The sequence below is a fragment of the Humulus lupulus genome, chromosome 4, assembly GCF_963169125.1.
Source record: "Humulus lupulus chromosome 4, drHumLupu1.1, whole genome shotgun sequence".
Taxonomy (NCBI): Eukaryota; Viridiplantae; Streptophyta; class Magnoliopsida; order Rosales; family Cannabaceae; genus Humulus; species Humulus lupulus.
This window is the reverse complement of record NC_084796.1, coordinates 128,719,169-128,791,257: the sequence shown is the minus strand read 5'-3', so window position 1 is coordinate 128,791,257 and position 72,089 is coordinate 128,719,169. Positions and strand designations below refer to the sequence as shown.

Sequence of the window (72,089 nt, the reverse complement as noted above, 5' to 3'; positions counted from 1 at the left end):
AAGTTTTACTGTCAGCTTATACATCTCTGTGCCATCAACTCCTTCCTGCCAACTCTTAGCAATTCGTTCACCAAATTCCTCTGCATCCTTCCACATTCGAAAGTAGCGAAATGGTTTTCTTCCACTAATCACATCCTGGTAAAGAGAGACCAAGATGGGGCTGTGATCAAAGCATCCCTCAGGTAAAAAATTAGCCTCCAAAAACTAAAAACAATTCGCCCATTGAGGATTAACTAAGGCTCGATCTAGCTTAGAGAAAACTTGATCCTCTGGCTTTTGCTTATTATTCCAGGTATAAAAAATCCCATAATATTTCAGGTCTTCCAAGTTACACTTTTCCACGCAATCTCGAAAATTTTGAGTAGGACTTTTAGTAGATCCTTTTCCCACTCTTTCATTGCTAAACAGAATATCATTAAAATCCCCCATTACTATCCAAGGCCCCTGTATTTTCATTGAAATCTCTTCCAACTCAATCCAAAGTTGAGCTCTCTTCTTATCTTCATTAAATCCATACACAAATGTAACATCAAATCTGTCTTGTTTCTGTCTTGGGTGCACAACATAGTGGATTAATTGAGCTGTACATAAGCTAATATTAACAGTAAACAAACTTGGCAGCCATGCAACAACTATCCTCCCTTTATCAAGCCAAGGGTTATTATTTGTAAAACACCAATTCGGAAAAAGATTAGAGTATAGAGAACCCATGCTTTTATTCTTTACCTTCGTCTCAAGGAGACTCACTAGCCCAACTCTTTTTGAACAAATCAACTGCTTGATTTCTCGATGTTTTTGATGGCTATTGATCCCCCTAACATTCCAACACAATATTTTATCCATTAGAAGTAGAGGGATCTCCCCCCTCTTCCCTAAGACATATTAAGGTCTCCTGCTCCTGACTATTCAGTATATCAAATCTATTAGTCACCTTAGTCTTAACTGGAACAACTTCCTTTTCTACTCTTTTCCCTTTCTCAACTCTTTGAAAACCCTCCTTATCTACATTTGGTACCAGTTTCTCCATGTTATTCACTTTAACTTTAGGCACCCATTGTTGTTTCTCTGTTTCCTTCTCTGTGAGCTTCTTCCTACACTGCTTAGTCTCATGTCCCAAACCTGAACAGCTATAACAAACAAGAGGCAGCCATTCTTATTTCACTTCCAAATAAATATCCCGATCGAACTCATCTGTAAATGAAATTGAGTTAGGAAATTCCTGAGCAAAATTGACCTCTATTAGCACACGCGGATATAGCAACCTATCTCTGTGCTTGGTGATATTATCAACTTGTAGAGGTTTGCCAATCTGCCCAACTATCTTGAATAAGCATTTCTCCCTCCAATACTTGATGTCCAAACCTTGTAATTGAATCCAAGTCGGCACACTAGTAATCTCATCCTTAGAGAAATCATCTATCGGGTTCCAAGGTTTCATAACCACAGGTTTTTGGTCAAAGAAAATATATCCTCCCTGTAAGACCTGATCTCTCTGCTCCATATTCTGGAATCTAATGATGAAGATCCCCTTAGCTATCAAACCTACCTTAACCACAGCATCTTTCCACATTCTTCTAGCAAAACCATCAAGTATATGGAGTGGCGGATTGACTCCCATTACAAAATAGACTATTGATGGCTGCCAATAGTTTACCTCTTCAGCAATATCATCAAAACTAATTTTCTCTTTAGGGGTAGTATCTCGCTGCAGAACACCATCATTCCAAGATATATTCATACAATCGCTTTGTTTCTTCAACTGCCCCATACCATTTTCACAATCAATAGACCCTTGAACATCCCCCAGCTCCTTTGACGGGCCAACAAAACAGGGTTCCAAATTCTTAACAATATTAGATCGCAAGATTGGAGGAGAGGTTTTCTTACCTAAACTTACATCCTGTGCCATGCGGTTCGCTATTGTTACCCAGTCAGAGAAATTTTGTCGAATCTCACTTCGCTTTCTGAACAATTCCTCCGTCTCTTCTGGAGAGTACAGAGTTTCCACCCATTGTTCATCCGGCTCCTTCTCGTTATCAACTTCCAGCTCTTTCACTCCCAGTACGTCATCCATTGATCTCGTTTTAATGATCCTATCCGAAGAAGATGGACCAGTTTTCTTAGGTTTCGGCTTCGATTTGGTTTTTCCGGCTGCCTTCGCTCCTTTCGCCATAGCTCCGGTGTAGACACCAAAGGAGAGAGAGAGAGAAAGAAAAACCTTATTATTAAATCTTGGATTTTTGAATTGAGCGAGATGCTCCAACTTACTAACTTTCTTAATTTCATAAATTTTTAAGTATAAATAAAATGTATCTAAGTGTTTCATATAATTTTATTCAATTATAGAGTAGCCATAACATCTTTAGTTAACTAAAATTATATATTATGGCAATAAGGATCACATAAATATTTTAGACACTAATTATAATATAAGTGCTAAATAAATTATATTCATAAAATTTTTAACATGCAGTTTAGTTAAAAATTAGCACTTTAAAATTCATAAAATTTTCTCTAAATTAATTGGAATAATTACTTAATGGAATAATTAAGTTATGAATAATGCATAAAAAAAATTGTGGTTAACATGGGAAAGCATGATACTGAGACAATGCTCAATCTAGAACGATTTTTAATGATATTTAGATGACCACACTAGGAGCACTCTTAGTTATTACCAATTATGTTGCTGCATAATTGTTATTAGGAATCAAGTAGAGCCTAAAACATAATGTCTAGTGAACCATACAATTTTAAATAATTTGGGAGTATCCACAACATCTCTAATTTTAGTTTCAAGACTTGTACCTTTTCGATATTCCATTACATTTTTAGAAAAATATTTTAATCTATTATATCAATCTGAATGTGTCGGGAATGGTACAATGTCTGATGGTCTTTGCTCATAGCGTCATGCATGTCTAAACGGGGATTAAGATATGTGTTATTGATGAGTGCATGTTTTATGCACTAAAATATTGATATTTATCCATAGAATGGTTTTTTTTTTCCTTAATTTTTCTGTAGATTTGATGAGTTTCATTTAAGTGTGCATGAATTGAGTTTTTAGGTGTTTTGAATATTATTTTGGGTGTTCAAGTTAGAGAAGGATGCGTTACGTCGCTTCCAAGAGTCAAGAAAATGCTGAAATTCATGAAAATTAAAACCTGGAAAAGACCACGTGACATGTCGCCTAACATAAGGCAATGCACGTCTGGGATATGGTGACACGTCGCTCGGGATATGGCGACACGTCGCTTGTTGCGCCACAAAAATAGGAAAATGTGTTTTTCACTTGAATTAAAAGTAGGACAGCTAAGGAGATTTCTGGAGACAAGGGCATGACCACAACGCATATATAAAGGAAAAGAAACACATTTAGAAGGGAGAGATTCATTAGAGAAAGATCTAAGAAGTGAATCAATCCATATCAACAGAGTTCTTTAGTCTTCTTTGTTTTTCCTCTTTATTTTCTATGTTCTTTTCAGATAATTACAATATATTTAGGATTATAAACCACATCATGTGTGGCTAATTTTCTTATTTTGTTAGGGTGTAGATGGATCTCTTGACATGATTTTATTTCTACAATTTCATGCAAAGTCTATTTTAGTCCAATATTGTTCTTGTGTTCTACTTTAAATCATTGTCGGTTTAATTGCGATTTTCATATTGTTCTTTATAGTATATGAATTATAATTATGGTTGTATTTAGATTGTGAAAATTATTATTCGAGAGGGGAACATTCAAACAACTCGGTAGCGGGTAGAACAACTTAGGTTGTGTGAGATCGAGAGATAGACATAACTCTAGGTAACCGAGATAATTTTAGATTGTGAAATCAAGAGGTGGAATATTTACTAGTATTTCTAGAGTGGAACTTAATGAAGGTAATGATAAATGGTCGTATAGAGATATAGGTTATGTATCACTTGCACATTCGTTATGCAACACTCAAGAGAGGGTATAGAGATAAAACAACGCTCTAGATTTTTGAACAGATTGGATTGATTTAGGCACATTAATGATTAGGGGTAAGATTGTTAGAGAGTGAAGTCAAAACCTTAACAATTGTTATTATCTTGACTCTAATCACATTTAATTATTTGTTCTTTAAAATTCATAGTTATTTATTATTTTGCTTATTGTTATCTTCTGGAATAGATTGCTTAGATAAATTTAGGATTTAGTATTTGTTATATTTAATGTATTTAATTGATTTTAATCATTGAGGGACGATATGCATCTTTAGACTAGTTTTATACTTGTTCGATTAGTGCACTTGCAAGCATATTCATTATTTTTCGCAACAAGTTTTTGGCGTCATTGCCGGTGATTAAAAAGAAATATAAATTGAATTACTATAGCAAAGAAAATATCTGATTTTAGTATATGTATTTTTTTATTTGTTTAATAACTTTGGTTTCTAAATTTTTTGTGGTTGAAGGTGTATGTGAAACGCTCGTCCACTTAATCTCCTACCATTAGATTTTGAAATTGAAAGAACTATAACTTAATTTAGGAGAGAACGGCGAGCTAGATCACGAAAAATGGCAGACCAAGTTAACAACAACAATGTACCAGCCAACATCAATAATGCTCTTTTGAATGCACTAGCAAACCAGACCTTAAGATACTATTTTAGGCTGGTTGTGAATGACAATTATTCGGGCATTCAAAGGAAACAAGTTATCGTCAACAATTTTGAGCTTAAACCAGCCTTGGTCAACATGGTGCAGCAAAATCAATATTCTGGCCTAGATGATGAAGACCCCAATATTCACTTGGAAATTTTCTTAGAGATTTGTGACATGATCAAGATCAATGGGGTCACGACAAATACTATATGATTGAAGCTATTTTCATTTTCATTGAGAGATAGAGCTCGAGCTTGGTTTCAATCTATACCTCTAGGAATTGTGAATACTTGGGAGGATATGGCACATAAATTCCTCACTAAATTTTTCTTTCCATCTAAAACATCACCACTAAGGGCTGAAATTACTCAATTTAGAAAGATGGAGTCCGAGCGGTAGTATGAGGCATGGGATAGATTTAAGGAGATGCCCATAAAATGTCCTCAACATGGCATAGAGGATTGGCTTCAGGTTCAACTATACTACAATGGGTTTAATGGTCCAACAAGATCACATATTGATGCCGCATCTGGCGGAACCATTCTATTAAAGACACCAGCGGAAGCATTAATCTTGTTTGAGGATATGGCCATGAATAGTTGTCAATGGCAGAGTGAGAGATCGACGGTTAAGAAGGCCACTAGGGTTTTTGGAGTAGATCAAATAACATCATTGGTGGCGCAGATGTTTGCTTTGACTAATCAGATTAAGGGTCTCACTGAAAATAAATTTGTGGAAGTCAAGAAAGATTGAATGTGGCATAAGCTTCTAGTTCGAATGGGTTAGTGGATGAACAATGCCAATATGTTAATCAGAACTACAACATTAGGCCCAACAACAACTTTCCCACATACTACCATCCTGGCCTTCGCAATCATGAAATTTTTTCCTATGCCAACATTAGAAACGTTCTCCAACCACCTCAAGAGCCACCTAGACAAATGGGGGAGAAGTCTTCACCATCACTTGAAGAGTTACTGAAGACTTATATAGTGGACTCCAAGACACTCGTCTCAACAATATTGAAACACATTGTACTAATATGGGAGCAACAATGAAGACATTGGAAACACAAGTGGGTCATTTGGCCAATACTATGAAGACTCAAACGTCTAGATCTTTTCCAAGTGATACGGAGAAGAATCCAAAAGAGTTCAATGAAATTATTTTCAGGAGTGGAAAATAATTGGACGCTCCTACAGTTGAGAAAAAAAAGGTTAATGAGATCCCAATGAATGGTGAGAAAGAAGAAGACAAGCAAAAGGAGCCATTGGTGGCTAATCCGGGTTCAATTACTTTTCCGGACAACCCACCCAAGATTACTACTCCATTACCATTTCCTTAAAGATTTGACAAGAAGGCAATTATGAAAAATTTGCAAAGTTCTTGAATATATTCAAGAAAATACATATTAACATTCCTTTTGTAGATGTCCTTGAACAAAAACAAACTACAGTACGTAATGAAGGAGGTTATGTCTAAGAAGCATAAGTTAGAGGATTATGAAACAATGAAGTAATGCAAGAATGTAGTGCCATTATCAAGAGACAATTACCAAAAAAGTTGAAAGATCAGGGATGTTTTACAATTCCATGTGTTATTGGTGAACTACATATTGAGAAGGCCTTGTGTGATTTGGGTGCTAGTATCAATCTAATGCCTCTCTCTATCTTTTGGAAACTCAATCTTGGAGACGTCACACTAGCTACTACTTCCTTACAATTGGCAGATCGTTCTTTAACATATCACAGAGGTATCATTGAAGATGCTCTAGTGAAGATTGATAGATTCATTTTTCAGGTTGATTTTGTTGTGCTTGACATGGAAGAAGACCAAGAAATTCTGATAATCTTGGGAAGACCTTTCCTAGCAATAGGGAAAGCTTTAATTGATGTTCACGATGGTAACTTTGAATGGCAAAGAAGTAAAGTTCAACATTAGTAATGCTATGAAGTTTCCCAAAGCAAGATAATTGTAAGAGAGTGGATGTAGTTACTCTATGCTTAAGAGACTTTTTCAATACCATTTTCACAATGATCCTTTGGATCTATGTTTGACAACGCTGATTTCTAAAGAGGACCTTAAAGTGAATTTGTGAATGAATGATATGGAGGTGGTTGATAGTGTCTTTGATTTAGAACATTGCCGGTAGAAAATGAGGTGTCTAAGAAGGAAGATATCTATAAGGCTCCAACTCTTGATAATATCTCAGAGAAAAGTAATACTACAAGTGATGGGCTTATTTTTAAGCAATTACCCACTCATGTTCGGTATGCATTTTTGGGAGATGGATCTACCAAACCCATAATAATTTTGGCATCATTGAATGAAGAAGATGAAAGGAAGTTGTTAGAAACTTTAAAGAGGTATTCATTCACCTTTGCTTGGTCAATTTCAGATATTAAAGGCATTAGTCCTGCGATTTTTACGCACAAGATTCTTATGGAGGACTCTTACAAGCCTTCTATTGAACATCAACAATGACTTAATCTGGCTAGAAAGAGGTTGTGAGAGCGGAAGTCTTGAAGCTTTTGAATGCTGGAATTATTTATGCCATTTCTGATAGTTCATGGGTGAGTCCAGTTCAAGTGGTACCGAAGAAGGATTTATGACGATTGTAATGAATGAAAAGAATGAGTTAATTCCAACTCGTATTCTGACAGGGTGGAGATTTTGTATTGATTATAGGAAGCTCAATAAGGCAACTCGGAAGGATCATTTTCCCTTGCCTTTCATTGACCAAATGTTAGATCGCTTGGCAGGCCATGATTTCTATTGTTTTCTAGATGATTTTTCGAGATATGACCAAATTGTTATTGCTCTAGAGGACCAAGAGAAGACCACCTTTACTTGTCCATATGGTACGTTCACCTTTCGTAGGAAACCATTTGGCTTGTGTAATGCACCAGCCACTTTTCAAAGGTTTATGATGGTCATTTTCGCTAACTTAGTGGAGAATATAATGGGGGTATTTGTGGATGATTTTTCAGTTTTTAGCTCCTCGTTTGACTCTTATTTGTGCAACCTTGGGATAGTTCTCAAAAGTTTTGTGGAGACCAATCTTGTTCTTAATTGGGAAAAATGCCATTTCATGGTTAAGGAGTGGATTGTACTTGGGCATCGAGTTTCTTCTTTGGGTTTAGAGGTGGATAAAGCAAAAATTTCCACTATTGAGAACTTAGCACCACCAACTAATGTGAAGGGGATTTGAAGTTTTCTAGGCCATGCCAGTTTCTATAGGCGATTTATTAAAGACTTCTCTAAAGTTACTAAGCCATTATGCAAGTTATTAGAGAAGGATGAGCCTTTTCTTTTTCATGAGTCATGTTTGAAATCTTTTAATGTCCTTAAAGAGAAACTTTGTCCAACACCCGCTCTTATTGTGCCTGATTGGAGTGAGCCATTTGAGATAATGTGTGATGCAAGTGACTTTGCTATTGGAGCGGTTCTTGGGCAGCGAAGAGACAAGATTTTTAGAGAAATTTATTACTCTAGTCGTACTTTGAATGAAGCTCAAGAGAATTATACAACTATCGAGAAGGAGATGTTAGTGGTGGTTTATTCTTGTGACAAGTTTTGTCCTTATATAATTGGATCTAAGGTGATAATCTATACTGATCATACAGCTATTCAGTACTTGTTTGAGAAAAAGGATGCTAAACCTCGTTTGATTAGATGGGTTCTATTGCTCCAAGAATTTGATTTGGAGACCCGAGATAAGCGAGGAAGTGAGAATGTAGTGGCTGATCATCTATCTCATTTTGAGGGGGTAAATAGTGGAGATGAAGGTTTGTTAATTTTGGAAGCTTTACTGGATGAGCAATTATTTTCAGTGGCAACTCAAATCCCTTGGTATGTTGATTTTGTCAACTATTTAGCATGCAAGGTTTTGCCAGAGGGTCTATCCTCTCAACAAAAGAAGAAATTTTTTCATGATGTGAAGCAATATATTTAGGATGATCCGATTATTTTCAAGCATTGTGCAGATCTTGTTATAAGTAGATGTGTACTAGAAGAGGAAGTAAGTGAGATTCTATTCCATTGCAATCTACATTGGGTGGACATTTTGGAGTTGTGAGGACTGTTGCAAAGGTCCTTGATAGTGGGTTTTATTGGCCTACTTTACACCGAGATTGTTATGCATATGTGAAGAGTTGTGATCGATGTCAACGTGTGTGAAACATCTCTGGATGACATGAGTTGCCTCTCACAAATATTCTAGAAGTGGAGATCATTGATGTGTGGGGTATTGATTTCATGGGACCATTCCCACCTTCGTTTGGTAATCTATACATTCTCTTGGCAGTGGACTATCTAAGTAAATGGGTAGAAGCTGCTGCAACAACTACAAATGATGCTTGGGTTGTAGTAAAATTTATTCAAAAGAATATTTTTTTCAAGATTTGGTACACCGAGAGCAATACATAGTGATGAAGATACTCATTTTGCTAATAAGGTTTTTGATGCTCTTATGACAAAGTACGGAGTAAGACATAAGATGGCCCTAGCTTATCATCCATAATCTAATTAACAAGCAAAGATACCTAATCGAGAAATTAAGCTTATCCTTGAGAAAACGGTGCAATCCAATCAAAAGGATTGGTCTAATAAGCTTGATGATGCTTTATGGGCATATAGGACATCTTTCAAGACACCTATCAACATGTCTCCTTACTGTATTGTGTTTGGGAAGGCTTGTCATCTACTATTTGAGCGTGAGCACCGTGCACAATGGGCCATTAAAAAGCTGAATTTTGATTTGAAAGCTTAAGGAGAGAAAAGACTTCTCCAACTGAATGAGTTAGAAGAAATTTGTCACGAAGCTTATGAGAAGGCACAGATTTATAAGGAAGGAATGAAAAAATGGCATGATAAGCAAACTCTTTCCCGATAAATTAAAGTCTTGTTGGTCGGGATCGTTCACAATTATTCAAGTCTTTCCATATGGAGCTGTTGAGATTCGATAAGGTCATGAACTTGCGTTCAAAGTAAATGGCCAACGGTTGAAGCATTATTCTGGAGTAGAAGTAGAGAAACTAGTGAGCATTAAGCTCGTTGATGAGTAGTTTGGTATTAAGGTACAATGTCTAGCTAAAGACTTTAAATTAAGCGCTTAATGGGAGACAAGCCATATTTTTTATGACTTTTATTTATTTTTCATAATTTTTACTAGTGCTTTAGTTTAGGATTAATATTAATTTAAGTTTTGAAAGTTATATAAAAAAATGAAAAATGAAAAAATTGAGGCAAGCAATGTATCACTTGCCTAGTGGCGATAAATTGCCAAAAGTGACAATTTTCGCCCTTTTTGGGCCACAAAACAGAGAGCTTGGCGATGCGTCGCTCGGATTTTGGCGACGCATCGCCTAAACCTTAAACACAAAAATTGCACTAGGCGATATATCGCCTGGTGAATGGCGGTACATCACTACTTCTATAAAAAAAATTAAATTTAAAAAGGTCTCAGCACAAGAGTCACGTTTTTTATTTTAGTTAGGTAGTATTTTTATTTCATTTTTCTTCTTATTTATTTAGTTTATTTCATTTTCTTTCCTTCTCTCACATTCCCACATTCTCTCTTTTCTTTTTCTTCTTCAAGCTCTATCACCATCATTTTTTTTCATCATCATCTTCATCATACTTCTCATCTTTTATGATGCATTCTCCTCACATTATTGTTTCCTTGCTTTATTTCTATCATTTATTACTTTGCATTATATTTCTCAAGTTTTTCTCAATGACAAAGTGGAGATGAACAAGGGTTTCCATTCCATCCCAAGTAAGGTTATTTCTCCTCTTTTGGTTAGATTCTTTGCTTTATTAAGATGATAGTTGGAAGTTTGGACTGTTTAGTGGGATGATATGTAATTTTGGAGGAGATTTAATGTCTAGAGTGGTGTTGGAGGTGTGTGGTTCTTTAAGGCCTATCAAGTGTTTGATAAAATGCTCCAATGATAGTTTCCATTGATTTTTTAGGAATTACTTGACTTTTTGTGGGTGGTTTTAATTTGTGTATGTTTGGAGATACATATAAAGTTTGGGGGTGATTGATTTTGGCAATTATGCATTGATTTAGTATATGTAGGATGTTGATATTTTTTTATGATTGGTACTTTTAATTGGGGTTTGGGGGAAGAATTTTGGTGTTTTGTGAGAGGTAGTTGGGTTCAAGAGTGTTGTTGATCTTAAGAGTGGTTCTGAGGGTCTTTGATTATTGCCTATGGGGCTTAAAAAGAAGAGAACCGAGCCTTCTACCTCGGAGTCTTTTATTGTTCAAAATTCTTTTGTAAATGATGAAGGCAAGGCTAAATATAAGTTGTATAATTATCGGAATATGAAAATGATCATAGAATCTTCCTTTTAGTTGGCGCCATGTGATGGAAATTTGTTGAGCATGATTCAAGAACGTGGATGGCAATCCATTATGGGGAATATTAGTGTAGTTAGTGAATTTTATGCTAATGGCACCCAACAAAGAGAGAACAATTCTGTGATGGTAAGGGGCCGAATGGTGAATTTTTCTCCGTCAGTGATTAATGCATATTATGGGTTACCACAAGTTTCGGATGATGAATATCATACTATGGTGAGAGAGGGACCGGATTATAGATTTATTTAAAGTTAGCTTACTCCCCCTGGTGTGGATTGGAATTATTCTACTACTGATCTGACGGTGCCCCATAATGTCTTAGTACAGTGTAGAATCCTTATGCCAAAGCATGGAATACTTTTATTTCTTCAACATTGTTACACCCAGATTTTGTGAATGGAGATTTTGATCTCGAAGCTCAGGCTCATAAGGTGTAGGCTTGAAAAAAGCATTCTCGTCATGTAATCAGAATTAATGAGAAAGTCAAGGACAGTCTCGCTAAGCAATAAATGCGACAACATCGGAATTGGTGAGCTCGGAAACTATATGGTCTTGAAGGAGTTCCGAGGTTATAAGTCAGGCTCGAAGTCATAGTGACAGTGGTTCAACACTTGTATAAATTTCCTGATTCATTTTCTGCCATCAGACAAGACGGTTCGAGCTCGAGGATTGTGAGTTCGAAGAAGATGATCTCGACAATGTTGTTTGTTGAGAACATAGGCGAACCCAGGTATTGAGCTTGTGATGAGTAAACGACCCTGAAGGCGTGTGTCTGGTATTCAAGCTCGTAAGCTGTGTCTGTGAACATGTTTATTGTTAAAGAATCCCTATGTTTAAGGGATCAGATGTAATCTGTTATTAAATCCCAAATATCATGGGATTTATATGCGTACATAATAACCATACGCATTTATTTGCATTAATTTAATTGATTTGTATTATAACTCCCTGAAATCTGTGGAGAGATATTCAGTAATCCACTAAATAAATAGAGTGGAACAATTCATTTGTAGAGTGAAAAATTTGTATTGAGAAGGCTCTGCATAATTGCTTCCAGAAAGCTTTGAGAGAATTCCAAAAAGTGAATAACATTGACTCGTGGAATAGGCAGATTTTAACTATTGAACAACGTAAAAAATCGTGTCTGTTTGTTTCCTCTAGTATTTTTGTTTAATTGCTCTTCATTTCTAAGTTGACAAAAAACGACGTCAATAGTTTGGTTCTTTCATTGAGAGCCATTAAACAAGACGTGAGCCTGTTTAATCAAAAAGCCTCCTAAATCATCAATGACCGCTGCAAGTAAGCCCAGTACTGGTGAGCGCCCATTGCCCTAGATACCTGAGGAGTAGACTCGTCATGCTGAGGACTAACCCCGATTGCCTAGAAAGCAGCTTATGGTGGATCTGAATCCTGAAGAAAGGTGTGATCCGTCCAACTCTTGAGGGCCACCTGCCCCAAGCCTGACGAGGATTTGTATTACAATCCTGAAAGATATGTTCCTATTGTGGAGTTTTAAAATCGCCAATTGCACAAACAGTTGGCAGAGGCAACAAAACGCAATGAAGAATTAGCCAGGCAGGCTGCTAATGCCAAGGCACCTCCCTAGAGGCCTAGGGGATGTCCTCGTGGGAGCATGGCCGCCAGGAGGGCGGAGTAAGCGTCGCAGCCGGCGTTGTAGCCAGATCAACCAAGGCCCCAAAGGAGTAACTGGACTGAGGCTACTGCCAACCCAACTACAGAAGTACCAATAGGAATTGGTAATAACCGAACCACCCCAGGGGCTCGGAACCCAAATCTTGATGCTTCACATAACAACCTGGAGCCTGATCGGGCAAACTCTCGACCATCCAGGCCCAACAATGGGATGCAGCCACCGTCACCCATAAGGCATCCACCATCACTAATAAGGCACCCTGAGCCAGTCCGACAGGTCCCAAGAACTGCACATCGGAGGCCATCTCACAATGACAGTCGAGAGGGAAATAGACAGGCTAGGCTTGGACAGGGGAACGAAGGAGAGGCTACTGAAGATTGCATGACTTCTCCGCCTTCGAGAAGCCAAATGTCAAGATCACAAACTGCTGGAACAAGGAGGCCAGCAAGCGACCCAACTTATAATCATTGAACCATGCGTCCAGAGAGGGCTGCGAGTTATGTAAGCGAAAGGTTGGACTACACTCGGTCCATGAACATTTATAACACTGAGCCAAGGTATACAAAGAATTGAGGGAATCATCCTGATCTGCAGGATCATCTAAACCATAATCGAGGTCGAGATAATTCCCCAAACCCTGATTTGCGTGACCATCTGAATGGCCGCAAACAGCCTGCGTATAACCCTATACCGAGATAGGGAGCTGGAGTTTTTATTAATGATAACCAGCACCCTCAAGTCCATGCTCGACCTCCAGTGGATTTAGTCCCGGAAAGGAGTCACCAGTTAGAAAGAGTATTCAGGCTCCTACAGAACGAGCATAATAGGGACAAGGCTGAAGAGTCCAACGAGGAGCTTGAGCCTTTTTCCTCACCCATCTCAAGCACTCCATTCCCTTAGGGATTCAGGATACCTCATGTCCCACCATTTGACGGAAACTCAGACCCGTATAGTCATCTAAGTACCTTCAACAGCATCATGCGAGCCAACAATGTTAGTTACGAGCTCAGATGTATGTTGTTCCCAGCAACACTTATAGGACCAGCAAAAATCTGGTTTGAGAAGTTTAAAAGACATTCGATCTTGTCCTGGGATCAATTATCTAGAGACTTCAAGAAGAAATTTAAGGCTATGATTGGCATCAAGCTTGAGGCCTCAGCCTTAACGAATGTCTGACAACAACAAAATGAGTCATTAAAGAGTTACCTCGCGAGGTTCAACCTAGAGGTCGCCCAAGCTCGAGATGTTGATGATAGTGGTCACCTAATAACTGTTAGAGTGGGTATACTGCCAGGAAGTCCCCTTTGGGAAGATTTACAAAGGAGATCTATCAGGTTGCTGACCGAGTTCAATTGGAGGGCTCAGAGGTTTGTCAATATAGAGGAGGCGAGGTCAGCACTGAACATGACTTCTCAGCCCATAACTACAATGACAAACGTGAACTTTGCCTCGACTTCAGCAACCCCATAAACTTCAAAACCCTCTAGGGATAACCCTTCTAAAAGGAAGAAGAAGGAAGGGAATAACCCCGAACCTGATGAAGGAAAGAAAAAGAAATGGGACAAATATTTCTCCGTATACAAATAGTATACCAAGCTCAACGAGTCTCAGGAGAATATTTACCTGGCTAACGAAAACCAGGTCCCATTCAGACGACCTGAGCCCATGAGGAACCAAAAAGAAAGAAGGGATTTAAATAAATACTGTAGATTCCATAGAGATATCAGACACACAACTGATGAATGCCAACAATTGAAATAGGAGATCGTAGGTTTGATCTCAAGGGGTTATTTCGGACAGTACGTCAGGAACTGAAATCTGAATCAAGCTTCGACAAGCCAAAGGGTAGCAGCTACACAACCTGCCCAGAATAATAACTCTCGAGCTTGGGAGGACGAGTGACCCCCTCCAATTGATGGAGAGGATATAATAACCATCTCGAGGGGATCTCATATCGCAGGTTTGGGCAGGAACGCCCGAAAGAAATATGTGAATGAGCTCAAGACAAGGGACAGTTCTCCCTACGAACCCAAACCACGAGCTCCAAAACAACAGAGGGTTGAGACTCAACCCATAATTTTGACTGAAGAGGACGCATCACACATCCAGTTTCCCCATAACGACCCCTGGTCATAACTCTCCAACTCACGAACAAGAGGGTACGTCGAGTCCTGATTGATAATGGGAGCTCGGTGAATATACTCTATAAAGCCACTCTAGAAAAGATAGGACTCGTGCTTCATGATTTGAAAGCATGTGCAACAACATTGTATGGTTTTTTAGGAGAAGGGATTGCCTATATGGGATCCATTGAACTCCCCGCAACCTTGGGAGACTATCTAGTCTCAGTTACCAAGATGATGGAATTTGTAGTGGTGGGACCTCCCATAGGCCTACAACGTACTGCTCGGAAGACCCACAATAGTTGGGCTAGGGGCAGTATCGTCTGTTAGGCATTTTGCCATCAAATTCCCAACTTCTAGTGGCATCGGGATGTTGAAGGGGGAATAGCTCGCGGGAAGAGAATGTTATAGCATCTCCATAAAGGGAAAAAAGAAAACAAGTGCACAGGCACTTGTAGTTATTCAGAACAAGGATGGGACGACCTTCGAGATAGATGAAGAGATCGACCCCATAATAGAAAAAATGGCTGACCTTGAAACTCTAGAAGAGCTAGAGGAGGTCAGCCTCAAAGAAGTAGATGCCACGAAGATGGTGAGCGTGGGTAAGAATCTTTCTAAAGAAGCGAAATAGCAATTAATCTGCTTCATAAAAGAAAACCAGGATGTGTTCGCATGGTCACAATCGAATATGGTGGGAATCAGTCCAAATGTCATGAGCCACGTGCTTAACATTGACAAAAGCTTCCCCCCGAAGCAACAAAAGCAAAGACTCCTAGACGATGATAGAAAAAAGGCCCTTAAGGAAGAAGTTGACAAGTTAAAGGCAAATCGATTCATATGAGATGCCTTTTATCCTAATTGGATTGCCAATCCAGTGTTGGTCCCGAAGCCCAACGGCAAATGGCGAGCATGTATCGACTACTCAGACCTTAACAAGGCATGTCCTAAAGATTGTTTCTACCTACCTTGGATAGACCAACTCATAGGTGCTACTGCAAGTCACAACATCATGTCGTTCATGGATGCTTATTCTAGATATTACTAAATTTCCATGCACACACTGGACCAAGAACACACAAGCTTCGTAACCGACAAAGGGTTGTACTGCCACAATGTCATGCCTTTCGGGCTCAAAAGCGCTGAAGCTACGTACCAAAGATTGCTAAACATGATGTTTTCTGAGTAGATAGGAAATAACATGGAAGTTTATGTTGACGACATGCTGGCCAAGACCAAACATAACAATAACCATGTGGATGATCTCGAAGAATGCTTTACGGTACTACGAAATTATAACATGAAACTTAACCCACAAAGTGCTCTTTCAAAGTTTCTTCGGGAAAGTTTCTTGGGTTTATAGTAAATTTACGTGGAATGGAGGTTAATCCGGACAAGATTAACGCGTTGATAGATATGCCATCACCTCGAAAGCATAAGGTTGTCTAGAGCTTAACTAGATGGATGGCGGCACTAAGTAGGTTTATCTCAAAATCTACAGACCATTGTCTTCCTTTTTTCAAGCTTTTAAGAGGGGGCAAAAAGTTCGAGTGGTTAGAGAAAAGCAAGCTTGCATCCCATAACCTAAAGAAGCACCTCATCGAACCACCAATCTTGTCGAAACCTATCACAGGACAAGTCTTGTATTTATACCTCGCTACAACCGAGCATGCCATTAGTGTCGTGCTCACCCGAGAGGAGAAGAAGGTACAAAAACCATTATACTATGTCAATAAAAGGTAACTGGGGGCAGAATTGAGATACCCATTAATGAAAAAACTGGCTCTTAGCCTTATTCATTCATCTCGAAAGCTCTAACCTTACTTCCAAGCACATCCCATTCATGAGCTATCTGACCAGCCACTACGACATCTTTTATGTAAACTAGAAGCTTCTGGGAGATTGTTAAAGTGGGTCGTCAAACTCGAGTAATTCGAGATCACGTACCACTCAAGAATGACCATCAAGGGACAAGCCCAAACAAATTTCATTATTGAGTGTACTGGTATTTTGAATGATGAACTTATAACCCCAACCCGCAAGCTATGGAAACTTTATATTGATGGATCGTCGAATGAAAATGGATCGGGGGCAGGCATTATACTAATTACCCCAGCAGGAAATCAATTCCACTCAGCCTAAAGGTTCAACTTTGAGGCATAGAATAACGAAGCTGAATACGAAGCATTACTAGCAGGACTTCGAATAGCCAAGGAGCTCAAAGCAAAGGCTATACACTGCTATAGTGACTCACAGCTGGTGATCAACCAAGTTTTGGGGGAATATCAGGCTCGGGGCATAAGAATGGCCACGTACCTAGAAAAAACAAAGACTGCGCCCAAACAGTTCAAATTCTATGCTATAGAGCAGGTCCTCTGAGAACAAAATTAAAATGCAGACGCATTGGCCATGCTCACTACGAATAGTGAGGTTGATACACTGAATGTGGTCCCAATAGAGTTTCTATCAACCCGGAGTATCAGCGAGCCTGGCAGAGAAGACATATGCATGATCGACTCTCAACGTACATGGCTGATCCCAATAGTCGATTACCTCGAAACTAGAATTCTCCCAGCAAAACGGAACGAGGCTCGGAAACTGATCTATCAGATCCCGAGGTACACTATTGTGGAAGGAAGGTTGAATCGAGGAGGGTATTCTATACCATTACTCCGATTTGTAACTCCACCCGAATCAAAGAAAATTTTGGAAGAAATTCATGATGGATTTTGGGGGGCATAGTCTATCAAAGAAGGTGATAAGACGGGGGTATTTCTTGCCCACAGTCATGGTAGACACGTGTGAATATGTCAAGCAATGTGATAAGTTCCAACGATTTGCTTCAATACCGCGAGCTCCACCTACCGAGCTTACCATGTTGACCTCCCCATGGCCATTCGCAGTGTGGGGCATTTATAGTCTCGTTACGAACTGGCAAAGGTGGAGTAAGGTACGCTGTGGTCGCAGTTGATTATTTCACGGAGTGGACCAAGGTTGATCCTTTGGCCACTATTACCTCGAAAAAAGTCTTAGACTTTGTGAGAACAAATATCATCTACCGATATGGGATGCCTAGAGAGATAGTGTCGAACAATGGTACCCAATTCGACAGTGACCTGTTTACCGATTTCTGCGAAAAAATGGATTATAAAAAGCTTCTCTTTCGTCGCCCATCCCCAATCAAATGGCCAAGTCAAAGCATTCAACAAGACCCTAAAAAGCTCCATTAAGAAAAGGTTAGAAGTGGCTAAGGGAAGGTGGCCTGAGTAGTTACCTCGGGTTTTGTGGGCTTATCGAACCAGAGCTCAGACTTCAACTAGGCACACTCCTTTCTCCCTTGCATATGGATGCTAGGACATGTTTCCTACTAAAGTCGAAATACATACAATACGGAGCCATGTGTACAATCAGGCCTCGAACCAATCTTATCTCGAAGAAAGTCTAAACCTCATTGTAGAAAGGCGAGATGAATCTCAACTGAAAAATGATGCATACCAGCAATGAGGTGCCAGGTATTTCAATTAGAGGGTTCGAGACAGGAAATTCGGATTGGGAGACCTGGTCCTACGACGCGTGTTTCCGGTTACATGAGACCCATTTCCTGGAGTACTCGGACCCAACTGGGAAGGACCATACTAGATCGAGTCTATCATCTGGCCTACAGTATATAAATTGACGAGACAAAACGGAGAGTTGGTGCTGTGAGCTTGGAATGATGAACATCTATGACCTTATTATCAATAATGTAGGAAGGGTATTTTTGTTGTAACCAAGCTTGTTTATTTTTTAGATGTTTGTTAATAAAAATGATTAATTCAGTTCAATTTTTTTACTTTTTTAAATGTTTTATTTTTTTGCAAACTCTCTCGATTCAATAACCTATGGTCACACTCATAGGATATTATTGGGGCATCAGTGGTATATAATCATACCAAAAGTTTGAAAAATAAATAACATAGAATAAAATGTCTAGATCATTAACCCGACATAGTGTCTGGATCATTAACTAGATCATAAAAATTATAAGTGTATGGATTAATAACCAAACACGCGAGCTAAGATGGTTTGGACATAACTAGATCATAAAAATTATAAGTGTAAGGATCGATAACCAAACACGTGAGCTAAGATGGTCTGGACATAACCAGATTATAAAAATTACAAGTGTATGGATTATTAACCAAACACGCAAGCTAAGATGGTCTGGACATAAGCAAATGATAAAAATTATAAGTGTATGGATTAATAACTCAAACACGTGAGCTAAGATGGTGTGGACATAACCAGATTATAAAAATTACAAGTGTATGGATTAATAACCTAGCACACGAGCTAAATAAGTTTGGAACAAACCAGACAAAACTACTCAATAGAAAGTTGGAGTGTAAATAAACCTACTTTGAATTAAGTCGAGTCTGAGGCTGGAAAATTTTGCAGAAATAAGTTTCAACCTCACAACCTTGAGGAACTACTTGAGGAGGAGGAAAAGTAACTATAAAAGCGTGTTATAACTAAACTACTAAAATTACATGCCATATAAGTACTTTTGAGTGCATGGTAAAAGTAAGGTCCAACCTTTACAATAACGAGGTCAGACATGGATATATCGAGTAAACTGTACATGAATGCATTAAAACTCGAACTTAAATCCAACAAATTTGTTTTTACGAATAAACAAACATAAAAGCAAGCCTTTAGTATAACATTCTTGAAATATTTCGACTAAAAAATGTAAAGCAAAAATATTAAAGCAAAAGCTAAGTGTAAAATCAAATGCATAAAGGTTTTCGAGCAAGAAAATCAAATGCATATAAATTAAAATTACTATCTAAATAATAATAAAATAGCCCTAAAACGAGCTATGTATTATCTTTGGCCCATGACCTCGCTTTCATAAAGCAGGCACATCCCCCTCAGCAGCTCCGGACGTCTCTGCCGTCTCTTCTGCCTCATCTCAGGAATCCTCCTCGTCAAGCAAAGCCTACCAACTTTTAAGGAACTCATCTTCGAGGTTGTCCAAAAAGTTGGTGTTGAGATCAGCGTTATTGGCCCTGATGCGATACATGGCCATGTCAACAACATGATCCTTCTTCTACTTGAACTCCTCAAGAAGGCGAGCCTTCTCACCCTCGATTATATGGAAGGTGGCCTTTTCATCCTCCTCGAGCTTGGCATTTAGCTCCTAAAGTTCCTTGATTCTAAAGTCTCTCTCCTTGATTTCAAAATCATTGGCTTCCAGTTTTGACTCGAGCTCAGACATCGTTGACTTCATAGCCTTGAGCTTGTTAGTGAGCTTTATCTGGAGGTTCTTCGCCTTCTCGGCGTAGGATTGTCTCGCTTGAACTTCGTTGTTTAGCTTGTAATTAAGCTGAGCAAACGCAGTGAAAGCCTGTACACATGAATAAAAAGGGGTTAGTAAACATACAGGATAAGGCCATATAAGCAACATGACAAAGTAAAAGGACTCACAGAGGTGAAGAGATCATTTCCCTTGTCAAAGAGTGCGTTGGTATCGCGACAGGAGTTGAGAAACTGCCATTGAGGAGCACCAAGGTTGCTAAAACATTGGCCAACTTAGGATAATACATCTGAGCCCAGACTGACTCTGTGTGTCCCCGCAACATTATCGATCACATACTCAGGGACATAGGTCGAGACCGACAACAAACGTTCCCTTGTGGGAACCTGTTTCTTTGAGGTCGGAGCCATCTGTTGGGAAACTTAGACTTCAGGAGGAGGTGGGGAAGTGAGACCACAGTGGATACTCTGACCTTGGGGTTCGGATTAGCAGGTAGGCTCGGGCCATGAGTTTCCGAGGCAGGAGGTGTTGCCTAAATTTTTTTCAAGGCTTTGGAGGGGCGCCCCCCTCTCTACGACGCCCTTGGGCGTTTACTCTACCTAGCTCCGGAGCGGCGGATGAGTACTTTGTCTAAGTTAAATTCCATGTCGCCTGCACATGCAGAATTTACACATCATTGATCGAGCCTAAACTACAAAAAGAAGCAAGACTAAAGTCAAAAGAAACCTAACTGGTACTCTCTACGGAGCTTGTGCTCGGCGACCAAGAAATTCCCTATCTTCAGAGGATGTTGGGGGAGTCCCTTCCCTATTCGTAGGAGTCAGCCTCGAAAGGTCTCTATAAACATTGGTCCCGTATTGAACGGCGACCCCATCCCAAATCTCATTTAAAATATACATGGTTTGGTGCTGAACTAACCAGCTATCAAACCTATGTACCCTCTCATCTACCCAGGAACAAGTATGAAAGTTATCCCTAGGATCCAAAAAGAGGATCAGTGTGTTGGGCTTGTGTTTAAGCAAAGAAGGGGACCACATGGCTGAGCTAAGTAGTAATTTACCTCCACCACCCAAGCTCGAGGCCTCATCTTGGGCTTCATTTCCCGAGGTAGCTCGATCATGACGGCAAGCCACAGGGGGACGGGCCTGTGAGCTCGAAGACCTCTTTCTCGGGGGAAATCTCTCAGTAGGAAGTGGCACGTGCTCCCACTTGAGGTACTTATGATAGGCAGGGTCGTCTATCGACTGGTCTTGCTCGAAGAGGCCGTCGGAGCCCTTCTTCATGGAGAAGATAGGATAGAGAACGTCGACCGTATGAAAGTTGGAGCAGAGCTATTTTGAACACCACCATCGACTCTGAGGGAGTGGGACAGTGATAATTGGCTGAAGAAAAGGTTACATAATATTATTTCGAGCCTCGTCATTAAATGAAAAGAAAAAGGATAAGTGTGAGTACTTACGGATGCGTTGGAATGAATAGAATTTGGAAGGAGTGAGGCCATCCATCAAGAAGAATGACAACTTGAAGTTTGGGGGATGGTTTGGCATATCCTTGAAAATCTTCTTCTCCTTCGAATAGCTCGACAAATAATAGAAGCCATCCCCTCCCCGAGCTCGAGAGGGGTTGCTGTTAAGACAGAAGAGACACAGAATCTCTTGTGGCAAGGGGCCTTTCCACATCAGTTCGTGGTACAGGGACTTGAGGGCGAAGATAACCCTATATGAATTGGTCTGGAGTTGAAATGGGACGAGCCCAACAAAATCCAGAAAATCCTTAAAAAATGATTTTAGGGGAAGTAGGGCCCCTGCCTTCATATGCTCACGACTCTAAGCCATGAGCTTAATCATTCTATCTGGGTTACCATCACCCGGGGTGTAGCAACTCTGCTTGTTCGGAGTCGTAGGTCGACACTTCAGTGCATCAGAAAGTTTCAGTCCATGGCGAGCTAGAATCTTATAGATTTGGCCTGTTGAGGTAACTGAGCTCCAATAATACTCAGCTTCAAAGAAACCCTCTTGCAGGGTCAGATAGATGCAGCTCGAGAAGTGGAGGGGCGATCTGAAGGGTCCTCCATCAGCGAGAAGGAAAGTGCACCAGGCTTGTAAGCAACAGTTACTTTGAGTATAGGATCGAGTGGGATAGGTCTGATCTTGGGTTCTGGATCTGGATAAATCGCGACCCAGTGTATTTTCCTTTTTCTTTCCTCGACCTTGTCAATCTGACTTTGAAAATTTTCTCGGATGTCCTCTTGTTCGCACCTCACGTGGTGCATGCATATCAGTTGCTGGTTCCGAGTGAAGGTAGACTCCGGACTGGGAGTTGATGGAGAGAAAGGAATTGCGAGCACTGACCCCCACCGATTCTCAGAGTTCTGCGACATCTAACAAGAAAAAATAGGGTGAGGGTTAGGCATGCAAGGAATCACATAATACAATTTTGGTTATTCGAGCTCGAAAGCCCGAGATCACGGATTAAACACAATCGAGACCGAGGTCTCGAAAGGATGGATAGAATTCTAAGTGGAGCCCTGAACTATTGTAAAGTTCAGGCTTCCAACATGTACTTGACGCGAGAGTGGGAAAGTTTGGATTCATTTTAAGAATCCCATATTTTCAGGGATAAAGTTGACAATTACCCAAAAAGGTGATAATTTTGGGATTTGTGCAATTAAAAACCCTAATTTAGAACCCCCATTTCTTTGCTTACACGATTCACTACCCTTAATCAGAAGAAAAAAAACCCTATGTTTGCATTTTTTACACTAACTCTGGGTTTTAGAACTGTGTTGTCAAAAACATTGAATTGAAAGTTTATGCAGTATCAGATAAACAATGTGGCTAAGACTACTAACTACAACATACATTCATACGGAAATGAAAAACATAAAAATGCATGAATAAATAAAAGTACAAGAGTCAAGAACTACAACTTACACATATAGGCTTGTTGATATAGTGAAATTGACAACTGAAGCAGCGGTTGCAAGAAAGATTTCACGAAATTGAAAGTGCTGGAGTTAATTTGTCTTCTTAGTTTGGAGAACATGCAAAGAGGAAAAGAGAGTTTTGGCTTTGGGTTTTTCATTTTTCTCTGAAAAGTAAAATGAAGATGATGAAGGTGAAGAGAGAATATATATGACCCCATGGGATGTCATGGGTCGAGTATATATGGGCCTTTATTTTGATTTTGAGTGTGATCTGACAGATGGGGAAAAAATGTGATATTGGTGGCAAAAAGCTTAAACGTGAAAGGATGTGGGTGTGTTGAAAAAGTACTCGAGTACTCTGAGTGAACAATCTGTGGCTGATGCGTGTCCACACTCGAGTGTGGTAGGTGGCTCAACTCATGGGATTTGAACTGATACTTTTGAGGGGGCAAAATGTTACACCTAGATTTCGAGAATGGAGATTTTAATCTCGAAGCTCAGGCTCGTAAAGGTGTAATCGCAAAATAAGCATTCTCATCATGTAATCAGCATTAATGAGAAAGTCAAGGATAGTCTCGCTAAACAGTAAATGTGACAACATCAGAATTGGTGACCTCAGAAACTATATGGTCTCGAAGGAGTTCTAAGGTTATAAGTCAGGCTCAAAGTCACAGAGACGGTTCGAGCTCGAAGATTGTGAGTTCGAAGAAGATGATCTCGAAGAACATAGGCGAACCAAGGTATCGAGCTCATGATGAGTAAACGACCCCGAATGCGTGTGTATGGTGTTCAAGCACTACTACAAAAAAGGCCTTTCTCTGCGGTTTTTTTACTCAATACACTGCGGTTTTCGAGAGTATTGAAAAGCGCAGTGTATTCGACCGCAGAGAAAAGTGTTACGCAAACCGCGGAGAAAAGGTACACTTTTCTCTGCGGTTGTAGTAAGCCAACCGCGAAGAAAAGAAAGCTTTCTATGCGGTTGTAATAAGCAAGCCGCGGAGAAAAAAGCTTAATTTGAAAAAAAAATATTCAATTTCGGTTGATAACCCACCATTTTTATTTCTAAAAATAATTAATTATCAATTTTAATTATAAATAATTATTTTCAATAGTATAGCTAATTTGTTAAATTGTTTTATATACATTTCATATCTAATACAAAATAATTGGCTAGTAATGAATCAAAGACTTTAATCATTCTAACCAATATAAGTTAGCACTTTAATCTTACATACATACAAAAATTTAGATTTCATAAACAAATGGCATTAATCTAGCTAACCAATCACTTTGTAGTGGTAGTAGATCCTCTTTGACATTGAATTGCTTGTTGTCAAACCACTGCAAAATTGAAAAGTTAATATAGATTAGATAATTAAATACTATAACTAGTTTTTCTTAAGAAAAAAAGAGTTTAAAATATAACATACTTTCTTCTTGATAACTTCTGCTGGATTCGGTGCATTTACAAGATCATAAATGTATCTTAGTACATAATAACCATATTCATGACTTTCAGGTTGTTTTGGACAAGAACCTCTCACCAATTTTGTAAATGTGCCGATGTATTCATTTTCCAAACATTGTGCGTATGCTCTACAAAAATTAAAATTAATTAAATACATATTATGCTCTTAACTTTTAAAAATTAATAATGCATACATTACAATGGAAGAACTTACTTTTCCATAACCTCCGTAATTATTGGTGGAGATTTATGATTTTTTAAAGGGTCCAAAATTATGGTCATCCCCCGCATCATCACGAGCACCAACATCCAATGTCGACTAAAATAATAATAAAATATGATTATTATAAAATTAAAATTCAACCATAGTAGTGATAATGTTTAAGTAGTTCGTTCTTACTCAACAATCCAAGGAATGAAATATATTTGGCCTCGCCTATCCATAGTCATCATCCATTTGGCTATAAGATCCACCGTATAGTTTTTACTTTCATCATTGCCAATAGAAAGATGTTCGGTGTTAAAAAATTTATATAATTGCCGTGAATTTGGGTGCATGCTTTCCCAAATGCATCTGTAGAGAATCAATCATTCATATTTCATTTTCAATTAATAAATTAATATCGTCAAAAAAAAATTGGGCAGAGTTTCCTCCGTTTCTATAGCATATCCAAAATTATTAGAACCTATAAATTCAATTCAGACAAAGCATACAACAAACAACATGCATGTTCTCAACCATAAGCGACCGCAGCACACAAAATTCGCAGAACCTACTTCACTAAGACACACATGTTCTCAACCTTCTGTTATCTCCGCAGCACACAATTTCATCTCAGAACTTACTTCACTACGGATGAATATCTAATATATTCAAACTCCTCTAAGAGTTTGTAATGACATAACGGATTGATACATACCTCATACCAAACAGTATAGCTGAGGATCCAATATTATCCATGGAGGCTGCTTGATAAACGTCTTCTGAAGTGATGAAGATAGCCTCGCGTTCTCCTATAAACTCCGGGTCAATGGGAACTTGTACAACCTCATCTATTCCTTTATTGGAATAATACTCCTTCACTATAAATTTTAGACTCAGATCAATTTTGTCCCATTGGTTATCTGTTAACCAATTTGAAGGTTCTGGTTGAGTTATTTCAGCGGGGATGACTACGTGAGATCCAACTGATGATAAATGTGGGCTTGGTAAAACACTTGTTTCACTTGGGAAGCCATGATAAAAGGATCGTTCTTGCTTCCCTTCTTGCTTAAATCAACCAAAGCGAATCCAAGTTCGTCAGTTTTAACTCCAGTATTGTTGTCTACCCAAGAACATTTAAGAAGAGGAATACGAAATAATGAATAATCTAGCTCCCATATTTCTTCAACAACCCCGTAGTATGTCATTGTGCCTGAAATTGGGTTATTATCTTTTGCACTGGAAAAATGCATAGCTTCTGCGACTACACTTACTCCACTATTTTCCAGCCGAGCATCATCTCTTGACTTAGTATGAAAGCGTTTCCCTTCAACAATGTAAGCTTGATGCTTTATTACATCAATGCTTGCTCCAAGAGATATGCGCTTCAACTCAGTCGACAGTCCATGATTTTTTTCTCCCAACTTCGTCAAAATTGTATTCTTCAGCCACTGGCAAAACGTTTTATTATGCTCATCTATAACCCATTTTTGTTTATTTTTAATCTTGTTTGGAATCATCGACCGTAATAACTCTATGTGATCACTGAAACATAAAAGAAATAACAAAAAGTTTAAACAACAAAAAGAAAATCACTACTCTAATATATATGATTGAAATATATTTTCTACTTACATTATATATGATTGAATCTCAGGATTATTTTGCAACACAACTAATTGAGCTTGATCTAATTCTACCCTAGACACGGTGGTCACTGTTCCATTCCCTCGTAGTCCTTTATCAACTCCATCTGAGTTATTTCGTGGTTTGCTGATTCCGATTGCTTCAACCCCACTCATGTATTCTGAGCAAAATTCTACTGCCTCTTCCGATATATAACATTCAACCATACTAGCTTCAGGACGATAATGATTACGCACATAACTTTTCAACACCTTCATACTTCTTTCAAATGGATACATCCATCTCGCCCAAACTGGTCCACACAACTTGGCTTCCCTTACTAGATGAACCATTAAATGAATCATAATGTCAAAGAAGGATGGCGGAAAAAACATTTCAAGGTTGCATAGAGTTTCCACTATCTTATAATGCAATGCATCCAATTTTTTCATTTCTAATTCTTTTCCACATAAATGATTGAAGAATATGCAAACATTCGTTAAACAATCTCGAACTTTTTTCGGTAATACTGACCGAATAGCAATTGGAAGTAATTGTTGCATCAACATATGACAGTCATGTGATTTCATACCCATCAGCCTCAAATCTCCCATGGATACCAAGTTTCGAATGTTGGATGAATAGCCATCAGGCACTTTCATCTCTGCAAATGATTTACATACAACTTTTTTCTCTTCTCTGGACAACGTGAAACAAGCAGGAGGTAAATATGTGCGTTTACCTTTCTGTTCAGGTGCTAAATCAGTTCGTATACCCATTTCAACAAGATCTAAACGACTAGTTAAACCATCCTTAGTTTTACTGGGAATATCAAGTAATGTACCTATAATACTTTCGCACACATTTTTTTCTATATGCATGACATCCAAACAATGTCGAACAAGTAAATCTTTCCAGTAAGGGAGACGAAAAAAAATTGATTTCCTTTCGAAACATCCACTTACTTTCTTATTTTTCTGCATTTTTCCATACTTGAAATCAATTTTCTCTACTTCTTTAAGAATTTGTTGCCCCAAAAGTGGCAAAGGAGCAACACCTTGTTCTTTATCACCATCAAATGCTTTTTTTTTGTCCCTATAATGATGATTTAGGGGCAAATATCGTCTATGACCCATATAACAAATTTTGTGCCCATTAGACAGAAGAATAGCCTTTGTGTTAGTGCAACATATTGGACATCCCTGGTAACCTTTTGTGCTTAACCCTGATAGATTACCATAAGCTGGGAAATCATTAACAGTCCACAACAAAACAGCTTTTAAGTTAAAGACTTCTTTCTTAAAACCGTCATATGCCTCAACACCATTTTCATACAAATCTTTCAAATCATCAATTAATGGTGCCAAATAAACATCTATATCGTGTCCCGGTTGTCTTGGGCCTGAAATCATTAACGTGAGCATCAAAAACTTTCTTCTCATCACTAACCACGGAGGAAGATTGTACATAACAAGGAAGATAGGCCATGAACTATGCCTACTACTTAGAGATTTATGTGGATTTACACCATCAGTAGCTAGACCTAGACGAAGATGTCTTGCTTCAGTTTTAAATTCTGGATTTAAGTTATTAACTTTTTTCCAAGCCTGCGAATCTGCAGGATGTCGAAGTTTACCATCTTTCACTCGCCTAGTCTCATGCCATATTAAGTTTTCAGAGTGTTCTGCACTTCGATATAATCGCTTAAGCCGTGGAATCAAAGGCAAGTACCACATCACTTTTTGAGGAATAAGTTTCCTGATCTCCTTACTCTTGTTAGGTTTGTAGCGGGGTGAATCACATTCTGGGCAAGTGTCCATGTCTGCATACTCATTACGATATAACACACAATCATTCGGACATGCATGGATCTTCTCATACTTCAAGCCTATGCAATTTAAAGTTTTCTTCACTTCATACGTAGACTCAGGGAAGCAATTATCTGACGGCAAAATCTCTTTAAAAGCAGCTAAAAATTGACTAAAACATTTATCACTAACTCCATTTTCTGCTTTTATGTTGTAAAATTTTACCATCGTTGGTAATCTTTGTTTTAGACAACCATTGAATAATGGTTTATCTGCATCTCTTCTTGTGCTTCATCGAGCAATTCCATAGGATGATCGTCAAAATCACTATAACCCAAATCATCAACCCCTCGCCTCCCGAATGGATATGGATTATTATTTTTCAATGATTCCCCATGCCAATGCCATGTACGATAACTTGTATCAAATCCCCGAAAAAATACATGATTTTTTATCATGGTAATATTTCCTTTTGTTCCATTACCACAATCTATACATGGACAATGAATTCTTTCCGGATCACTACAATTTGTTTGGAAAAATTCTAAAAATTGGTTGAATCCGTCTTGAAATTTTTGTGTTTCTCTATTCTCAAGAATCCATGACTTGTCCATAATGATAATATCTACCTAATTCCTAAGTTGATAATGAAAAGAAAATTAGTATAGTAATACTCTAAAATTATGTTCAATTATTAAATTATAAAATGAAATGGACAGAGTTTGATTTATTTCTATAACATATCCAAAATTCATATGTATTTAAAATTTCAACAAAAACAAAAACATTATTATATATAGTAACTTATAAAACATGTTCAACTAATATCATCAAAAAAAAATTGGGCAGAGTTTCCTCTGTATTTATAGCATATCCCAAGTTATCTACCTATAAATTCACATCAAACAAAACATATAACAAACAACATGCATGTTCTCAACCATAAGTCACCGCAGCACACAGAAAATTCACAGATCCTACTTCACTAAGGCACACATGTTCTCAACCTTCTGTTATCTCCGCAGCACACAATTTTATCTCAGAACCTACTTCACTATGGATGAATATCTAATATATTCAAACTCCTCTAACAATAGTTTGTAAATATAAAAATAAAAAATTAAGTAGTAATTACTACTTACCTTAAGAATTAATATTCACTAATTTCAACCTCGAACAAATATTTCAACCTTGAGTGGGAGCTCACACTCAAACAAATATTTCCTACAATAAAAAGTTAAACATTAGTAAATATATGGTAATTGAATTTATCCTAAAATAATATAATTAACAAAAATATACTTTAAAAAAATCATTACCTAAATAATATAAAAAATTATGTAAACAACATTATTCTAAATAAAATAATACAAAAATACCCTAAACCGAAATATACATTAAATAAATTAAGTTTTAGTGATCAATACACGTTTTAAACAATGAAAATGTGCTCCAATCCTATATAAAATTTCAAAAATATTACAAAAAATAACCATATGAACATACATAGAAACCACCATTAAACCCACACAATATTTCTTCATTTTAACCCTAAAACTTCAAAATAACTCAAGATTAACTATATATACATGATTTCAAGCTTTAATATGCAAGAAAATGGAAAAAAAAACAAAAAGAAATAGACAATGTGGGGCTTACCGTGGGTAGGGACGGCGTGGTGGGAGAGAGCTTCGGCCGTGTTCAACAAAGAAGAAGATGAGAAATATGAGTGGGAAAAATAGGTTTTTGGGCTTTAGTGGGTGGAGACCACCTTTCTCCGCGGTTTTATACCCAAAACCGCAGAGAAAAGTGGACTTTTCACTGCGGTTTTGGGTATAAAATCGCGGAGAAAGGTGCCACACTTTTCTCTGCGGTTTTAGCCCCCAAACCGCGGAGAAAAGTGTCCCATTCAAACCTTTCACTGCGTTTTTTAAAAAAACCGCAATAAAATAGGGCGCGGACATTAAATATACTTTTTTTGACTCTTTCAAACCTTTTCACTGCGCTTTTTATTTATTGTTTAAAAAAAACCGCAGAGAAAGCCTATATTTGTAGTAGTGAAGATCGTAAGCTGTGTGTGTGAACATGTTTGTTGTTATAAAATCCCTATGTTTAAGGGATCAGATGTAATGTCTTATTAAATCCCAAATATCATGGGATTTATACGCATACATAATAACCATACGCGTTTATTTGCATTAATTTAATAGATTTGTATTATAACTCCCCGAAATCTGTGGGGAGATATTCAGTAAACCACTCTATAAATAGAGTGGAACAATTCATTTGTAGAGTGAGAAATTTGTATTGGGAAGAATCTGAATAATTGCTTCTAGAAAGCTTTGAGAGAATTCCAAAAAGTGAATAACACTAATTCGTGGACTAGGCAGATTTTAACTACTGAACCACATAAACAATCGTGTCTATATTGTTTGTTTCCTCCGGTATTTTTTTTAATTGCTCTTCATTTCTAAGTTGATGAAAAACGGCGTCAACAAACATTGATGCCCTCTACCAATTAGTCTGAGATTTCGGTTGACTGAATGGTTTTGTTGTATTGTGTTTGTGCGGGCAAGTCTATCAATGTTGGAATATTAGTTCGGGACAATATTTGGAAGATTATGAGGGGTGTTGCTGCTGGTGGTCATGGTCATGCCAGTCTGATTACTGGGTTATGTAGGGCGGCTGTTGTTCCGATGAATGAGACTGGGCCCTGCTTGCAAAATACCACTATTGATCATGGTAATTTGACTCGTGGTTCGTTCTAGCAAGGTGAAACTCCTCATCCTTCCAGCCTTGGGTTTGAGGTTGACGATCCTGAGAATGTCACAGCACCACCTACTACTCCATGTCCACGTCCATGTCTCCGACCACCACTTGGTGCTTTCCAACAACTGAATTATGATAATCAAATTTGGCAATGTGCTCGTGATAGAAAAGCTCAGTGTGCTTCTTCTTCGTCCCAACTTGCTGAGGATAGGCATTATTCGATCTATGACATTGGTCAACTATTGGTTCAGTAGGGAGATCGATTCTCTAACTTGGAGTTGTCCAATCAGAGTCTTCATCATCGTGTGTCTTATATGTAAGAGCATCAATTTCACTTCTACAACTACACGACGACAATTCATAAGCAATGACAGCAACATTTTCTCGATTTTCATTTTCCACAAATTCTGAACCTGTTTCATGACCCATACCGCTCTCCAGAGCTCGAGGAGCCACCATTTGCTGATGACGGTGATGATATGGCCGACGATCCTTAGTCAGGTTGTGGGGTATTCTTTTCTTTCCTTGATATTTTCTTGTTAAACAGTCGGGACATTGTTTTTATTAAGGTTGGGGTGGGGGGGGGGGGGGGGAGAGTTTATGTTTCTTTTATTTTTCTTTATTTTATTTTTCTTAGTTTTTATTTTATTTTTAGGTTTTATTGGATGACTGTACTTGACTAAATTGAGATGTTGACTCTATGACTCATGGGTTTCAATGATGACTATTATGCTTAACTCTTTGATATTGCTTAGTACGTGTTTTGAACCGTATTGACTGTTTGCTTGGCTTATCTTACTTGGTGTTAATATTATTATCTCTCATTGAAATATCTCTTTATAATTCTTATTCAATATGTGGCTTTGTGGGTACTGCAGAGACTTGGATTCATTTTGTCTGACATAGATACAACTACAACTTGCTTGGTCAATTCGTTAAGGCGAAATCCTAGAACTTTGTTGTTTAAAAATGATAGAGGCATTTTTTTGAATCGTTTGAGCCAAAAAGTTAACCTATATATATATTTCCTTTTGTTTCCCTTTTTGAGCTATTGTGACATTCTTATTCTTTGTTATTTTAACAAATTTGAGCTTGTGACATGCCAATTTAAACTTGACTAATTTTTATCCTTTTACCCTCTTTTGCACTGTACGCCCTGATTTTCCCACGGGCTGGTTAGCGAGCTGAGCTGCAGCCTAATCATGATTATCTCATGGAAATCCCCAAAACCGGAGCTGCCATCATAAGATCATACCTCCTTAGCTCGAGGTAACCTAAGGGTTCGCCTCTAATAACTTAAGGACAGAGTCCGGGCTCTGAAGGCCGAAGGTCGAGTTAAGTATCCATCTCGTAGTACGAGCTAGAGTTGGAGGTTGTGACCTTTTATAAAGTTAGCCACGCAAGGTAAACGTGCATATATCAGACATCACGTGTCTAATATGTCCCTGACTTCTCGGACACGCAGCAGGAACGTGCGTATTCAGACACCCACGACTGGGTTGGGCCGTGCGGCCCATTATCTCCTTACCTATTGATTTGACCACACTTATATGTCAGGTTTAGGAATTAATCATGAATGTCACAGAATTGACATGATAGGTAAGAAGGTCACGGGATGACCTTCTTACCAACTCCCAGGTGCCTTCTCCTATAAATATGGAGACCTTGGGAGTTAATAGGGGTTGGATTCTTTATTGTAAAAAAGGAGCCTGTAATCAAATATCCAGTATATAGCAATAATACTGACTAGTGGAGTAGAAGGACTTTAACCTTTGAACCACTCAAAAACGTACTTTGAGTCACCATTTCATTTCCTAAGATCATATATATGTTTCGGTTAAACACAAGCACTAATCCCTTTCTCTTCTTTTAGTAATTTCCTGTTGGTGAAGAACCGCGTCAACAGTTTGGTGCTTTCATTAAGAGCAAGTTTGATTAGTGCTGTCGCAAACATCCAACTATGGTGACTACTCGATCCAGGCACGGTAACGAGGCAGAACAGCATGATGGGCAAGAGGCTCATCATACGGCCATCCCTGGTGAACAAGTTCCTGAAGCCCAGCAGCGGCCAGGAAAGCAGCCGGCGGGCCAAGATAACACCGAAAGTTCGGCGCCCCGGCCGGCTAATCCAAACCCGTGTTATTACACTACGACGGAGAAGGAGAATTCTCAGCTGAGGAGCCAGCTAGCAATAGCTAGCCAGCAGATCAAGGATGCGCTGGCCCAACTACCCCCTCTCACAACCGACGCAAACGTCGGAGAAAGGCAAGGCAAGGCTACTAAGTCTCGTCGGGGTCACCGGTCCAGGCATAGCTGCTCAGACAGATTTCTGATAGCCAACACCACTTCTTCATCACACCATCGAGAGGCAAACATCGAAGAAGTGCCTGGAGCCAGGCAACAGCAATACAGCCGTTCGGTCAGAATGTCGACTCCTAGATCCCAACCATCCTTGAGAGCGCCCAAGGGAGCTCAAGGAAATTCCCGAAGGAGATCCGGGGAGGGCTCGCAGCATCAGCCTTGTCCAGATAGCCAGGCTCGGGACCAGCAGGTTGGCAGGGCCGAAAGGCCCCCACCAAACTTGATCCATCCAGACGGAACCAGGATCACCTCTCCAGTTAGGCATCCTCCGTCTCCAATCAGATATCCATCTCCTCCTCAGCCCGTCCGAGATATTCCAGCCTACGGATGTAGCAGGAGAGATCCGCCATCAGCTGAACATTCCCGGCGTAGCAGGACGCCAAGGGAAAGCCCAGGTCCTCAGCACCAAAGGCGAGCTTCAAGCCTCTCTAGCAGGAGCTACTGGACCGGCAGTCACCGGAGTGACCTTTCTGGCAGAGACCTGCATTAGCGCCTAAGTTCGGCACAAAGCCCACAAGACACTCGGGGAGGCGATCTGCAGGATCGCCTTAACTCCCATAGAGGGGAGCAGGTAGGATGAGACAGCCATGCTCGCTCAGGGGGGGCCCTGTCCGTAGTACGTAACGGAGGGAATGCCCCAAATAACCTATCTCAAGATACAAGGGGTAATAACCCACCAAATATGTACAATGGATCCGGAGTTGTTGAACAACCCCGGAATAACCAAGGACATCAGGACCAAACCCTCGAGTGCCTGGCCCAGATGGAGGAGCTGATGAGGAAGCTCCTGTCAGAAAAAGAAAAAGATGAATATGATTTTGGGGATGAGATGGAACTCTTTGCCCCCAGCATAGCAGCAACGGCTTACCCACCTGGTTTCTGTATGCCGCACCTGTCTAAGTTCAATGGAGACGGAGACCCGTCAAATCACCTAGGGATGTTTAACACCCTGATGATGGCCCACAACATTGGCCCCGAGATGAGGTGTCTAATCTTTCCTTCCACACTAACTGGACCTGCCAGGCAGTGGTTCAAGCTAGGTAAAAGACTTTCAATCAACTCCTGGAAGACTTTCTCGGCAGATTTCAAAAGGGCATTCCGAGCCTCCCAGGCTGCCCGCGTTCAGGCCGACTCTTTGGCTAACGTGAGGCAATAGCTCGGTGAAACTCTGAAGGCCAACCTGAGCAGATTTGCGAACGTCGCTGCTCGGGCCAGAGACGCGGATGATAGCTCCAAGCTCATGGGCATGAGAACTGGAATCCTCGTCAGAGGGTATCTTTGGAAAGACATACAAAGAAAGGGAGTCAACTCGGTTAACGAATTCCTTAACAGGGCCCAGGAATGGATAAACTTGGAGGAAGCCGAAGCCTCAGCTGCAGGAACCAACCAGATCCCTGATCAGCCCGCTGGAGTGGGGACGGAGGTCATGGCAGCGACCCAAAACGTCACACAGAACAACCAGCTCGGTGGAGGCAAAAGAAAGAGGAATGGTGAAGGCAGCCAGCACGGCCAAAAAAAGAATAAGTCCGTAGAAAAGCTTAAGCCCATCTACGCTACTTACACAGAGCTCACCCAGTCTAGGGAGAACATTTTCCTAGCTAATTCTACTCGCCTCCCTTGGAAGAGGCCCGAGCCGTTGAAGCACCAAAAGGGGAAGAGAGATACCTCCAAGTTTTGCCGCTTTCACAACGATGTTGGCCACAACACTGATGATTGTAGGCATCTAAAGGATGAGATCAAGACTCTCATCCGAGCCGGCCCCTTGGCTCAATATGCGCGGAATAGAGTCCCAGCAGGTCGACCTGCTCCAGAAGTCCCGACCAGTCAGCCCGGGTCTCAGATAGATCAGGACGTCCCTCCTCCCTTGGTTGGAGGGGAGATATCCACCATCTCTAGAGGACCGCATTTGGCTAGCATGAGCAGGGACGCCCAGAAGTGATACGTGAACGAACTGAAGGCCCATAACGGAGTAGAGTTCGTCTCGGAGCAGGGCCTGCCAAAGCAGCAGCGATTGGAGAAGCAACCGATCATTTTTACGGAGGAAGATGCGGGCCAGGTCCAGTTCCCTCACAATGACCCTTTGGTCGTGGCAGTTCAGCTCGCCAATCGGAGAGTGAGGAGGGTGCTGATCGACAACGGGAGCTCGGTGAACCTCCTATTCTGATCCACGTTAGAAAAGATGGGTTTGACCGTCGCCGAGCTGAAGGCGACCTCCATGATGTTATATGGTTTTTTGGGAGAAGGATCGGCGGCCGTAGGGACGATCGAGCTGGTGATCACCCTGGGAGAAGGACCTCGAATATTCTCGAAACTCCTCAAGTTCGTGGTCATTGAGTGCACCGCTGCATACAATGCGATTTTGGGATGACCTATGCTCATGGCATTTGAGGTCGTCACTTCCATCCGCCACCTCGCGATGAGATTCCCTACTTCCACGGGAATATGCACTGTCCATGGCGATCAGCTCACTGCCAGGGAATGCTACAGCATTTCCATGAAGGGAAAATCTAAACCCGGGCAGCTGGAAATGGCCATCCAAAGTGGTGAAGAGGAATCTCAGGAACCCTTAGCGGATCCTGAGATTGAAATACCTCAAAGCGCAAAAGGGGAAAATGTCGTCTTAAGTGAGGATATTGACCCCCGAATAGGCGAGGACAAATCTGAGCTCCAGGCTATTGAGGAGCTCAAGGAAGTGAACATTAATCCGCAGAATCCATCACGGATGGTCAAGCTCGGGAAAAACCTCTGCACCAAGAGGAAGGCGGAGCTGACCAGATTTCTGCGGGATAACCTAGACGTGTTTGTGTGGTCCCATGAGGACATGGTGGGAATCAGCTCGAGTGTCATCATGCATACACTTCATCTGGATAAAAGCATTCCCTCCAAGTCATTGAAGCAAAGACGCCTAGGAACAACCCGGGTTGAAGCCTTGGAGAAAGAGGTAGCCCGGCTAAAAAAATGTGGCTTTATCCGTGAAGCCAAGTTTCCAATATGGGTCACCAACCCCGTGTTGGTCCTGAAGCCCAACGAAAAATGGCGGACCTGCATAGACTTCTCCGACCTGAATAAAGCCTGCCCCAAGGATTGTTTTCCACTACCAAGGATTGACCAGTTGGTAGATGCCACGGCAGGGCATGAGCTCATGTCATTTATGGACACGTACTCGGGCTACAATCAGATCGCCATGAATCCGGCGGATCAGGAGCACACCAGTTTCAAGACCCTGACTAACGTTTATTATTACAAGGTCATGCCGTTCGGGCTGAAGAACATCGGAGCTACCTACCAAAGGTTAGTAAATAGAATGTTCGCAGACCAGATCGGAAAAAACATGGAAGTGTACGCTGATGACATGCTAGTCAAGTCAAAGAATGCCGATAACCATGTTTCCGACCTGGAAGAATGTTTTAAGATACTACGGGAGTATTGCATGAGGCTTAATCCACAGAAGTGCACTTTTGGTGTCGCGTCAGGGAAATTCCTGGGGTTCATTGTCAATACCTGACGAATTGAGGCAAACCCCGACAAGATTAGATCACTGCTCAAGCTTCCCTCGCCCAGGTCACGAAAAGATGTCCAAGGCCTGTCAGGAAGAGTGGCGGCCCTCAATCGGTTTATTTCCTAGTCCACCGATAAGTGTTTGCCATTCTACAACCTGCTCCGAGGAAACAAGAAGTTCGAATGGACAGAGGAGTGCGAAAGCGCATTCCTCGACCTGAAGGCGCATCTGGCTGAGCCGCCCGTACTATCCAAACCAAAAGCAGGAGAGCCTCTTTTTCTCTACCTGGCTGTCACTAAGGATGCAGCCAGTGTCGTATTGGTTCGGGAAAAAGACCGAGTTCAAAGACCAGTCTACTACATCAGTAAGAGACTTCTCGGGGCTGAATCCCGGTACTCGTTGATGGAGAAATTGGCGTTCTGCCTTATCACGTCCTCGTGAAAGCTCAGGCCATACTTCCAGTCCCACTCGATACACGTCATGACCGATCAGCCTTTAAGGCAGGTTTTACAAAAACCTGAAGCATCGGGACGTTTGTTAAAGTGGGCAATCGAACTCAGTCAGTTCGAGATTTTGTACACTCCGCAAACTCAGTCAGTGACTCCCAGCTCGTGGTAAACTAGGTTCTGGGCGAATATCAAGCACATGGACCCAAGATGGCCGCCTATCTGGCAAAGGTAAAAGGTGAGCTGTCCGCGTTTAGGCGAGGCTCGATCAAACAGATACCTCGGGAATAGAACGCTAATGCAGATGCTCTTGCCAAGCTCGCCACCTCTGGGGAAACGGAGACCTTGGGGTTAGTACCAATAGAATTCTTGGAAAAACAAACCATAGAAGATGTCAGGATGGAGGTCGAGATGATCGATGCCAGGCCGACCTAGATGACCCCCATCCTTGAGTATCTCGTCGAGGGAAAGCTGCCTGAAGGGCGTAATGATGCACGGCGAGTCCCATATCAAGCACCGAGGTATATGATGGTGGACGGGATGCTATACCGACGTGGGCACTCCCTACCTCTCCTCCGATGTGTTCTTCCAGGCGAAGCAAAGGCCATCTTGCAGGAAGTGCATGAGGGATTTTGCGGAGATCACACTGAGGGGCAGAGCTTGGCCCTAAAGGTCCTGAGGCAAGGATATTGCTGGCCCGCTCTGTCCAAGGATTCGATCTCGTATGTCAAGAAGTGCGACAAGTGCCAGCGATTCGCCGCAGTTGCCCGAGCTCCTCCAGTCGAGCTGAAGATGATATAGTCCCCATGGCCGTTCGCTGTTTGGGGGATCCACTTGGTGGGTGCCCTCCCTACTGAAAAAGGCGGGGTCCGTTACGCCATGGTAGCCGTCGACTACTTTACGAAGTGGGCTGAGGCATAACCTTTGGCAATGATAACGTCCAAAAAAGTACTTGACTTCGTGGTTAAAAGCATTGTTTGCCGATTCGGCCTGCCCAAGAAGATCGTCTCCGATAATGGCACTCAGTTCGACAGCGACCTGTTCACCAAGTTTTGTGAAAGGTACGGAATTGTGAAAAGTTTCTCCTCCATGGACTATCCTCAAGCGAATGGCCAGGTCAAAGCTCTCAACAAGACTCTAAAAGCGAGCCTCAAGAAGAGATTAGATGAAGCGAAGGGGGTCTGGCTAGAAAAGCTCCCCCAGGTCCTATGGGCATACCGGACCTCGCATCGAACTTCTACGGGTCATACTCCTTTCTCCCTAACCTTTGGGAGTGAGGCAGTCCTCCCCGTGGAAGTTAAGGTGCTTTCGCATAGGGTCCAGTCTTATGACCAGGACCGCAACCACGAGCTACTGTGTAATTCCCTTGACCTAATTGATGAAAGGCGAGAAGATTCGCAACTCCAGCTCGCCCATTATTAGCGAAAGATCACTCGCTATTTCAACTCCAAAGTCAAAGAGCGTGCCTTTAGCGTTGGCGACCTGGTCCTAAGAAGAGTCTTCTTAGCCGGTAAGGACCCCAAAGACGGAGTCTTGGGACCGAACATGGAAGGACCATATCAAGTCATCGAGGTCATTAAGGAAGGAACTTATAAGTTAGCTCGGCTTGATGGAGGGGCAGTCCCACGGACTTGGAACGCCATCCATTTAAAGAAATACTATCAATGATTCACTTGTAAGGCCTAAAAGGCCATTTTTTATGTATTAAGCAATGAGAATCAGCTTTTTGTTTATATTTGTACATGTTTTCAAGTGTAATCTAAAGTAACCACGAAAGACCCTTTCCCAATTACTTGGGGGGCATATGGTACCTGGATATAACCAGGTCACCTTAGCGACTTAGAAGTTGATTCCTATCGATTGATCGTTGTTTTTCTTAAAAAATGCGAGATATTGGTAAGGATTAATGCGAACTAAGTCCTATCCTGGATTTAACCAGCTCATAAAACTTAGAAGTTGATTTAAATCTATTGATCGTTGTTCTTCCTAAAGAGCTCGAGATATGGATAAAAGTTAACACGAACTAAGTTTTCAAATTAAGTTCCTGGATATAACCGGGTCATAAAACTTAGAAGTTGATTTAAATCTATTGATCGTTGTTCTTCCTAAAGAGCTCGAGATATGGATAAAAATTAACACGAACTAAGTTTTCAAATTAAGTTCATGGATATAACCAGGTCAAAAAACTTAGAAGTTGATTTAAATCTATTGATCGCTGTTCTTCCTAAAGAGCTCGAGATATGGATAAAAATTAACGCGAACTAAGCTTTCAAATTAAGTTCCTGGATAAAACCAGGTCAAAAAACTTAGAAGTTGATTTAAATCTATTGAATGTTGTTCTCCCTAAAGAGCTCGAGATATGGATAAAGATTAACGCGAACTAAGTTTTTAAAAAATTGTAACTAAAATGCGTAGGGGCAAGAAAGAGAGTCAATTAAAAATAAAATTGAGTTAAATTGTCTCAAGGTGGAAGCACCTCATGCAAAGGTTACACAAAAAATTTTAAGTTAGGAATATTGAAGGAAAGGGCACGAGAGGGGAAGGCCCTAAGCTCCGCCAGGTGGCCCCTTGGAGGTCGCCGTCTCGCCCTGCTCGGCTGCGCCGGAGCCGTCCCCAGCCTTGGAGGGCGCTTCTTTATCAAGCCGAGCTTGGAACTTCACCAGCAAGCGCTCCCAGAGGTTCGCTGATAGGAAGGAGAAGTCAGCGTCTAGATTGTAGGCCGAGCAATGGTAGAACAGGTCTTCCAAGGCCTTCTCCGAAGTTGTCCGCTCGGCATCCAAGGCGGCCTTGGCCTCAGCCTTCGCGGCATCTAGGTCTGTCCGCGCGGTGGCAAGGGCAGTCTGGAGCTCTTGAACCTTTGGGTGGGTTTTTTCCAACTCGGCCTGCGAGGCCGCCAGGGCATCCTTAGCCGCCTGCAGAGAAGTCTGGTGCTCGCTCCTCATGTCCTCGAGATGAGTTTTGGTCCTGGCGATGCTCCGATGAAGGGCAACGGCACTCTATGGGGCGGAAAGGCAATTTCCTTAGAAAAAAGAGAAGAAAGAAAAAACAAGGCAAAGCGTAATAATAAAAAGCCATAAAAGGGTAAAGTCAGCTTACCGTTAGGGACATGCCCAGGGAAGACTCCAGCATGCCCACCGGACTCATTGTCTCGATGGCCCGAAGCTCCTTCTCATTGAACTAGTATATGTGGCTGACGGCGTAGTTCGCCGACTCATACACCATTCCTCGGAAGGCCTCTGGGATCTTCTCCAGGTCCTGGGGATTGATTGGGATGCGTACCTTGGAGGGTACAATCGCCAAAGCCTCGAGCTCCGTTCCTGCGTCCCGGGCAGCGACCGGAGCTCGCGGTGGGGTTGGGGGCATGTTGCTTCCCCCGGAAGCAGGAGGATCCGCTCCCACGACCTGGGCAGCTGGGGCTTGCTCCTTCTCCTTTGCAGGAGACTTAGTGGGGGTCCCAGCGGCGTGCTTGGACGTCCGGAGCCTTTTCATTCTTGGTCCAGTGGCCCAAGCTGGGGGGTTCCCCCCGATGAACGCACCTCGCAGGCTCTCTTCGGGCTGAGACATCTCTTCTGTCAAAACAAAGACACGGTTAGTACAAAAGTTAGCAATCATACAAAAACAAAAACAAAGGGGGGAAAAGAGAAATTAAAAGTATATGTATACTAAAAGGGATCCTACCCCCCGGGCTAGAAGAACCTATGGTTACGACCATCGGCTCTGAAGCTCCCGCGAGAGAATCTAAGTCGATTATCTCTCGAGCTGGTGCAAGTTCTGGATCTGACACCAGTTCCGGGCTAGATTCTTCTACATATTGCCTAAGCCCCGGAGCTACGGCACCCCTCCGAAGTGATGGCCATGACCGAAGGTTGGTTCCATACTCCTCGAATAGGATCGAACTAAAGGTTAGGGTGTTATCTACTACTATGGTACCCCTAGGCTGGTTGTCTTGGTAGTCCAACACAAGCCGATCGACATAGTGGAGCATGGTTATATTCAGGTCCGGATCACTTCGGTGACGATGGACGAGCTGCCTAGGATTGAATTTAGCTAGCCGGGGGTCTACTATTGCCTTATCTAAACTCCTTAACAAGTAAGGGTTACCTTGGCCAGAAGGACCCGCGGCTGCTCTGGACTGGATCCTCTCCTCGCCCGTCCTCTGGGCGACCTCCAGTGCCTGCTTCCTGTTCCTCACGAGGGGAACTTCGTCATCCTCGTCCTCCTCATCTTCATTTCCCGCAACCTCCTCCACGATGATGGGTCTAGTGTCGGGAGCTGGTGGAAGCCCCCGGGGCCTCCTTAGGTTCAAAGTCTGATTTGGGAAAATCAGCTTGCAGGCCACCATCGTCTCGTCTGTTACGAGCGCGCGATAATTCTTCTCACTGGGGGGCAAGCCCGCCAGTGTCTCGTATTGGGCCCCGAGGGTCACAGATTTCTCTGTCCTCGCGAAGATGGCTGCAGGATTAATCTAAGTCAAAAAGGGCTACAGAAGGAGCTAAACGATACTTAACTTATGAGCTATGGATGAAAAGCACTGACGAGGGCGATTGAAGTAGTGGAGCTCACAGTTTCTGAACCCCGTCGACATGAAGAATTGATCCTTAAAGTCGTTGGGGTGGCTGGGCAGCTCGATGACCGCAGCCGTGTTGGGGAATCGGGTCAAGTAATAAAACCCGTCGCCTCGCCCCCGCTGATCCGAGCTGGCCTTGAGGCAGAAAAAATACAAAATATCCGCAGGAGTGGGGACCTCCCACTCGTGCTTCAAAAATAAATATCTCAACCCCGCCAACAACCGATAAGAGTTGGGGGGAGCTGAAATGGGGCCAACTTCACATAATTTAGGAAGTCAGCAAAATACTGGTCCAGCGGGAGGAAGGCCCCCGCCTTGAAATGCTCGCCGCTCCAGGTGGCGAATTCCTCGTCGAGCGGTGCGCAGCTCCGCTCGCCTTCCGCGGGGGGTCAGGCAATCACTGACGCTCTCCCCAGCCCGATGTTGTGGGAGAGGAATAGCTTGTTGATCTTCGTCTGGTCGGTAATCTTTGAGACGATCCTCTCCGCCTCAAAGAATGCGTCAGCAGCCACCTCGAGCTCCTGCTCCACTGTCGTCCCAAAGTTGGGAATCGGGGAATCCGGCATCACCGCCTTTCCTTTGTCTTGCTGGAAGGTTGAGCTGCCGACGGTCTTCTTTGGAGCGTTCCTCTTCGGTGCCATCTGGTCACCTAACGAACAAAAGAAAAGATTTCAGAAAAGGCGACCTAAGCATAAGGAAGAGTCAAAAGGAGTGTCCTTTGCACGAGCTCAGATAAGCCCAGCCCGTGGAGAGTGAGACCACGCGGTTCAATGAACATGTGCCTGTGCTCCCAACAGATCCCCGATTACTCGGAATTCGTGTGTCAGGAGGGTCAGGTTAAAAATTTTCCTTGGAGAGCAAGTTCCAATAGGCATGAAAGGCAAAACTGCCTTTGAAGCGTGTCCCCTAAGCTACCCGGTCTTGCACCCAAAATTCCAAAACTCCTACCTAGAAATTTTCCCTAGAAAATACATCCTGTAAACCATACTCCTAAAATGATTTCCTACGGCAAAAATACCCTAACCTAAAAGGCTTTCACCCTTCGTACCCACAAAAACCAGTAAACCCTTCCATGTGGCTACAGTAAATATTTACCTAAGCTACAGTGAAAAATATTTTCAAAACACGCATGGTCAGGGGACTTACAGAGTATTTGGTTGGGAGGTGGATGAAGGTGTCACCTAGGTGGGAGCTTCGCAAGAGTATTTGTTTCCAAAGCTTTGAAGGAGTCCTCACGCCTGAGCTTCTTGAACGCTAAAAATGGCAGTCACAAAGAAGAGGGTTTTTTCTTCTGAGGTGAAGAGAGAAGAAGGAGAGAGTTTCTGAGAAATTTCAAATGAAAGGGTGGCCCATGCGTAGGGTGGCCACCCCTGTTATATACGCAAAGGGTCACGTAAAAAGGGCCGTTGGATGGCCCTAATTGTAACGCCCTACTACCTTAGAGCCGTTACTAAGTGAGTTTGAAAATGGAAATTGTGCAACAAACAGACTCTACGAGGTTTCTAAAACCAAAAGCGTGACTAAACCAGAGTTTAAGGCTGTACTCTTTGAAAATGTTTAGTTTCATTGAAAACGTTAAGTATCAAACATCTGGGATCCCGAAAATAAGGTTTACAAAATATTTACAACTCAAAAATAGATTTACACCAGGTTAACTATCAAAAGAATTAGTTAATACAGCCATATACAAAATGCCCCCAACCAAAGCAGTCGGGCAGGCCAAACATGTATGCGCCGCCCCCACACTCTCCATACTCATGGCCCGTTGACTGACTCCTTGCTTTTACCTGCCACACAAAGGACCCGTGAGCCGAAGCCCAGCAAGAAAACTCTTACAGTATGTAACATATGCATAGAATATAGCTGACATATAATCCACTGATAAATAGGAAAACCATTAGACTGAACAAGCACGGCCATGCCGCCCCAGAGGCCTTACCTAAGCCTGGGGTCTCGGTCCTTACCGTAAGGATAACCCATGTATCCATTGGGTCCCACCCTGGCTATAAGCACTCCATGTGCTAAGTGTTACTTCCGGCCCCAAGGCCGTTCTCGGCCTCCGCCGCTCTCGGCCTTAGTCGTTCATTTCACTATATTCATACATATATTACATTTCGATATAATCATTCCAACATATAATAATTTATTTAAGGTTATACATTCGCACATAATACAATCTAGGGCCATGCCCTGAAATAACCCTGTGGGCCCATGCCCTGTCCTCGGGTGTTACGGTTTTCTTACCTTTCAATTCGATAGCCTTGATCACCTGACTCCTTGAGCACGATCCTACTCGAGCCCTAGCGGTCACCTAAATAAAATCCATAAGTCAAAGTCATCACCAAACCTCAAGTCCAAAACCTAGCCTCGGGACCAATCCCGAGCCCTTGGGAAGTCCTAGATCCCCAAAACAAAGTGGTGGAATCGAGCCCCGAACCCTAGGTCAAAATCCCTCAACAAAAGCCCAAAAATCCCTTTCTGTGAACAGTGCAGGGCCTAGCGCTACAGCGCCCCAGAAACAGGGCCTAGCGCTACAGCGCCCACTGACTAGCGCTGTAGCGCTAGTTGCAGCCAGACCACACTCAAAAATCGTTTCTGCGATTTTCCTTCAACCATTTCAACCCCAAACTTGTTCAAACCTTTTCCAAACCCAAAAACAAACTGATCAACACCTCACACTCATCCCAAGCATCCCAAGAACTCATACCCCAAGCTCAAGCAACCCAAAACTCAAGATCTACCATAATGAACCATAAAACCAAAAATTCATTCAAACAACAAAGATAAGGTCTTAGAAATCATACCGTGGATGGAAATTCGACCTTGAGTTGAACCCTAGACCTCCTTAGCTTGCTCCTTCACAACCTTGACCTGATTTCCCCAAAAATCCCATCTATTTAGCTCAAATACACAGCTCAAACCAGTCAAGCCCTAAAACTGAAATCTCCAAGAACTTACCTTAAATTTCTGATGTGATCTTGCTAATCCCTTGCCAATCCTCAAGTCTAGCTTAGGATCCTTGATGCTCAGCCTACCCTAGCTCTCCACTGAGCTTAACTCCAAGAAAAATGAAGGGAAATGGTGGGAGTGCCACAAACCGATTCTTTTGGAACAAAACCCTTCAGCTTTTCTCTCTTTTCCTTTTTCTTCCTTCTTTCTTTCTTTTTCAGCCTTAACTCTTTTTCTACTAATTCCACTAAGTATAAAGCCCCCTTTAACTTATCTCTAACAAGCCTAAAGACCAAAATGCCCTCCCTAATAATTCTAAACCCTTTTTGCCCATGTAGGGACATTTTAGTCTTATTACCCAAATTCCCACTAATTCCTCAAGTGTTCCTAATAATTCCCGCTCGCTACCCAATACCTGATTAATCACCAATTATACATTCCTCACCATCAAGATTAACCTCAATATATTTTCCAAACTCTCATTTAAACTCCCCAGGCTTAACCCAAGCCGGGTATAGATTCCCGCTTTGACTTTTCCGCTAACCCGCTCATTCTAGGATCGTCTCGAGTCACAGATCACAGATATCAACACAGTCATGCCCAAAATGGCCAAATTACAAATATGCTCTTTATAAGATAATCAGGTCTACATGCATACTAATTCACATAGTAATGCATCTCAAATAATCAAATAGTCATATAACGTGCATTAAATCATAATCATGCATTAAACTCATTAAAGTCACACAAAAAATCCCATTATGCCCTCCAGGCACACTAATCAAGGCCCTTAAGCCTTATTAGCGAATTTGGGTCGTTACAACTATCCTCTCCTCATGAAAATTTTGTCCTCGAAATTTACCTGAACAACTCGGGATACCGCTCCTGCATATCCGACTCCAGTTCCCATGTCGCCTCTTCAACCTTGCTATTCCTCCACAATATTTTAACCAAGGCGATGGTCTTGCTCCTCATGACTTTGTCCTTCCTATCAAAGATCTGAACAGGCTTTTCTTCGTATGATAAATCCCAATCCAACTCCAAGTTCTCATAGCTCAACACATGAGTAGTATCCGATACATACTTCCGGAGCATGGATACATGAAACACGTCATGAACCCCTGATAGAGCTGGAGGCATTGCTAACCTGTAAGCCACCTCCCCAACTCGTTCGAGAACCTCAAAGGGGCCAACAAACCTGGGACTCAGCTTGCCCCGAACGCCGAATCATTTTACTCCTCTCAGGGGTGAAACCCTGAGGAATACATGATCACCGACCTGAAATTCCACGCTCCTGCATCTCTGATCTGAATAGCTCTTCTGGCGACTCTGGGAGGGGAGCATACGAGCTCTAATTTTCTCAAGTGCCTCATTGGTCCTCTGAACCATCTCAGGACCTAAATACCTCCTCTCACCCGCCTCATCCCAGTGAATCGGTGATCTACACTTTCTCCCATACAGCATCTCATACAGAGCCACTCCGATAGTCGCCTGATAACTGTTATTGTACGAGAATTCAATCAAAGGGAGATACCTACTCCAAGATCCCCCAAAATCCCACACACAAGCTCGTAACATGTCCTCCAGTATCTGGATTGTCCTCTCAGACTGTCCATCCGTCTGAGGATGATAAGCAGTACTAAACCGAAGCGGTGTGCCCATTGCCTTCTGTAGGCTCTTCCAAAACTTGGAAGTGAAAGTGGGGTCTCTGTCGGATACTATCGACCTCGGAGCCCCATGTAGTCGAACAATCTCCTTCACATAAAGCTCTGCATACTGCTCCACAGTATAAGTTGTCTTCACAGGTAAGAAGTGGGCGGACTTAGTATACCTGTCCACAATCACCCACACCGAGTCATGCTGACCCACGGTCTTTGGCAACCCAACCACAAAGTCCATGGCAATATCTTCCCATTTCCACTCGGGAATCCCTAGAGGCTGTAATAATCCTCCTGGCCTCTGATGTTCAGCCTTAATCTGCTGACAGGTTAAGCATCTAGCCACATAGTCCACCACATCCCTCTTCATGCCTGACCACCAATACAAAACCTTCAAGTCGTGGTACATCTTCGTAGAACCTGGGTGCAAAGAGTAGGGAGTGGTATGAGACTCGTCCAGAATCTCTCACCGAATGTTTGGATCAATCGGAACACAAATCCATCCTTTGTACTTCAATAAACCCATCTCAGAAATAGAGAAGTCCTTAGCTGCTCCAGTTAGGACATTCTCTCTACGTTCAACTAACTGGGGATCCACTCCTTGTGCTTCCCTAATCTTCTCGAGGAGAGTTGACTGAAGAGTAATGCTGGCCAACCTACCAACCACTAACTCTATACCTGCCCTAGTCATCTCCCCAGCTAGTCTGTTAGATATCTGCCTCAAACTATACAACTGTCCTGGGCCCCTCCGGCTCAATGCATCCGCCACTACATTAGCCTTCCCAGGATGGTATAGGATATCACAATCGTAATCCTTTACCAGCTCTAGCCACCGTCTCTGGCGCATATTCAAGTCTTTCTGGGTAAAGAAATACTTTAAACTTTTGTGATCAGTGTATATCTCGCATCTCTCACCATACAGATAGTGTCTCCAAACCTTAAGTGCGAATACCACTGCAGCTAACTCCAGGTTATGCGTGGGATATCTCTACTCATACTCCTTTAATTGCCTTAATGCATACGCTATCACTTTCCCAGCCTGCATCAACACGCATCCCAGACCCTGTCTAGAAGCGTCACAGTAGACCACAAACTTCTCATCATCTGTTGGCAGGCTCAGCACTGGTGCAGTAATCAACCGCCGCTTCAACTCTTTAAAGCTATTATCACATCGATCTGTCCACACATACTTGGTCTTCTTCCTTGTCAATTCTGTCAATGGAGTAGCAATTCTGGAGAACCCCTCTACAAACCGCCGGTAGTAACCTGCTAGTCCAAGGAAACTTCTAACTTCAGGAACACTGCTGGGTCTAGGCCAATCTCTTACTGCTTCCATCTTGCTTGGGTCGACAAGTAACCCATCCTTACTGATAATATGGCCTAGAAATGAAACTTGCGATAACCAGAACTCGCATTTGCTAAACTTAGAATATAGCTTATGCTCTCTCAGCCGCTGCAACACCAGGCGCAGATGATGCTCATGCTTTGTCTCTGACTGGGAGTACACTAGGATATCATCAATAAATACAATCACAAACTTATCTAGATAATCTTTGAAAATTCTGTTCATCAAATCCATAAATGCTACTGGGGCATTGGTTAATCCAAAGGACATAACCAGAAATTCATAATGCCCATACCGTGTCCGAAAAGCAGTCTTTGGTACGTCCTCTTCTTTGATCCTCAACTGATAGTACCCTGATCGGAGATCAATCTTTGAAAACACTGTACTCCCTTGAAGCTGATCAAATAAATCATCGATCCTAGGCAACGGATACTTGTTCTTGATGGTCATCTTATTCAACTCCCTGTAGTCAATGCACATCCTGAGCGATCCATCCTTTTTCTTAACAAATAATACTGGAGCACCCCATGGCGAGAAACTCGGTCTAACAAACCCCAAATCCAGTAGTTCCTGCAACTGAATCTTCAATTCCTTTAATTCCGCCGGAGCCATTCTGTAGGGTGCCTTGGACATTGGCTCAGCTCCCGGAACCAACTCTATGACGAACTCAATCACCCGTTGTGGCGGCAATCCTGGTAGATCTGCTGGAAACAGGTCTGGAAACTCACAGACCACTCTGGTTTCATTCGGTCCCTCTGCCGCCAACTTGGAGGAATCTACAATACTCGCTAGGAATCCTATGCAACCCTCCTACATCAGGTCTCTAGCTTTAAGTGTTGAGATCATAGGCACCCGAGGTCCATTCACCTCTCCCACAAACACAAAGGGTGCCTCGCCTTCTGGTTCAAAGGTCACCATTCGCTGCTTACAGTCAATTGTTGCTCCATACCGTGTTAACCAATCTATTCCTAGTATTATATCAAAATCGTCGATATCTAGTTCAACCAGGTCAACAAACAATTCTCTACCGTCTATAACTACTGGTAATGCTCTAACCCACCTCCTAGAGACTACCAGTTCTCCTGTTGGCAATAAAGTCTGAAAACCCCTAGCATACAAAATACTAGGTCTACAAAGGTGATCAATCACCCTAGCAGATACAAATGAGTGAGTAGCACCTGAATCAATCAATGCAGTAAACAAAGAACCGACGCTAAAAATCTGACCTGTCACAACTGAGGGACTGGCCTCCGCCTCAGTCTGAGTCAAAGTGAAGACCCTAGCAGGAGCGAGGCTGTCTCCCTGCTTTGGCTCCTCTTTCCTGGCTTGTGGGCAGTCTTTCATCAAGTGGTTGGTTCTCCCACCAGTAAAACATGCCTTGGTCCGGCACTCGCCCTGATGCCGTCGCCTGCATCGAGGACACATCGGAAAGTTCCTCCAGCTGTCATTTCCGCCCTGACGGCCACCAACAGAACCGCGAACCCTCCTATCAGAACCATAAGGAACAAATGAATCTGGTGCTCTTCTTTTCTACTCACTGGGGCAGCTGCCCCGACTAGGCCCAGAAGAAGAAGGCACTACCCTCCTGGTATTGCGCCTAGCAGCGCTATCCTTCCAGATCTGATCCTCAGCCCTCTCAGCAGTAAGGGCTTTATCCACCACTTGTGCATAAGTAGTCTCTGGAGCCAATGTAATACTCACATCACGGGCGATCATCACATTCAATCCCCGTATAAACCTATCTCTTCTGGCCGCATCAGTCGGCACTAGCTCTGGCGCAAACTTCGCCAATCTATCAAATATCAGGGCGTACCCGGTGACTGATAACCTGCTCTGGGTCAGGTTGATAAACTCATCAGCCTTTGCAGCTCGAACTACTACACTGTAGTACTTCTCATTAAAAATGCTCTTGAATTCTTCCCAAGTCATAGTTGCAGTATCCCTTCGCTGCCTTACTACATCCCACCATATTCGTGCATCATTTCTAAGCATATAGCTTGCACTATCAACCCTTTCCTTTCCTTCAACCCTCATGAAATCCAGGATTACAGACATCATATTCATCCATTGCTCAGCCTGCAGTGGGTCTGTTCCGCCCTCAAAGGTAGGAGGTTGCTGTTTTCTTAATCTTTCATACAAAGGTTCCAACCTGTTCTCAACCACAGGCTGAACCGGAGCTGGTGCTACACTCGGCTGTAGTGGTGGCCCGGTGACGGGTGGAGGAGCTTGTTGCCTCAACTGACTAAGCTCCTCCTCTGTTTTCTTCAATCTAGCCTCCATTTCGGCTAAAATCTGTTGCCAGTTCTAAGGAGCAGGTGGAGGGTCCTGACCCTGGTGTCATCCTCGGCCCGAATGCCGCGGAGTCTCGATGATTGCCGAGGCATTATAACTAAATTCCTGCAATCAGTGACACCGCTCATCAAGCATGATAACAAGGTCCAATTCCACCTCTCAAATTCAACAACAACCAAGATCAATAATCCAAATAACATACAGATACCATACAGCACACAACGGGCCTTGCCCTGGCATCATGCATATGTTATGTCATTCATCATGCTCATAATCACCTAAGCAAGCACACAAAGCATTCAAACACATATTCAGATATATAATAATCAACCATACCAATCAACCCTGAGTCGAGCTTTTCAATGGCAGCGTGCGTACATGTTCGGTCAATCTCCAGAACCAATAAACCTTGGCTCGCTCTGATACCAAGTTGTAACGCCCTACTACCTTAGAGCCGTTACTAAGTGAGTTTGAAAATGGAAATTGTGCAACTAACAGACTCTACGAGGTTTCTAAAACCAAAAGCGTGACTAAACTAGAGTTTAAGGCTGTACTCTTTGAAAATGTTTAGTTTCATTGAAAACGTTAAGTATCAAACATCTGGGATCCCAAAAATAAGGTTTACAAAATATTTACAATTCAAAAATAGATTTACACCAGGTTAACTATCAAAAGAATAAGTTAATACAGCCATAAACAAAATTCCCCCAACCAAAGCAGTCGGGCAGGCCGAACATGTACGCGCCGCCCCCACGCTCTCCATACTCATGGCCCGTTGACTGACTCCTTGCTTTTACCTGCCACACAGAGCACCCGTGAGCCGAAGCCCAGCAAGAAAACTCATACAATATGCAACATATGCATAGAATATAACTGACATATAATCCACTGATAAATAGGAAAACCATCAGACTGAACAAGCACGGCCATGCCGCCCCAGAGGCCTTACCTAAGCCTGGGTTCTCGATCCTTACCATAAGGATAACCCATGTATCCATTGGGTCCCACCCTGGCTATAAGCACTCCATGTGCTAAGTGTTACTTCCGGCCCCAAGGCCGTTCTCGGCCTCCGCCGCTCTCGGCCTTAGCCGTTCATTTCATTATATTCATACATATATTACATTTCGATATAATCATTCCAACATATAATAATTTATTTAAGGTTATACATTCGCACATAATACAATCTAGGGCCATGCCCTGAAATAACCCTGTGGGCCCATGCCCTGTCCTCGGGTGTTACGGTTTTCTTACCTTTCAATTCGATAGCCTTGATCACCTGACTCCTTGAGCACGATCCTACTCGAGCCCTAGCGGTCACCTAAACAAAATCCATAAGTCAAAGTCATCACCAAACCTCAAGTCCAAAACCTAGCCTCGGGACCAATCCCGAGCCCCTGGGAAGTCCTAGATCCCCAAAACAAAGTGGTGGAATCGAGCCCCGAACCCTAGGTCAAAATGCCTCAACAAAAGCCCAAAAATCCCTTTCTGTGAACAGTGCAGCGCTACAGCGCTCTAAAGAGGGCGCTGTAGCGCTACAAGCAGAACCACACCCCCCAGAAACAGGGCCTAGCGCTACAGCGCCCACTGACTAGCGCTGTAGCGCTAGTTGCAGCCAGACCACACCCAAAAATCGTTTCTGCGATTTTCCTTCAACCATTTCAACCCCAAACTTGTTCAAACCTTTTCCAAACCCAAAAACAAACTTATCAACACCTCACACTCATCCCAAGCATCCCAAGAACTCATACCCCAAGCTCAAGCAACCTAAAACTCAAGATCTACCATAATGAACCCTAAAACCAGAAATTCATTCAAACAACAAAGATAAGGTCTTAGAAATCATACCATGGATGGAAATTCGACCTTGAGTTGAACCCTAGACCTCCTTAGCTTGCTCCTTCACAACCTTGACCTGATTTCCCCAAAAATCCCATCTATTTAGCTCAAATACACAGCTCAAACCAATCAAGCCCTAAAACTGAAATCTCTAAGAACTTACCTCAAATTTCTGATGTGATCTTGCTAATCCCTTGCCAATCCTCAAGTCTAGCTTAGGATCCTTGATGCTCAGCCTACCCTAGCTCTCCACTGAGCTTAACTCCAAGAAAAATGAAGGGAATGGTGGGAGTGCCACAAACCGATTCTTTTGGAACAAAACCCTTCAGCTTTTCTCTCTTTTCCTTTTTCTTCCTTCTTTCTTTCTTTTTCAGCCTTAACTCTTTTTCTACTAATTCCACTAAGTATAAATCCCCCTTTAACTTATCTCTAACAAGCCTAAAGACCAAAATGCCCTCCCTAATAATTCTAAACCCTTTTTGCCCATGTAGGGACATTTTAGTCTTATTACCCAAATTCCCACTAATTCCTCAAGTGTTCCTAATAATTCCCGCTCGCTACCCAATACCTGATTAATCACCAATTATACATTCCTCACCATCAAGATTAACCTCAATATATTTTCCAAACTCTCATTTAAACTCCCCAGGCTTAACCCAAGCCGGGTATAGATTCCTGCTTTGACTTTTCCGCTAACCCGCTCATTCTAGGATCGTCTCGAGTCACAGATCACAGATATCAACACAGTCATGCCCAAAATGGCCAAATTACAAATATGCTCTTTATAAGATAATCAGGTCTACATGCATACTAATTCACATAGTAATGCATCTCAAATAATCAAATAGTCATATAACGTGCATTAAATCATAATCATGCATTAAACTCATTAAAGTCACACACAAAATCCCATTATGCCCTCCAGGCACACTAATCAAGGCCCTTGAGCCTTATTAGGGAATTTGGGTCATGACACTAATGTGGGATCCAAGGCCTTCCACTCAAAATACGAAACGACACCTGGGCATAGGCTAGGCCATTAAATGCGGTTCTCGGAAGACGTACCGTCACCAACCATGATGTTCCACGTATCAGGCGCCTGCGTAAAATGTGGAATGTGAAGAGTTCATGGGGAAGCCTAAAAGTCCCTACTGTGGCCTTATACGACGTCGTATACCACGAGCAGGGGCTTGGGGGGCAGATGTACGCCCTGATTTTCCCACGGGCTGGTTAGCGAGCTAAGTTGCGGTCTAATCATGATTATCTCATGGACATCCCCAAAATTGGAGTTGCCGTCATAAGATCATACCTCCTTAGCTCGAGGTAACCTAAGGGTTCGCCTCTGATAACTTAAGGACAGAGTCCGGGCTCTGAAGGCCGAAGGTCGAGTTAAATATCCAGCTCGTAGTACGAGCTAGAGTTGGAGGTTGTGACCTTTTATAAAGTCAGCCACGCAAGGTAACCGTGCATATATCAGACATCACGTGTCTAATATGTCCCTGACTTCTCGAATACGCAGCAGGAACGTGCGTATTCAGACACCCACGACTAGGTTGGGCCGTGCGGCCCATTATCTCCTTACCTATTGATTTGATCACACTTATGTGTCAAGTTTAGGAATTAATCATGAATGTCACAGAATTGACATGATAGGTAAGAAGGTCACGGGATGACCTTCTTACCAACTCCCAGGTGCCTTCTCCTATAAATATGGAGACCTTGGGAGTTAATAGGGGTTGGATTCTTTATTGTAAAAAAGGAGCCTGTAATCAAATATCCAGTATATAGCAATAATACTGACTAGTGGAGTAGAAGGACTTTAACCTTTGAACCACTCAAAGACATACTTTGAGTCACCATTTCATTTCCTAAGATCATATATCTGTTTCGGTTCAACACAAGCACTAATCCCTTTCTCTTCTTTTCTTAATTTCCTGTTGGCGAAGAACCGCGTCAACATGCACCATAAGCATAGGATTGAATTGTATTGATTTTTGGAATGTATTGTAAAGTAGGTGAATGAGATATATTATGAATGTGTGATTGGAAAATAGATGATTTTTTGGGTTTTAATGTAAAAAGTGAGTTACTCTTCAATTGTGTTGATTGTAAAGTTTCTTTTCAAAATAAATATAAAAAAAAGAAAGATGAATGTTTATTGAAAAAAAATGTTGAAATGAAAAAGAATTGCGGACTGGAAAGAAACAGGTTTGGGAGAAGTAGTAACTCAATGATGAAAAAAATATAGACACAAGGCATGAGAGAGTGAAAATAATATTTAGGGAAAAGGGGAAGTTTTATAGTGTAAAGTTAGTTCTTTTGTAAGTTTATGGTGTGAAAGTAATCTTAAACGTCTATTCTCATCCACCATTGACCCGAGCCTAATGTTATAAGCCAAATGAAGACATTTGGATTTACATGATATATGATTTACATTAGTGGAGACAAGTTGATCAAGTCAGCTTATGGTTGTTTTGACTATGTGATTTGTTCGTTATTTTTGTCTTGATGCACATGAGGTACATATTTGTTTGAGATGTTTGTATACAATGAGATGGTAATATTAACATTTGAGTATTAATTTATTGAAATTCTAGTCTTATGTTTTAATTCACATATTGAGTGATTGAAAAGAGTTAGTAATTTGAGAAATTAACCCTTGAGTCTAAATAAACATTCTTGATTGGGTTGCGTTAGTCATTTTTAGTGTTTAAGAATTCTATTTTTGTTTATGGTTTGCTATTACTAAGAGTCTCTTTTTCTTAAGGACAAGCATTTGTTCAAGTTTGTGGGTGTGATGAGTGCATGTTTTATGCACTCAAATATTGATTTGGTTTATTTTTCCTTAATTTTTGTGTAGATTTGACGAGTTTCATATAAGTGTGGGAATTGAGTTTTTAGGTGTTTTGAATATTATTTTGGGTGTTCAAGTCATAGAAGGATGCGTTATGTCGCTTTTGAGTGGCAAGAAAACGCTGAAATTCGTGAAAATTAAAACCTGGAAAAGACCACGCGACATGTCCCCTGACATAAGGCAATGCATCGCCTGGGATATGGCGACACGTCGCTTGTTGCGCCACAACAATAGGGAAACACATTTTTCACTTGAATTAAAAAGTAGGGCAGCTAAGGAGATTTTTGGAGACAAGGGCACAACCACAACACCTATATAAAAGAAAATAAGCACATTTAGAAGGAAGAGACTCATTTTAGAAAGATCTAAGAAGTGAAGAAATCAATATCACCAGAGTTCCTTAGTGTTCTTTATTTTTCCTCCTTATGTTCTATGTTCTTTACAGATAATTACAATATGTTTAGGATTATAAACCACATCATGTGTGGCTAATTTTCTTACTTTGTTAGGGTGTATGTAACGCCCTGGTAACCAAGACCATTACACTGTGTGTTTGAAATAGTGCGAGACTAGCTAATCAAGTCATTTAAATAATGACGTGAATCTAAAGACATAAACAGGTAAGGTTTAAAAGATTTTGGTTATAAACGATTAATTTTCATTAAAATAAGTGTTTGGTACATGGGATCCCAAATCATGGTTGAAATGACATAATTACAGAATTTCCAAATGTTATAAATATTTAAGCCACTCTAATGGCAAAATACACATTTTATGTTTCCGTCCCTGCACAATCCCTCGGCTGTGGCGGCCGAGCAGCTAACGATGTACACCTCACCCCCAGAGCTCTCCAACCCATGGTCAATTCATCTTACCCTTGCCCTTATCTGCACCACGTAGCACCCGTGAGCCGAGGCCCAGCAAGAAAACATAATATCATAGCATGATCAATATCAATAACCAGTTATTCCACAAAGCATAACCAAGTACTCAACTATTCATAAATTCACCTATTTAGTGATAACAATCAACAACTAACAACTTGTCATTCAGATAATCAACATATCATATCCATCAGGCAAATACAGTAACCACGTTCATAATCGGCAGTTTATCACAACCATTAAACAATATTAAGGGTCGGTGCCCTTAGGCCACACCCTCTATTAACCCACTGTCTTCGGCTCACTTAAGTCGCTCCCAATGTTATATCCACTGACTCCGGCCAGCTTAATCGAGCTCAGTGACTAATAAGTTGTCCTCAACTACCAGTGGTTGAGCCGTGCCCTGTATGCAAGTACTGATTCCAGCACTCTTAGGACATTTATCACATGTCCCCATGGCATAATACCACCTCATGACATTTATACAATTATAGGGAGCTCTTAGTCCCCAACATATTCACATGGTTTATCACAATCATACAACAGTGCATACGAATATAGGGAACACTTAGTCCCAACCTATCCACATAAACGGGTGCAATTTTCTTACCTTTAATTCCAAGTGCTTTGATTAAGAAAGATGACCTCCGAGCACGATCCTGTCCCGAGCCCAAGCGTACACCTAGTCACAACCATGATAAAGGATTCCATCAATAATTGTAAAAAGGTTTCCGATTAAAGTTCTAGCTTTCGGGACGTCGAATTCCACCCAACACGGTAGTAGAATCAATCCCGAGCATCCTAGACTAGGTTCCTGCACTTAAAACCTCCAAAAGGTCAAAAGTACTCTTAAGGGACGCATCCCTTAAGACCCATGACGCGGCCCGCCCCCTGAAATAGAGGATAGGGCTCCCATTACACAAACACGCGCCGCGGCCCTGCACCTGTGACGCCGTGACGCTCCCTTACCTTAGAGCCTTACTGGCTCTTCCTTGCTCCGTAGGGTCGTGACACTCTAGAACAGAGCTGCGGCCCAGTCCCTTGAACCCAAAAAAACAACCATTTTTAACATTCAAACCTCACTCAAAACCACCCAAAACCATCCCAATTTCACAACTCAATTATCACAAAACTTCTAACACGTTTCCAGCAACATAATCCAACAAAAACTTAGCCTAGAAACTTATCAAAATCCCACTTCAATCTCTGAAACCCAAAACCTTAAAAAAAACATCAAAACCAGTCAAGAAAACACCAAGATCTAGACATTAGATCGTAAGTTCGAGCTTACCTTCTCTGAAGAACCAATTCTCTAAGAAATTTCTGAGCTAACTCCCAAGTTCCTAGCTTCAATTCAGTCTTCAATTTCAAAACCCAAAAACCTCTTAGAACTCAATCAAAACCACATAATTTAAATAACCAAGAGTGTGATTCAAGTCTTACCTCAATCCTGGTTGAACTCCTAAGCTAAATACTAAGTTAATCTTCCAAAACTTCAGCTTAATTCACTGAATTTCCTTAAGTTCCAATGGTTCCTTGAGAGAGAACTGAATGAGCTGAGAGGAGAGGAAAAAGAGTCGCTTTAGGTGTTTCTAGCTATTTCCTTCTTTATGTTTGTCTTAGTTAGGTTACTTAAGTTAATCCCAAAGCTCGGGGTACCAAAAACATCCCCGATGGAAAAATGGTAAAATTCCCCGGCATTCCCACCTAGTCTTCCTAACCTCAAATATATCTCCAATTATTTATTTTCATAACTCAATAACCCAAATAAATGTCCATTACCCAAAATACCCCTTGACTCGCCCTGAGTCGGGTACTGGGTCCCATTGTGACTTTCCCGCTACTTGCTCCCTAGGATTGCCTCGTGCCAAATGCTTCAAACATAAATATATCCACATAATAATGTGGTCTCAACAGTTTATCACATTTATGCCCTAACGGGTCAAAATTACCATTATACCCTTACAGACTAAACAGGGCCCGCATGCTTATCTAATACTCCTAAACATGCACTCCACATATCTGTATAATCATAGGATCATGCATATCACATAATCATGCATTTTCACCATTAATTCACATATCTTCCAATTATGCCCTCCCAACACACTAATCAAGGCCCTTAAGCCTTATTAGTAATTTTGGGTCGTTATAGTGTAGATGGATCTCTTAACAAGATTTTATTTCTATGATTTAATGCAAAGTCAATTTTAGTCCAATATTGTTCTCATGTTCTACTTTGAATCATTGTCGCTTTAATTGCGATTTTCATATTGTTCTTTATAGTATATGAATTATAATTATGGTTGTATTTAGATTGTGAAAATTATTACTCGAGAGGGGAACATTCAAACAATTCGACAGCGGGTAGAACAACTTAGGTTGTGTGAGATCGAGAGATAAACATAAATCTAGGTAACCAAGATAATTTTAGATTGTGAAATCGAGAGGTGGAATATTTACGATTATTTCTTGAGTGGAACTTAATGAAGGTAATGATAAATGGTCGTATAGAGATATAGGCTATGTATCACTTGGACATTCTTTATGCAACACTTGAGAGAGGGTATAGAGATAAAACAATGCTCTAGGTTTTTGAACAGATTGGATTGATTTAGGAACATTAATGATTAGAGGTAAGATTGTTAGAGATTGAAGTTGAAACCTTAACTATTGTTATTATCTTGAGTCTATTCACATTTAGTTATTTGTTCTTTAAAATTCATAGTTATTTATTATTTTGCTTTTTGTTATCTTCTGAAATTCATTGCTTTGATAAAGTTAGGATTTAGTATTTGTTATATTTAATTGAATTGAATCCTCGTGGGACGATATCTATCTTTAGACTACTTTACTACTTGTTCGATTTGTGCACTTGCAAGCATATTCCTTATTTTTCGCAACAATTATGAATGAGGATTTTTCTACATTGTGACACCGGAGATTGGGACATATCTCCATTGATAGGATTAAGATGTTAGTAAATGATGGGGTACTTAATACCTTGGATTTTACTAACTTTGACACTTGTGTGGATTGCATTATGGGATAGCATACCAACAAGTCTAAGAAAAATGGTGTCCGTAGGAGTTCTGAATTATTAGAAATCATACATACATGATATATGTAGTCTAGATATGAACTCATATGGTCAAAAATACTTCATCTCATTTATAGATTATTACTCATGTTACATGTATCTCTACTTACTTCATAACAGAAGCAAAGCATTGGATGCCTTTAAGACATTTAAAGCTTAAGTAGAGAAACAATGTAATAGGAAAATTAAGATAGTGAGATCAAATAGAGGTGGAGAATATTATGGTTGATACACTGAGGATGGACAAGCACTTGGTCCGTTTGCGAGGTTTCTTGAAGAAAATGGGATTGTTTCCCAATCACAATGCTTGGTACACCCAAGCAAAATGGTTTTGCATAAAGAAGAAACCAAACACTATTTGACATGGTGCGGAGTATGCCTAGTAGCAACTCCAAACTTCCTAAATCCTTGTGGATTGAAGCTCCAAAAACAGTTGTGTACATATCAAATCGTGTTTCAACCAAGCCAGTGTCAAAAATGCCTTTTGAATTATGGAATGGTTGGGAACCGAGTTTGCAACATGTATGCATCCAGGATGCCCGTCTGAAGTCAGGGTATATAATCCACAAGAAAAGAAACTGGACGTTAGGACCATTAGTAGGTATTTCATTGGATATGATGAAAGGTCCAAAGGTTACAGATTCTATTGTCCATCTCATAGCACTAGGATTGTTGAATCAAGAAATGATTTTTTTTTTAAATGACTTGATTAGTGGTAGTGATCAATCAAAGGACACAAAATTCTGAGAAAGATCATTTAAAAACTTCCAACTCAGGATCAAGATTGATAGTGGTTCAAAACATCCCTTAAGTTCAATGGATGTTGAACAATGACAATAAGCCATTGGAAATCCATAAGTCGATGATGAAGTTCCAATGGATCGTGTTGTCCACGAATTACCTATAGTTGATGAACAACCAGTTGAACCACCTGCTCCCCAAAAGCTTGCTGGTGTGGCCTTAAGAAGATCCACTAGAACGACAAAACATCCAATTCATAGTGCCTACATTGTGTATTTGCTCAAATCTAACTACAATATTGGACCTGGAAAAGATTTAGAAACATTTTCACAAAACATGGATAGTTAAGAATTGAAACTGCGGTACAACGCCATGAATGAAGAAATGAATTATATGAAGAGCAATGATGTCTGGGATCTTGTTGAGTTACCTAATGGGGTGAGGGTCATGGGGTGTCAATGGGTCTTCAAAACAAAGAAAAACTTACTAGGCAACATTGAGAGACATAAAGCGAGACTCGTTGTCAAGGGATTAGTAAAAAAGAAAGAATTTATTACATGGAGACTTTTTCTCATAAATCTAAGAAAGATTCCCTTAGGGTAATCTTGGCATTAATTGCTTATTTTGATTTAGAGCTACAACAAATGGATGTGAAAATGTAGCGCACCAATTTTTTTTTCTTAGATTAATTAATTTTTTCCTTTGTGTTATTAATAATTGTTAAGTGTTAGAAATTATTTTATTTGTTTTAATTGTTGGTAGGAATTATGTGAATATAATTGTTAGTTGTTTTATTTATTTATTAATTCAATTTGTAAGTAAATGAGTTTTGATTGAATGCACCAAGGTGCATGGTAAGTAGTGATGCACATGAACAATTGGGTGTGTGCGTTTGCGTGGTGAGCATGCAATAGTTTTCCTACACATTATTTCATTTTTATTTTATTTAATTAAGGAATTATAAGAATTAAAAATAAAATAAAAACAGAAGAGGAAATGAGTGATGGGCGTGTGAATGGAGAAAAAGGGAAGAGAGATTTACCTTTTAAATCCTATATTAGTTTCATTTATTAATTTTTTGAATTATGAGAATTGATTTATGATGGGATAATGGGATGAAATTAGTGGAAGGAATCAAGGGGAAATTACAAACATAATTGGGAAACTTTCTATTCTTTTCCTAGCTCTAGGGTTCGATTAAGAAGGCTTATTATAGGTGAGGATGGGAGTGTGAGAACCCTACTGGCGGTCGAGTTCTAGAGAGAGAAGGGGAAAGAAGAACGCAAATGAGGAGAGAAGGAGAGAGAGAGAGAGAGCTCGTGGGAGAAAGAAAGAAGAGAAATGAGGAGAAGAAGAAGAAGAAGAAGAAGGGGATTTCGAGGACCTAGGGTTTGTGTTCTAATGTTCTCTTTCTTTTCATCTTATGTTCTAAGCTATAGACTGTCTCTTTGGGTTTTTGATTTAACCTAGGTCTTGAGGTTCCAAAGGATTGATCAATTCTTATGTCTCTTTGACCACTAACAAGGAGATAATGGAGAATCCTAGTCTTGTGCTAATTACCATGGTGGTATATTGTTAATCTTGTTTATGGTTTTGGACATGTTGGGGATTGTCTATGGTTTATTTCTATGCATTTAGAATGTTCTTCATGATTCTATTTAATTTGATATTCATAGAAACATGCTAAAGATTCTTGTTGTTGGCCTTGGAAGGTTGCTTTTTTTGTTGTTGTTGTTGCGAGAATGTATGTTTCGGCTAGACTATGCCTTAGAAATCATGATCTTGTTGTATGCTCTTGTTATAAACCTAATGTTTTATCTTCTTAAAAAGCATGAAAATTTTTGTGATATATTTTGTAAATGGTACTATGCATGTTTAAGCCTAAGGAGTATCAGAATGGGCTCTAATTCTTTTGATGCATAGAATAAAGAAGCATCATGAGATTTATGATGATAAATTTTGCTATTGAATCCTATATGTATGTTCGGCCCAAATGATATACCTATATTCTAATTTTTAGTCTGTGAAGTTGCATATAAGGCATGATAAGGTGTGTGTTATTAAGGGTTCTCTTTGAAGCATGAGATGTATTTTGTTTGCTTATGGGAATTTGGCCTACAGAGAATATCATTGCATGCTAATTTTTTTTTTGTATTTGATGTTACGTAAAATCATTAGAACACATGTTAGGGTATTTTGATAAATTTGAGAATTGGTTTTAAGTCCCTTACAAATGATTATCTAATTGGCATACGAAGTTTTGGTCTAAGCATTTGTTTAACATGATTAAAAGTTGTTTTCTTTTAATTGTGCTTGTTGTTTTTATATATATATATATATATATTGTGACGATAATGATGAAATAATGTTTTGAAATGCACATATGATGCCTTAAGTAATGTTTGATTTTAAGTTAATAAAAAGGACATAATATTTCACATGTTAATGGTGTTTTTAATCAAATTAATACATTGAGATTATTTGTACATTGTATAAAAGAAAATATAGTTTTAATCCAAGTTTGTGATTTTGATTGAATAAATAGTTGCTGGAAGTTTTTGGTAAATAATAAGAAAAGTCTTTTAATTGAGAAATAAAACTAGTGCATCAAATAAAATTAAACCCTAATCTAAGTATATGATGAATATGGTATTCTAAAAATTTAAATATGTATTTTTCACATTATTATTTATGTGTAGTTTTTTTAATTAAAATGTAAAAAAAATATTATGGTTTAAATTCATCTGTGATTTTTAAACAAATTATTAGTTTCTGAAACTTTGGGGTATTAAGATAAAATGATTATGTTATTTAAGCTAAATAACTCCTACACCCCAATAAATTAATCCTAAATAATATATGTAAAAATGTTATTTTTCCACAATTTAATTATCAATTTTCACATTTAAAACACATGCAGTTTTTTTTAGAGATTAGTAAAAATTATTTTCTAAAAGAAACAAGAAGCTCATTTTTACTTATTCTAAGTAGCTACAACTTTTGTCACATTTTTTTTTTATTATGCTATTTAAATAATGAATGAAATTATTATTTTATGAGAAATTAGAAAACGCTTAATGGATTATTTTATAAAGTAAATATGTTATATTAAAATTTGTTTAACAAATTTTGGGATTTAGAGAACAATTCAAGGTAAATAAATTTGTTGCTGAGTTTTGTTTGAGGAGGCAAGAAATAAGCATGTAGGAATTATCGTTTTAAAATGTTAGATTTTAATAATGCTCCCATATATTAATGTCGCATGTAAATGGATTTTTACGTTCAAATATATGCCTATTGTTCAAACACACGACTTTTACTTTGTAACCATGAAGGTTAATAGGTAGAATTAGCATTATTCTTTTATGATTGTATGTGGAAATGTTGGATATTTGCATTATTGAGCAACTTGTGCCACGTGTGTATGGCCCATGCACACATGGGGTATGTATGTTGGGCATGAGTAGTCTTGCATGATTCTAAGAGATGAACATATGGTTATAATTTTAGGCTCATTGTGATGTATTCTCATTTTTCTTTGTTCAGACCTGAGGTAAGGAAGTTGGAAAGAATTTCTATGTTTATGATATGAAATGGTAAGACTTGCATGTTACAAGGAATAATATGCTATGTATATGATGATGTTATGTTTTTATTATAAATCATGTGATATTGGAAAATAGAATTCTATCTTGATATGTATGACGAGTTTAATGCAACATGTATTTACTTTGTTTTGATGTGAACTGGATTACATGTGTTTGTATGATGAATGAACATAGATGGTTGCTAGCATGTTGAACGCAATGCAACAAAGGAGTTACTAAGGATATGACGTAACTCAGAGGGCAGGTGCGCCGAGGTTATTTAAGGACCTGAGATCCTATTTACCTCATAGAGGAGGTTTCACCAGCCCAGTTATATTGGTTACCTCAAGATGTGACATGGACAACAGAGGTGCCATGATCACAAAGAGTATGCTTATGTTAAAGTGAATGTGATGTATGGCTGTGTTTCATTTATGATTATGAGATATGAGTATGGTGACATTATGAATTTTTTTGTTATGTTACACATGTCTTTATGTCTTATCTTTTATTTTGTTGTACTTCCTTACAGGGATTTTAGCTCACCCCCTTACTCTCCCCTTTCAGGTAACAAATAGTGTTTCTCTCTGGCACGCGCTGTGATCTGGGGAGTTCAAACATCTGAGTATGTATGGCGTGGGGGTTTCCTATGAACGAATAAATGATCAACATAAGCGTCAAGATTTAAAGAACTATGTTATGGACTTTATGTTTAAATATGCTAGTGGGACTTAATTTTTTTTAAACATTGCATATGAACACTTTATTTTTATTTTAAACTATTTGGCCCAAACTTGCATGTTTTATCAAAGCCCCCCTTAATTTATTTATTAAGTGGTATTTTCTTTTCTTCTAATTACCTATGAAATAAGAGACGTTTTTACAAAGTAATAGAACAGGGTGCTTTTAAAATAGCATGAGAAACGATCGTTGATGTTTCCAAGGATCCTCCCCATACATGCTAAAGGCGGGAAATTATCACTCACTGCGTTGTAAGTACTTGCTCTAAATGTTATCTATATTTTTCATGCTTTTAAATTTTGTTGTTTTGTAATTGCAGTTTAGAAAGATGCCTCTTATTATTAGAATAACTAAGAAACAATTACTCAAGGAGAGTCGCGCGATACCTAAGGTTCCACTTGATGAGGATCACGACGATTGGAGGATCATCGTACCGAAAACGACAACGGTAGTTTGCGAATGTATCCAAGGATTGATTAACAAAAGAGAAGCAATCATGTGGCCTATTGAGTAATATTGGGTGTTAAGGGAATCCTTGTCTATATATATCGAGGCTCTCCTCCACTTGACCATGGCTTGGCACAATGTCTTCCAAGAAGATTTGGATTTCAGCACGATCGAATACACAATTTACGACCTCGTAGACAATTACGATTTTAGTTGTTTAGAGCCAGTCATGGTAAAGAAAGATGACAGAGGGATGGGGGAACGATTCGAGACCTTGCATGATCTGGAAGGGGAGGTGGCCTGTCGGGAAGCAGTGCACGCCATACCAAAAGAGAGCACTAGGATGAGGACATTGGCTAACACTCCTGATTACATCCACATACCAGAAGATGTCTTCGACTATAGCTCAGGGGACGAGTCCATGATTGAGGACTAAATTCCATCTTGAATTTCATTTCAATAAATGTTAACGAATAAATTGGGACTTCTCTTAAAAACCTTAAAGAACTTATGGATTTTTCTTATGCTTATTTAAACACTTTATTGGATGTTTGAATTTTGGAAAATTTTAAACAAACTTTGAATATTATGGTTTAATATTTTCTCTCTTGCAAACTCTAAATGGTGTGGATGTGTAATGTATGACAACTTTTGTGAATTTCTAATATGTAACCAAACCATTATGCGATTTATCCTCTCTTATGAATTTCTTCTGGTGCCTTAGAATTTCGTAATGTCAACGAATGGAAGAGGAGCAACAGGAGCCAGGGGAAAAGGGAGAGGTCGCGGAAGAGGTGCCTGCAAGTCCTAACACTGCACAAATTCCTGATCTGGGAATGCCACCAGCCCAACTAGCAGCCCCAATTGCACCAACCATGGATTTGGCTGCACAAATAGATGCTAAACTGCATAAAAAACTTTAGAATCCTTCTACTATTTTTACATTCTTGTTTAGTGCTCTTCATATTTAAGTTCACGAAAAATGGCGTTAGCAGTTGGGTGCTTTCGTTGAGAGTATTAAGAAAATCGTTGTATTGTTTAATCAAAACCACCTGCACATCATCAATGGCCGCCGCGAATAGACCCGGAACTGGTGGGCGACCATTACCCCAAATCCCTAAGGTACGTACTCCTCAGACTGAGAACTATCCACGGAGACCTAGGAAGCAGCCTATGGTAGATCAAAGCCCCAATGAGGGGAGTGAATCATCGACCTCCAGGGAGCAACCTTCTCAGACCCCTAGACTTGACGAGGATTTGTATTGTAATCCTGAATGGGACATACCATCCATGGAATTGGAGACTCACAAATTGCGTGAATAGTTGGCCGAGGCTACACGGCGAAATGAGGAATTGGCTAGGCAAGTCACTGAACTATAGGCACCGCCCCGAAGGACCAGAGGACAACCCCAAGGAAGTACGAAAACCAGGATGGCTGAGCAAATGGGCCAAGAAGCCCAACCGAGACCCAGGAAAAATATCGACAACAGTCGTCCTAGGGGAAACTCTCAAAATGCTGCTAGGGGAAATCCTACAAGAAATGTACCTGCTGGAACTGGGAATAACCAAGTTCCTTCGGTAGCTCAAAATGATAACCTCGAAGCTGCCAGTAACAACCCATAACCTATGCGAGCCAATTTTGGACCATCCAGACCCAATAACGGGAGGCTTCCACCATCACCAATAAGGCATCTGCACTCTCCGATAAGACACCCATCTCCACCTTGAAAGGCACCCTAGCCAACTCACAATGGGAACCAAGCAAGGGATCGGATAGGGGATCAGGCACCCCAGAGACCTTCTCAAAGTGGGAGCTGAGACAGAATCCATAGGGTTCGACCTAGAAAAGGGGGTGAACGTGAGGCCCCATGAGAGGCTCACCGAGGACTTAGACCACCTCAGCCAATAGGAAATCATATGTCGAGGTAACAAACAAATTGGGTGAGGAGGCAAGCAGAATACCCACCTCGTAACAATCGAACCACACAACAATAATAACCAGAGATGAATGTCAGCTTCCTTAGTGGAAGTCTGGACCTCAACTAATTGGTGAGTGTGTACAACACCGAGCCCAAGAATAATGGTAATTATGAAAATGATTATCCTGATATTTGAGATCATTTGAATCGAAAATGAGGGTAGACTAACCTGTCAAACCCAAATTTATGAACACATTTAAATAACTGAAAAGAGCCTTTGCAACCAGTACATGGGAATCAGTATAACCTTGTACTGGGACAAGGAGCTGGAGCTTTTTCAAACAATAACCAGCTATCAGAAATGCAAGTTCAACCTTCAGTGCATTGTGTCTAAGATAGGATCAACCAGCTTGAAAGAGCCTTCAGGCTCCTGCAAGAAGAAAGAAATAAGGACAAGGCTCACAACTCTGACGAGGAGCTCGAGCCTTTTGCTCCACACATATCAAACACTCCATTTCCTTATGCATTTAAGATACCCAATGTGCCGCGCTTCGATGGGACTTCCGACCCATATAGCTGCCTGAGTACATTTAACATAATAATGCGGGCCAGCAATGTCGGATATGAGCTAGGGTGCATGCTCTTTCCGATCACACTCGCGGGACCAGCGAAAAAATGGTTCAGCAAGTTTCTGAGACATTCAATCTCATCATGGGAACAACTAACTAAAGAGTTCAAGATGCATTTCCAAGCCGTAAAGAGTGTCAAGCCCGAGGCTTCATCATTTACTAATGTTAGGCAGCAACAAGGGGAGTCATTAAAAAGCTACCTGACGAGATTACATAGAAGTGGCACGAGCTCGAAATGTCAATGACAGTGGTCATCTCATGGTAGTATGAGCTGGAGTATTCCTCGAGAGTCCCCTTTGGGACGACATGCAAAGCAAAACTGTGAGGAAAATAACCGAGTTCAATAACTCTGCTCAAAGATTTGTCAATGTACAAGAGATGAAGTCGGCATTAATACTGACTCCTCAGCCCATAATAACTATAACAACGAATGCTAACTCAACCTCGACCTTGGCTATGCCCTCAACGTTGCGACCCCCAAGAGATAACCCTTCAAAGAGAAAAAAGAATGAAGGGAATAACTCGCAGGCAGATGAGGCTAAGAATAAAATGGGAGATAAATACTTCTCCATTTACACAATTTATACCGAGCTTATAGATACTTGGGAGAAATTTTTTATCGCAAACGAAAACCAGGTCCCTTTCAGACAACCTGATCCAATGCGAAATCAGAAGTCTAAAAGGGATACCATTAAATTATGTAGTTTCCATAGGGACATTGGTCATACCACCGATGAATGCAGACAACTGAAACACGAGATCAAATGGTTGATCTCGAGAGGTTACTTAGGGCAATATGTTAGAAACAGGAATCCAGCCAAAGCTTCGGCTGGGCAGAGGGCAACTCTTGCATAGCCTACCTCTGATCGATGAGGAAGATGTAGTAACCATCGCCGGAGGACCGCATATTGCTGGGTTGGACAGAAATGCCCAGAAAAGATATGTCAACGAGCTGAAGACGGGGGATGGATCTCCCTACGAACCTGAACCCGGAGTTCCGAAATAACAAAGGGTTGAAACCCAAACCATTAATTTAACTGAAGAAGATTCCTCACACGTCCAGTTCCCCACAATGACCCTTTGGTCATCACCTTCCATTTCACCAATAAATGAGTGCGCTGAATCCTGATAGATAATGGGATCTCAGTTAACATCCTTTGTAAGGCCACCTTGGAAAATATGGGACTCTCAGTTCAGGACCTCAAAGCATGTGCAACGACGTTGTACGTATTTTCAGGAGAAGGAATAGCCAGCATAGGGTCTATCGAGCTCCAGGTGACCTTGAGATACTATCCAGTCTCAGTAACCAAGATAATGGATTTCATAGTGGTGGTCACCCCCTCGGCCTTCAATGTACTGCTCGGGAGACCAACCTTGATTGGGCTAGGGGCAGTTTCATCTATGAGGCACCTACCATCAAGTTCCCAACACCTAGTGGCATTGGGACACTGAAAGGAGACTAGTTGGTTGCCCGAGAATGCTATAACATCTCAATGAGGTGGAAGGGCCAAACAAAAGCACAATCACTTGTTGTCATCCGAGAAATAAGTGAGACAGTCTATGAAGTCAAAGAAGATATCGACCCCAGGATAGAATAGGATAGGGACGATCTCGAACGAATCGAGGAGCTCGAGGACGTAGAACTCAATGAAAAGAATACCACTAGGGTGGTAAAGATAGGGAAGAACCTCCCAAAGGATGCGAGATAACAATTAATCCTCTTCTTTAGGGAATATCAAGATGTGTTTGTATAGTTGTGTTCAGACATGTCTGGGATCAGCCTAAACATTATAAGCTATGCACTCAACATAGACAAAGGATTCCCACCAAAGCAACAAAATATAAGGCTCATGGACGATGAAAGGAAGAAATCGTTGAAAGAAGAGGTCAAAAGGCTAAAGGCAAATCAGTTTATTCGAGATGCTTTCTATCTCAATTGGATAGTCAATCCTGTATTAGTTTTGAAGTCTAATGGCAAGTGGCAAACTTGCATTGATTATTCGAACTTCAGCAAGGCATGTCCAAAAGATTTCTTTCCCCTACCTTGAATTGTTCATCTCGTAGATGGCTACCACGGGTCAAGGGATCATGTGGTTCATGGATGCGTATTCTAGATGTAACAAGATAGCCATGATTGCACCTGACCAAGAACATACGAGCTTTATGACCGATAAGGGTATATACGGCTACAATGTGATGCCTTTCAGGTTCAAGAATATCGGGGCCACATATAAAAGATTGGTAAATAGGATGTTTGCCAAGCAAGTATGAAACAACATGGAGGTTTATGTGGACGACGTGCTAGCTAAGTCCAAGCATAACTATAACCATGTTGATGATCTCGCAAAATGCTTTGCTATACTTTGGAAATACAACATGAGACTTAACCCCCATAAATGCTCATTCGAAGTATCCTCGGGAAAGTTTCTCTTATTCATAGTAAATGCTCAAGGCATAGAGGCAAACCCAGATAAGATCAAGGCTTTAATCGATATGTCCTCACCTAGAAAACATAAAGATGTTTAGAGTTTAACTAGGTGAATGGCGGCCTTAAGTATGTTCATATCGAATTCTACATACAAATGCCTTCCATTTCTTAGCTTTTGAGAGGGGGCAAGAAATTTGGATGGTCGGACGAGTGTGAGCTCACTTTTCAAGCCCTTAAAAAGCACCTAGCCGAACCACCAATCTTATCCAAACCAATTTAGGTGAATTATTGTACTTATACCTTGCCACAACCGAGCATGCAATCAGTGCAATACTTGTTCGGGATGATAAGAAAGTACAAAAACCTGTATACTATGTTAGTAAAAGGTTACTGGGAGTAGAGTTGAGATATCCATTAATGGAAAAGCTGGCCTTGTGCTTGATACATGCATCTTGAAAGCTCCGACCTTACTTCCAGGCACATCATGTACACGTCTTAACTAATCAACCATTAAGGCAGATGTTGTCAAAACCTGAGAAGTCTAGAAGACTGTTAAAATGGGCGGTTGAACTCGAATGATTCAAGATTGCTTATCACCTGAGATCAACGATCAAAGGACAAGCCTTAGCAGATTTCATAGTTGAATGTACGGGAATCACCAATGAGGAAGTCATAACCCCAGCCCATGAGCTGTGGAGACTTTACATCGATGGGTCTTCAAGTGAGAATGGATTGGAGGTAGGAATTATTTTGATCACTCCGATTGTAAATCATTTTCATTTCTCCTTACGGTTTTGCTTCGAGGCATCAAATAACAAGGATGAATAGGAAGCACTATTAGCGAGACTTCGGATAGCTTCTGAACTCAAAGCAAAAGCAATTCACTTTTATAGTGATTCCCAATTGGTCGTTAACCAGGTCTTAGGAGAATATCAAGCTCATGGTAGTAAAATGGCAGCCTACTTGGAGAAGGTCAAAGCAACATTCAGACAATTCGAGTTCTATGCCATTGAACAAGTTCCGCGAGAGAAAAAATCGAATGCAGGTGCTTTAGCTAGGTTCGCCACAACCAAGGAAGTTGATGCACTCAATGTGGTGTCGGTCGAGTTTCTACTGGTCCCAAGCATATTCGAGCCTGAGGAAGAAGATGTCAACAAGATCGACTCACAACCTACCTGGATGACCCCCATAATTGAGTACCTCAAAACCAGGAGCCTCCCAACTGATTGGAATGAGGCTAGGAAACTTATATACAGGATACCAAGGTACACTATATTGGAAGGGAAATTGTACAGAAGAGGGTATTCTATGCCATTTCTTAAATGTGTAACTCCACCCAAAGCCATAATTTTTTTTAGAGGAAATCGATGAAGGATTTTGTGGAGACCACACTAGGGTGCATACTCTATCAAAAAAGGTGATTAGGCAAGGATACTTCTGGCCTACAGTTAAAGCAGAATCGTTCGAATACGTCAAGTGTTGTGACAAGTGTCACCAGTTCGCTTCAATCCCACACACTCCACCAATCGAGCTCACCATGATGAGCATTGCATGGCCAATCGCGGTAAGGGGAATCGACCTTGTAGGATCCCTACCAACGGGAAAAGGAGGAGTAAATTATGTTGTAGTTGTTGTTGATTACTTTACGAAGTGGACCGAGGCTGAACCTCTGGCCACTATAACTTCGAAGAAAGTTCTGGACTTCATGGTTAAGAATATAATTTGCAGATACGGGGTACCAAGGAAAATAATATCAGACAACAAAACCTAGTTCGATAGCGAATTGTTTACACAGTTCTGCAAAAAGAATAGGATAATAATAAAAAATTCCTCAGTAGCCCATTCACAAGAAATGGACAGGTTAAAGCAGTGAACAAGAATTTGAAGAGTTCTATTAATAAAAGGCTCAAAGAGGGTAAAGGAAATGGCCAGAGGGATTACCACAAGTCCTATGGGCCTATAAAACGACAACTCGGACCTCAACAGGACATACCCTCTTCTCCCTGGCTTACGGTTGCGAAGCTATGCTACCTATTGAGGTCAAAATCCCAACAATCAGATGCAAGACATACGAACAGACCTCAAACCAATCCCAGCTCGAAGAAACTCTAGACCTAATTGAAGAAAAATGAGACGAAGCCCAACATAAAAACATTGCATACTAGCAAAGGGCTACAAGATACTTCAACAAGCGGGTTCAAGAGAGAAAATTTTGATTGGGAGATTTGGTGCTCAGGCATGTGTTTTTGGCCACACAAGACCCCTCGGCCAGCATGTTCGAGCCTATTTGGGAAGGACCATACCAACTTTAATCCATTATTCGACCTGGTGTTTATAAAATAGCGAGATTAAATGGGGAATTGGTACCACGAGCATGGAATGGTGAACATTTATGACCTTATTATCAATAATGTAGGAATGATGTTTATTCTATTATAACCAAGCTTGTACTTAATTTTTGCTTTTAATAAATAAAGCACTGATTTTTATTTAAATTTTGTGTATTTTAATTGTTATACTTTTTGCAAGCTCTCAAAATTCATTAACCTAATATTTCAATCATAGGATATTAAAGGGGTATAAGTGGTATATAATAATACCATAAGCTCCAAAATGTGCCCACAATAAAAATAAAACAAAATAAGTCAAAGTGTATTGATTATGAAGTAGGCACGAATTAAACAAGTGTATGGATTATTAAACAAACATGCACTAAACAAGTCTGGAACAAACCGACAAACTCTATTCGAGATAATTAAAAGTTGGAATTCTAGATAAATCAACAAAAATTTATAAGTCCAGACAGAGCTGGAAAATTTTGTAAATAAGTTTCAACCTCGCAACCTCAAGGCCATACTTGAGGAAGAGGACAAGTTACTATAATTAAGCAAGGAATAACTAGACTAACGAGATTACGTGCCAA

General features: G+C 40.8%; 1 protein-coding gene, 1 long non-coding RNA gene and 1 other non-coding gene across 3 annotated transcripts in view; all 3 read right to left on the bottom strand.

Moving 5' to 3' along the window:
• LOC133832541 (uncharacterized) overlaps positions 1-711 on the bottom strand; it is a 1,581-nt gene extending 870 nt beyond the window's left edge. The window contains exons 1-2 of the mRNA XM_062262869.1: positions 262-711; positions 1-135 (exon numbers count right to left, since the gene is read on the bottom strand). The exon at positions 1-135 is cut by the window's left edge and continues 870 nt beyond it. Of these exons, the coding sequence (XP_062118853.1) occupies positions 1-135; positions 262-711 (585 nt within the window). The remainder of the gene's footprint in view (positions 136-261) is intronic.
• A 4,275-nt stretch (positions 712-4,986) lies between these two features.
• LOC133833246 (small nucleolar RNA R71) lies at positions 4,987-5,093 on the bottom strand. Its single transcript, XR_009892639.1, has one exon. It is a non-coding gene; the product is annotated as a small nucleolar RNA R71 (small nucleolar RNA).
• Positions 5,094-24,512: 19,419 nt separating this feature from the next.
• Positions 24,513-24,923, bottom strand: LOC133829168 (uncharacterized). The gene is made up of 3 exons (XR_009891592.1): positions 24,876-24,923; positions 24,690-24,794; positions 24,513-24,603 (listed from the first exon to the last, which is right to left on the bottom strand). It is a non-coding gene; the product is annotated as an uncharacterized LOC133829168 (long non-coding RNA).
• Between the last annotated feature and the right edge of the window lie 47,166 nt (positions 24,924-72,089).